The following is a 72,089-nucleotide window of genomic DNA, read 5'->3' as shown; positions in this document are numbered from 1 at the left end:
CAATAATCTACCAATTAACCTTCGAAATTGACTAGGATCAAGAAGTGGAAGTGCCTTCAAACTTGCTGATTTTGAAGTGTTGATCCATAGGAAGTCTAAGGGGTTTGCATCCAAGTATACCCGAATCTACCAAAATGTCTAAGGCATATTTCCTTTGACAAATATGTATACCCTTGGAAGATCTAGCAATTTCCAAGCCCAAGAAATAACGAAGACAGCCAAGGTCTTTAATTTTGAATTCGTTATTCAAAAAAAATCTTAGAGAAGCAATGGAATCATTTGAATTGCTAGCAACCAGAAAATCATCAACATAAATTAGCAAAGCAATAAAACTGTCCCCTTCATGCTTTGTAAATAAGCTGTAGTCAGACCTTGACTGGATGAAGCCGAAGGCAATGACGGATGAAGTGAGTTTAGAGTTCCATTGCCGTGAGGCTTGCTTGAGGCCATAAAGGCTTTTAAGTAATTTGCAAACCTGATTTGGTTTACCTTTAGTGTATCCCGGGAGTTTCTTCATGTAAATTTCTTCATGTAAAGTTCCATTAAGGAATGCATTATTTACAACAAATTGATGTAAATACCATCCTTTGATGGCAGCAACACTAAGAAGGCATCTAACAGTTATAAGCTTTGCAACGGGTGAGAAAGTTTCAGTGTAATCTATGCCTTCTTGTTGAGTGTAGCCTTTAGCTACAAGTCTAGCTTTAAGTCTTTCCACAGTACCATCATATTTGAATTTAATGCTATAGACATACTTACAACCCATTGCTTTTTTTTTTTAGGCAAATCAGTGATGGTCCAAGTATGATTATTTTCCAAAGCTTCAATTTCAGCATCCATAGCTTTGCACCACTCAGGATCTTTAATTGCTTGGTTATATGAAGTTGGCTCATTTTGAATGGAAATGGATGAGGAAAAAGCTTGAAAAGAAGGATTAAAGAGCTTGTAAGATAAGCAATCAGAGAGAGAAGAAGACTTACCATTTTCTAAAGGATCTACTTTGGAGTCTGATTGCTGAGGTGAGGAAAGCCTGACTTGTTGGCAGTGAAAATCCTTCAGATATTGTGGAACAGTTCTGGTTCTACTGGATCTGCGAAGTGCAGGGGCAGCAGGCAAAGAATGAATGGGATTAATGGATGGAGAAGGAGGGGAAAAGGATGAGGGAGTAAGGCAATCAGCAGAGGCAATGGGAGAGGTATGGTGTGAAGGAGAAGAAATTATGGGAGTAGAAGGGTTGGAAGTGGGAAAATCTGATAAAGGTGCTAAGGGAGGAGAAAAAATGGGTGTAGGTGAGTTTGTGGGAGGAGGTAAGAGAGGTGTTTGAAAAGGATAAGTAAATTCATGAAAAGTAACATCCCTTGAAATGAAGATGGTGCTAGTTTTGAGATCCAAAAGTTTGTAACCCTTGGTACCAAAATGATAACCAAGGAATGCACATGCACGACCTCTAGGGTCAAATTTTTTTCTATTTTGGATAAGTGTGGCAGCAAAACATAAGGAACCAAAAATTCTCATATGAGCATAATCGAGTTTCTTATTAAAGAGAAGCTCATAGGGAGTTTTATTGTGTAAAATGGGTGAGGGAAGTCTATTAATGATATATGTGGCTGTAAGGATGGATTCAGTCCAGTAAGTTAAAGGAAAACCAGCTTGAAAAAGAAGGGCACGGGCTACATTTAACAAGTGCTGGTGCTTCCTCTCAACAATGCCATTTTGTTGAGGGGTTGCCACACAACTCTTGTGATGAATAATACCTTTTTGATTGAAAAACTCTTGCATGTTAAATTCAGCACCATTGTCACTTCTTAGAATTTTAATTTTCACTTGAAATTGTGTCTCAACAAGATTGTAAAAAGCTTCAATACATTTTCTGGTTTCAGTTTTGGCAGCAAGCAAATAAAGCCATGTAGTTCGTGAAAAGTCATCAACAATAGTCAAGAAATACTTTGAGCCATCAGGAGCAATTGTGGAGCAAGGACCCCATAAGTCACAATGGATAAGCTCAAAGATTCTTGATGAAGAGTGTGAGCTATCAGGAAAAGGTAAACGATGAAGTTTAGCTAAGGGGCAAATTGTGCAAGATTTTTCATTAATAGATGAAATTTGCTTGTGTACAAGAGAATCTGAAATTAACTGTAATCGAGGAAAAGATAAATGGCCCAGGCGACAATGCCATAGGTGAGTATGAGAAATAGAATTTGCAATGGAAATAAAACAAGTGAAATTTTTATTTTTGCTGTATGAGTTGGCCGAAAGGAAAGTGGACAGAGTTGAGGGGAGAACTTCTTTGCAAATGAGGTGGTACAAGCCATGCATAAGCTCACCCTTCCCAATCGTTATCCATGAGTGCAGGTCCTGAATAACACAGTTAGTGGAAAAGAAGAGCAAACAACAATGGAGAGTAGAAGTTAGTTTGTTTGCTGAAATAAGGTTGAAAGAAAAAGATGGCACACAGAGAACATCGTGTAAAACAATAGAGTTTGCTAACTGAATTGTGCCAATGTGTGTAACAGGAGCGGAATGGCCATTAGGCAATTTCACAAAGTAATTAACTGTGGATGTGATGGAGGTAAAAAAGTTGGTGCTGCAGACCATATGGTCTGTAGCACCTGTGTCTAGTATCCAAGTGATGGAAGATTTATTTATGGATTTGTGTGTGTGTGTGTGTTGACAAAGAAATGGATGTACCAGACATTTTGGAACATGATGCTGTGTGAAGAGAGGATTGAGGTGGGTTCCTGGAGTGAATGACAGAAGCCGCAATTGGAGAATCCTGAGGTTGGATCAACGCCAATAGTTGCTGATATTGTAGTTTAGTCAAACCAACTTTGTCATCACTGTTGTCTTCAGAGTCATTGGCAAACGAAAGAGAGGTCTGATTTGCAATGAAACCAGAGTTTTGTTGCTGCTTGATATGATATTTGTGGCCAGGTGGATATCCATTGAGTTTGTAACATTTCTTAATGGTGTGGCCAGTCAAGTTGCAATGTGAGCAAACGGGAGGCTCAGCATTGCCAGCCTTGAAACAGGTCTCGAAGGTATGACCAGTGATTTTACAGTGGCTGCAATATGGACGGTCTTTTTTGAAGGATTGGTGTGGTTTAGACAAAAATTTGGAAGGTTTCTTTACTGCCATAGCCATGGTTTCGGGGGATGGGGTATGAGAGGTTATTTGGTGGTGTCGTTCCTGCTGTTGGACAAGAGAAAAAACTTTGGGAATAGGGGGAATGGGATCTATAAGCATGATTTGGTCTCGGATGGGGGAGTAAGAGTCGTTGAGACCCATTAAAAATTGAAACACGCAATCTCTTTGGTATCTATCCAGCAAGGTTTTGATAGTACCACAATTGCAAGGGGGAATGGGATCATATATAGAAAGTTCATCCCATAGAGCTTTTAATTTTCCGTAGTAAATGCTTACCGGATCATGGTCTTGAAGCAAAGCAGCCAAAGCCTTCTTAAGTTGATAGATACGGGGACCATTTTGTTGGGAAAAGCGTTCTTGAAGATCTAGCCAGATCTCTCGAGCATCATCAACAAATAGAACACTAGGCTGGAGAGAAGGACTGATGGAGTTTTGGAGCCAAGAAACGACCATGTCGTTACAGTGCTCCCAAAGCTCAAGTAAAGGGTCTTTCGGTTGAGATGGTTTGAGAAGTGATCCGATGATAAAACCAAGTTTGCTTTTCGCGCAAAGAGCACGACTCATTGAGCGAGACCATGTTGCATAATTGTTTGTGGTAAGGAGGTCAGCAACAAGGGTTAGGGCTGGGTTATCACCATGGTTGAGGTGGTATGGGTTTGCTGGATCGCTAAGATTAAGGTATGCAGATGAGGTGTTTGATTTTGGGTTTGATTGAAGTTCAGAAGAATCGGAGCTAGAAGTTGATATTGAAATTGCTCTCACTGGCTTACTGATACCATGTAAGGTGATGAAATAATAGCAGTTTGAACAAAGAAAAGAGAAAGAGCAGATCAATGGAGGAAAAGCTCTGTTTTCATTTTCTGTCAAAGTTCTCGTGTCAATGTAGGTTTGTGCTCTCGAGCATATATACAGAGGACCCTCTAACAAACTAACAACCTAAACCTCTCACTCTATGCCAGCTAATAGATATGTACAAAAGAATAAAAAAACTGTTAATGCAAACGACAATAAAAATAAAGGAAACTGAATGTATGAGACGACTTGTAGCTTTAGTCTTGGCCTATATCTGTTGACACAAGCTGATTAAAGAAAATCAAGTAATCCACAAGCAAGCTGACACCAAAATTTTTAGTGGAAAGTCTTCTAATGCGAAGGGAAAAACCACGAGACCTACTCCAGTTAAAACTTCCATTATAAACAACAATGGGTTTACATATTTTATTTTCTAGAACAATTTTTAGAGGCTAATAGTACATTAAGAATATCAAAATTATTGGTTTAACAGATAATCATCATCATCCAAGTAGATATATTAACTAGAGCAACAAGAAAGATCTCACTAGGTGGGTATTAGCAAGCAACTGGAGAGGAATTTCAATAATCAACACAGTTAAAACGAAGCTCTCAATATCAAGATCGAATATCATACTAAAATTTCATAAGACTGACCATATATAGATATGATTACTCAAGACTTTTATTGAACTAGTATGAGAACAGAGAAAATTCTCTCTCTAGCGTATGGTGCCGCACTCCCTCCCTCTCTCTTTTCTACCTTTTCTACTAACACATGCATGCACAACACATCACATTATTTTAAAATACAAAACCCAACCTTTTAAAATTACTCAAATGCTACTTAATTAGTTTAACTGGCTCACATGGACTTCCCTCACATGGAGGAACCCACCCAACAAGAACAAACAGTAACCCTAATAACCATGCGTGATAATCTTAATTTCATGACTAATTTTAAACCTAAAACTAATATTTTTCCAATCTCTAGCTTGTTCCTTGTTGACTAAACTTGTGCTATACTTTGAACTAAATAGTTTATTATAACAAAAACGCACAATACACCATTTAATTATTTCGGATACACTAATCATTTTCTATAGTGTTGTAAATTTTCTCCATTTGCAGATTTCATATGTAATATACTACACATAAATGTACATTTGTTTTCCTTTTAAAAAAATATATTTCATGTGTCTAATTGAACCTCATGAGTCGATCTGATCTACACCAATAGATCTCTAAATTTTGTGTCCATATTTTTCTCTCAACCCTAGATCTGAATTTTGATCATATTTTTCTCTCTTCTTTGTGTTCTCATTATAACGCCCCAATCTCGTACTGGTTGGAAAGTTACTTCCTATCACTTAAACTCACATTTCAATTATATAATTAGACTCTAAATTTCCAATATCATATAGAAATTTCGACTTAAACTAATTTCCTCAATATAACAGATTTTTCAAAATGCCAAGTCATTATAACACAATAAAATTTCTTAATTAAAATCGCAAATGCTCATAAAAACTTTCTATATTTAATCAACTATACTTAAATCATCTCATCCAATGTTTCATAATCTTGATACTCTGATGAATCATAAAAAATATTTGAAAAATATTGTAGAGATAAGGGGTGAGTTATCAACAACTCAACAATTAGAGAATATATACTAGTGTGTAAACATAAGCATTTACATAATTCAAAATGCAGAACAAAATATTTTCTTTCAAAATGCATAATCGGAATATTTATTTTCAGAATTCATAATCAAAACATGTTATCAAAATATCTAGAATGAGATTTTCATAAAACTTTCTTATTCAAAAATTCTTTGGCGTATCAAAATCTGAAACATCAACTTCATATCATATCAAAACATTACATCAGGACATATACCATATTTAATTCCCGTGATAAGGTTATAAACCACCATTATACTCGTGGTTGGGCCATATTCAATGTTTAACCCACGTGGTAGGGTTATAAACTACCATTATACCCGTGGCTTGGCCGTATACCATGTTTAACTCCCGTAGTAGGGTTATAAACTACCATTATACTCATGGCTGGGCCGTATGCCACTATTATCACCCGTGGCTGGGCCATAACGAAAACTGAACAGAACATCATAATCAGACTTAATCAGAATACATAATCAGAATCTCATGCCAATGTTTTCAGATGCTACAACATATCCAAATAAAGTACTGAACAAATTCAGATCCTTTTACATATTCAAAAACAATTTTAGAGCATTTTCACATCACATGCACAAATTTTCATAAATTTTATATTCGCTCTTTTTGCATAGTTGAGAAACAAAATGCACAAAATTAGCTCATGTCAACATAGTCATGACAGAAAGTAGTTTCTCTTATACAGCTTTCATGCCTATGCAGAACACATATCTGAGATTATTTTCAGATTTCTTTTTGAAACAAACATGCGTATTTTCAAAATCAATCTCATTTCATTTTCTTTTTATGCAAAGATTAGTATAGAAACTTTACTTACCTAGATTTTTTAGTTTTTCAGCATTTTTCCTCAATAATACTGAACAAAAATTATTCATCATCGATAAAATAATCACGTAATTTCTGTAAATTTTTAATTGAATACATATTTCAATATTTGAACCTGAAATGCTAAACTTTGACCTATTTTTATTCCCCAATACCTAAAATTATAATAACCCTAAGATACCATCTCGTTCCAAATCTATCAATATCCACTTAATTTCTCCAACTATTAAACTTTAAAATTAAATACTTCTCCAATCTAAAATATTCTCTTAACATAATTATAACATAGTCATTTTAAGTAAAATAAAAAATCATAATTTTCATCAAATAAAAAATATTCTTTTAAAGAGTTCAAAATAAAATTTTGTACGTACTTATCACTTCAAAAAATTCATATTTTAAGAAAAAATATTCTTACTAATAATATAATTCAAAAATTTAACTATCTTCTCTATAAGCTATATATTTAAAAATAAAGTAAGACGAACACTAATCTTAATATAAGACCAACCTAAAGTCGGGGTGTTTTAGTAAAAACCATAAAATGCATGGGGCTGAAATTGAAGCTTACGACACAATATCTGAAGTTAAACCATAAAACCATGCGACCGAATTAAACTCACCTACAGAAGAGAATAACTCGCGACAGAGAGGGAGGAGATCGGCACTGGGTGGACGTCGACGGCAGCGCGGCTGGGAGCGTCAGCAGGGTACTGTGGAAGGAGAGATACAATGATGTGAGAGCGAAGTTAACGTGAGGATCGGAACAACATAAACGAAAAAAGTATTGAGAACCCGTGGGGAGGGCTCGGCGTGGGGGCTTACCGAGAAGTGGTCACGACGAACCTGGGTGATGAGCGTTGACCCGGGCAGCATCAGAAGGTGGAGGCTTGTCCTCCGGCATCTTCCACAGGCAGATGAAGGTGCGTGAGGGTGGTGGGTGGTCGTGCGGGGGAAGGATCTGGGGCTGAGAGCACAAAAACTGCTCTGTTTTGGCATTGTAAAATAGAGGACAATGGTAACGTGGAGGTTTTGCTGGGAAGTTGGGTCATGGTGGCTGGGTTGTTTTCATGGTGTTTCGACGTGAAGTAGCGTGCGGTGTAGGGTGACAATGGGTGGTCTTGGTCTGGTTCTTGTGACTTGAGTCTTGGTCTTCACGGTGTATCTCCATTGGGTGGTGCCAGACGTGAAGCAAGGCTGTAGCAGTTGACATAAATCGGGGTTGGCTGTGGCTCTCGGTGGTCGTCACGGAGGAGGTTGGGCAAGTGGCAGCATGGTGCATGGCGCGCTTTGAGAAGGGAGAGACAGAGGGCTATCGTCATAGAGGAATGACTGTTTTACCTACCTTGCGGTGGAGAAGAGAGTGCCGGGACCATTCATATGATGGTGCGACAACCCTAGGAACAACTGGGATTTCTCTATGAGAGGAGATCAGACTGTGTGTAGGTGAGACGTACAGATCTATAAATACCTATTTATATCTATAAAGCTGGAAACTCTATTGAAGAAACATGAGGGGGAGAACGTGCATGGTAGACGTGCACGACGTGGGTTCCTCACGGCTTGGCTTTTTGGGCCCATTAGAGCGGTTAAAAAAAAATTCTTCAACTTGTCCGTAAATCCTTCTTATGGGTCGTGTATATTATAAATACCATTGGGCCTCAACTCATATTCCAATCTAGCTTGTCTCGTTCCATAATTTGTCAGCCAAATACTAAATAAAAAAATCTCACTTAATCTATAAAATATTAACTTAACTTAACCTAAATATCAAGTCTAATAAAAATTTATATTCGATCAATATAAATTTTGAACTCGTAATATATTCTCAAAATTATTAGTTAAAATCCAAGTGGATTTTTCATTCATATTAAAAAAAAGTTCAGACGCGAATTTTGTTAAGCCCAGGTGTTACACTCATAAATATATTGAACTATAAATATAAGTATTAGTATGATTTGGTAGTCAATTTCATTTTGATTTATGGTTTCAAAGTGATCTTGATCCAACTTTGTCGAAATGATTGGTTGTTCAGTTGTTAATTCCTCCCTTGGAGTACTTGATATTACATTTTCGTTATTACTAATAACAAATCTACCGAGATCTCCTTTTTGAAATTGAGCTAACTTTTCCATTTCTTTATCATTGTAAGCTTTCCTACCAAGATTCATATTTTCTTTAGAAATATATGAAAAAACACAAATAAACTTACAATGAATAACTATATCAAAGTAGAAATTCAAAATAAAGAAAACAATATATAAATGGAGTTTAGAATCATGGAACCTGCTAACAGTACTGTGACAACGAGTGACTGAACTCAAAAGCAATTGATATTAGTGTTGAACAATGGAGTTAAAACTTCAAATAGATGATAGAAAATGGACAAGAAAGACGAGTAAAAATGCACAAAGCTTTTTGTACTGGGCAGTTCCGACTACAATAGATTGTAGTTTTTGCGATGAACGAGATCGTGACAAAAAAAAAACCAAACCATCACAAAATGTTTTCTGTGATGGTTAAAAACCGTCCATCATACTGGCACAACATGGCACAATAACTGAGTCACAAAATATATATTGTGTAAGTTTCACAAAAAATATTTGTGTTTATGACCCACCGTTCAATTAGGTTCAAACGTGATCAACTTTTGGTGACGGTTGATTTCCATCACAAAAAGGATGTTCGAGCTTAGCAATAAATGTTTGCATGTTACTAAACTTGAAATGTATAAGTCTATATTCAAATGTAACGATTGACGTTCGAACATAAATATTGTATAACATTTGAATGTAAACTTAATATATAAGGTTTGAACGTAGACATGATAATGTTTGAACATCAATAGTTAACATTCAAACGTGAACTTAAAAATGTTCGAATGTCTATATCTTAACATTTGAACGTGAACATTATAATATTGCAATATCATTAATTTTAATTTTTAAGCTTATTCTTTATATTCTTTAAGGTGGAATAAAACATTCTTTCATATTTTGAACATACAAATGTTAATCCACCGATAACGGATTTTAATTCAATAATAGGAAACATGACAAAATATTTGTAATAATTAATAAAACTGTATACAAACATAAAAATATACAAAATGTACAATAATCATCAAAATAATACAAAATAAATAAACAAGATGATTGTTTAAACATTGGAACCAAATAAATACAAAATACACAATAATCATAGAAAACTAAATCATTCCACATATATATTATCATAGAAAATCTGAGCTCCCAAAATCCAAAAAACCCAATCTCAAGGAGATGCTTGAAAACTTGATTGAACTTCACATTCTTCTTATCTGACTTGATATGACGAAGATTGATGAACAGATGAACATTCATTATAGCTTCAACCCAAAAACATTAAGCATCAGCAAATATAGCTCCAACATAGCTGCAATATTGCACAACCACTCTATTAACTATGAAATTTTTAGTTAACCAAGAACAATGCACATTTTTATTTTCTAAGGAACAAGCATGGAAGTTAAGTATGATTTTAATAATTGTCAACGATATCTTGAAAATACAATAAATAAACCAGTCCTAATATAAATAAGAAAGTCATTGAAAGAAACCATCAACCAAGGTAAGAAGAGAAGATTAGAAAGCCAAAACAAAAGACAATCTATTTTAACAACCTTTTACCAAGAAAAGCAAACTAGATAGAAGTGAAGAGCAGAAAAAACATGATTTATTTCACAATGCGATGAAGTTTTTATTTCCATGTGGATATGGGGATAAAATTTCACTATAGAATGTTTATTCCTATAGAAAATTCCCATAAAACTTAGGACACCTCAACATCAATAAAATTAGTAATTCGTACTGTAATTCATTTTTAACAAATTGTATTATTCTGTTTTGGAGATTATGGGCCATTAGGGAAATGGACCTAGCTGCTCTTATTCATTTAGCATGCATGCTATTTGTTCTTTATTAGTAATATGTTTTAATATGTTGTTTCAACATACAAACAGTTTTCCTTTCCAGGTATCCTTGTCAAGAAACATCTCTCTAAAGGTTTTGTATCATTTCCTGTTGTTGTTTTAGGCCACTATTTTCTACCATTATCACTTGCTGTTTTTTTATCCATTTCCCATGTTGTTCATTTCCATTTAGCATGTTGTTTAGTATCACTATTTGTTGTTGTTTCTTATCCATTTAGTATGTTCATTTCTTCCTCATGCATCCAGATTGTTGGTTTGATTGAGTTATTGGAAGTTAAACTATACAATACCATTTGGTTGTGATGATGGCAAAGTTGGGTTGGGACAAAGGAGAACTGGCACATACTCGACAAGGTAACCCAAATGGCCAATTAATACCGGCAACCGATTATTATAGCCATTGAGGAAATTGTCACTTCCTATATGTCACCATTAATTTCCTGTGCCAGTTTGCAATATCTTGTCCCCATTGCTTTTGAGCTTCTAATGTGTTTGGATCCATAAGACTTTAGACATATGTTCTTCACAAACTTCTTCAAATAAGGACCAAGACATTGTCCACACGTACTTGAGTCAAACTCAACACTCTCCAGTGATGGTGGAGGATTCTCCACCCTCACCCCAATTAGTGATTCCTTGTGCCAAAAAATTAATATGGGGTGCGAACTTCACACAAGAAATAGACAAACTGATATAGAACATAACACCATATTTTACTACGCATTTCTCACACACTTGTTCAAGAGTCAGAAATATAATGAAGCGTGCTTGTCACAATTTCTCCATAACACATTAACTTTTGTCTTTCCCAAATCATAATAAATAATAAAATGGGTGGCTCATTATCAAGGGATTATAATTGCAGAAAAAATCTTTGGAATATATTTTGTATTAATGATAAGAATCATGCTCACTGTTTGTGTACAAACTTGAAGCAAAATAAAAGACAACACGACCCAATGCTTTAGTCACGTAGTAGCACTAGAGATATCGCTCAGGAAATTCTGTTCAAAATGAGTACCCAATATATTATTGTGGTATTAAAGCATGTCGTTGGATAATGAGGGTGCTGCTTTTTTGACTGCCAAAACTATGAGGTACATCATTTGTTGAGGGTCTTGTTTGCTAATATGTGTTGGTAGTCTTGTTTGCTAATATGTACTAGTCAATTTTGTAGGCTAAGCATCCTTGCCAATTTTTCTGTTTGTATAACCCGAAAATAGTAGCATATGGTCAAAAGAAAATTAACCGATTAAAAACTGAATTTCGAAAGATATAAGTATCAATGGATATCTAAACCACTCGACATCAACTAGAAATTGTTTAAGAGAGGCGCAAGAGAATACTAGATAAAGCCAATTTCATTATAGCAATTTCGCTGTCATGGTTAAATTTTTTGGGGATTTATTTTGGAAACTTTTGAGCAATATTGTGGGCATATGTACTGAACTTTTGGGACTGGTGTATGTGCAGTTTTAGTACTTGTAAATAGAATTGTGACAATATTATGGATGTAAACATTCTATTGGTTGTAAACCATAATCTTGATGTTTATTTATCTGTTACAAATAAAATACCATTAGAAATAACATTTTTATAAAATATTTTATTATTTTTAAGACTAATAATCTCAAAACTATTATTACCTGCAAAACAAATTGACTTTGTGTTTAAAATATTAGTTAGAAGGTGATATAGTTCAAAACATAAGGAAAAAGTTAAAAGAGCGAGTAATTAAAATTGTGAATGGAAGTGAGAGAAAAAAATAATAAAAAAATAATATTTTAATAAAGGAAAATACTCTAACTACTAATGTATTACACAAAAGTAATCTCATAAACTGATATGCCATGAAGTAGTTCATCAGATTGTAAAGTTATGTTTATTGTAAGAGCATTCTCATTGGTTTGGCCAAATGCATCTTTAAAATTTAGCCAATATCATACTTTTTTGCATTTGCCTATTCTATTTAAATTCAATCTCCATATTGGATTAGTCATTTACTTTCTATATTTGGTGAATCAATTGTGGTTCTCTATATTTGGCCAATCACTGTAGCAGAAATCCAAATTGTTTTGGAGATGTCAAATCCAATGTGAATTGTTTTCGGTACAAGTTATCTAAATTTTAGCCATCCTTCAATTTTGGTCTAGCCAATGAAGATGCTTTAAACTAGATCTAACGGATTATATGAAAACATGTCAATTTATTGGATTACTTTTGTGTAATTTTTTTGTGGTTGTAGTAATACTATTTAATAAAATAGAGAGATGATAGAAAATGAGATGTAAGAAATTTTTGAAGGATGAGTATAATTTAAGATAAAATTTTCAGAATAATGCTTTTTAGCCAAAATTTTAAAAAATTTATACGAAATGAGGCCAAATTTCCTAAAAATTACTTTCCGCCAGAGACAAAGAATTAAATTTTTGAAAGACCGAAAAGGCCCAAAAGGCCCAAAAAAAGAAAAAACCCTATGCTCAATTGCTATAAATCGAAACGGCATTAAGCAGTGAAACCCTACAAGGTCCTCAGAGACTATAGCAGCCGAGTGCATATCCATTAACGCGGACCTCGGAAAGCTGTCTCTTCCGATTGATGGAGGATCTGACAGAAACAATGGCATCTCAGAAAACCAGAGCTGTAGTCCTTACGGAGTAAGGACTCCCCAATCAGCTATTGGTTCGCTATGGTGCCTACACACTACCCACTGCTCTTTTGGCCTGCTGGTGTTTCCCTTCCTTCCTTGTCTTCGGTTCTTATAGTTTCTGGTTTTCTTTTTCTTTTACGCAGGTGATTAGCATTTGTTCCCCTGAATCTCGTCTTTCACTCGCAAGATACAGCTTTTTCTTGTTCTTTTCTTTCGTGTTTGTTTTCTACTCCTTTGTAATTGGTTTTTTTTTTTTTTTTTTTTTTTTTGCGCCTATTGCTGCTACACCACCGATTTCTTTCTTTTACCATTTCTCAACGATTTAGACGATCATACCGTCGAATCTCGTCCATCGTTTTCGTTTTCAATGTATTGCTCCTCCAACTGTTCATATGATCTCGGCTCGGCTATAGCCATCTTTAAGGCAGCTAAAAGTTTCAGAATTTTGTATAATTTTTTAAAAGGAATTTAAAATGAAAGGTTGTTTACACACAAATTTTGCTGTGCTTTTTATCGAGGTTTAGGTTTATGCAGATTGATAGAAAGTTATTTGAATACAGCTTTTATGAAGGGCGTTTATTTTAAATTATGCAAAAGCTTTTCGAGAAATGAGGTTTTTAGGGTGCGCGTTTCGACTGTTAGATAATATAAGATGATTTGAAGATAAAATGGTTTTAAATGAGTTGAATAAAATATTATTTTTTAAAATATTATTATTTTAAAATTAAAAAATTAATTATTTATTATATTTTATGTAAAAATTTAATAAAATTATAATTATGAGATAGAATAAAATAAAATAAAATAAAATGAGATCATTTTTATATGAAAAGAGCCCTTAGTCTTTTAAATATTAAAATAGTTTTTTAATATTATTTTATTTTTAATTTCTAATTTTAATTCTTCTAAAGGCTATGCTTATGGTGTTGTGTCTTATCTGAAGACTGCGTCAATGTCCTTAAAAGCAGTGACCTTGTTTACACTATGTTCAACCAAAGTGGGAGAACGGTCTTGTATGCATCTTTAGTGTGAATTAATGCTCCTTTTACTTATAACGCGTCAATTAGAATGATGAAATAGAAATTTACTGATAGGCCAAGGTTCTCTAGAATTCTCAGGCATTCTACCATCTAGGATGAATCGTTATGCAGGATACCACCCCTGTTTCTTGGCATTGCCTTTATGACGTGTGTTGCTCTCCAAGTTGTTAGCTGAGGTTTTAATTCGCTTGATTGAGCTAGCTACTATATATACATGAAGGACAACTCGTAGCAAAAGTATGCGCCTTGTGTCATCTTTCGATTGGCTGACGTGAATATTGATGTCACATCTTAACCAATTAATATCTAGCACGTGGCCTCCGGTTAGTTTTCTAAAGGAGGAGGTATAAGTGGAGGTGGATTATCCAACCGACCAGCACCTTATCTTTTCAGAGCAATTCTTTCATATTCTTGTCCTGACTTGTTTGTAGAGGTGATACCTGCTCCTACAGAGTGGGGCCACCACTCTCCCACCTCCTGTCCCTGCCTACGTGAGGGAGGGAAATTTTTTCCCGTATCCCGGCCAGCGACCCCCACCCCATCTGCATTTCCGCATCTCTCATTGGGCCTTCGGCTCAGTATATTTTTCTAGGTTCTAAATGATTCAAAATCGATTTTTAGGCCATTTTAAACCCATTATTTAGATTAAAAAATATATATATTTAAAAACAAAAAATATATATATATATATATATAGAATCATAGATTGGACAATTAAGTAGATATTAAGTTTCAACTATTAACTAATTAAGTAATAATCATCACTAAGGCAGTAAGACACTATGCCAAAATATAAAGTTTATAATTATACAAATTAAGAGAACTAATAAACTATTACAAATTGTACAATTAACTATTGTCACAACATTATAATTAATTATAAATTAACAAAATCATAATTTTTCAATTTGATCAATTTGATTTTGGGGTGGAGCCGTAACGGTGAGTTCACTGAGTAGTGAGCTGTGTCGATTGCTGTGAGACTGAAAATCAAGATCATAAAAGTTAATAAGTTATAAAACTTGAAATATTAATAAGTTAAAAATAAAACAAATTAGAATTAAAATGTTATAAAGATGAAACAAAATTTTAAATGTAAAAAATAATTAAGTGAGAAATTGTGCAAACCATGACAATAGTGAGTCAAATACAAAGTCATACTGCATCGGAGGTAGCCGTAGACGCCGCCTCATGTATCACTATAAGTATTAAATTTGAAATCAAATGAATGAATACCAATTAAATGAAAATAAATAAATTAAGATAAGAAATTAGAAAATGAAATTAAAATAAATATCAAATCCAGACTGATCATCACCCTGACCCTCCTCCTCGACGTCAGCCTCCTCAAACTCAAGAACATCCGGAACATGAATTGGAGTTCCCTTGATCCAATTTTGCGCGCAAATCAAAGTCTCCACAGTGACAGGAGCTAATGAACTCCGAAATGAATCTAATACACGCCCTCTGGTGCTAAATGCTGACTCTAAGGCTATTGTGCTAACATGGATGGCCAAAAGTGTGCGGGCTATCTCTCCAAGGGTGGGATACTTCACGACATTCACTGTGAGCCTAAGGTTGAGGGGATAGGTGTAGGTGCCGCAGTATTACCACCATGTAGGGTGGAAAACTCATCAAATAAACTAGTAAGGGTTTTCCAAACCCTTGCTGCAATAAGCTTCACCCATACTTGCCCGTACACAAGGCCCAATCCAAATGTCATGCCATCCAACTTATACCTCGGGTCAAAGACGATAGCTACATATAACAAAATATTAGCCCGAGTTAAATCTCCCCAATAATTGTCGTACTTTGTCCTCATAATCAATGTCATCTCCCGCAGCCTAATGTGACCACTCGCGACCATGTCATCTAATTCTTCTTTTACCCTACATATTTGCTGACATACAACATTGAATGTAGGGTACAAAGTTCTAGATAGCCTCATGGTGACATCATAAAAAAGCCTCAAAAACTCTATAAAATTAGTTACAATTTCCCAATCATCATCTACGGGTTTCTCCAATCCCCCGTGATAATTAAAATATTTAACGTATTGGATGTTTTCATCACCGAATAATGCAAATGACAGCCTATATTCTTAGGCCGCCTTCAACATCAAAAATGTTGAGTTCCATCATGCAGGCATATCAGTACAAAAGCCCTTCTTAGATGTTAGGCCCGCAGATCTCGTAGCAACCTTGAATTTCTCCAACCTAGAAGGAGAAGATTTCAGCCATCTCACAGCAGTCCTAAATCAAGCAATCGAGTCATGAAGATCCCTCAAACCATCAGTGACAATCAGATTCAGAATATGTGCTGCACATCTCACATGCAGACACTCACCACCCATGAGTGTCTTATATGCCTCTCTAAGATAGGTCTTCAGATGTCCCAATGCAACATCGTTAGACGAGACATTATCGACTGTGACTGTAACAACTCGGGTCAACCCCTACTCCTTTATTGCGGCAACCAAGGCCTTCCCAATTGTCTCACCCTTATGATTGGTGATTTTACAAAATTTTATAATTTTCTTTTACAATGTCCAATGACAATCAATAAAATGCACAGACAAAGACATATAATTAAAATTTTGGATCGATGTCCAAGTGTCAGTGGTGAGACAAACAAATTGATCCCCCAATTGACCCCTCAACTTCTCATTTTCAATGTAAAAATATTTTTTTACATCCTTTGTCACCGTGTGGCAAGAAAGAATATTAAACATTGGTTCCAAGTAGCGAGAATACCTTGGAACCCTTTCCCATCAACAATTTGAAAAGGTAGCTCATCCATTATGACCATACGAGCTAGGTGTCTTCTACACTCAACGGGATCATACTTAGTATACCCCCTCAAAGTTGCACCCCCACTAGTCCCATCCGCCATTTTTTGAAGTCCAATTTCTAGCCTAGATTGGCTTTTCTCTTGTAATGATTTTAATATTGGATTTTTTTTGCATTGCTATTCTAAGTGCACCTTTAATTGTGAGGTGCCATGTTTTCTATAATGATATCTATAAATTTTCTCACAATGGTTACACTTGGCATGGGGGTTACTTGAGTCACCACCCTGTAGTTTGGTAAAATGACTCCAAACTAGTGAAACAGGTTTCTTGCTGGGCTTGGAGGCGGGACAAGGTGCCGTAGGGCTAAGGGTTGGGGTAGGGATATGAGTAGGAGGTGTAGGTGTAGGGGTAGGGGTGCGCTCGGCCTGGAAATGAGAGCTCGCACTAGAATCTACTGGCATATCAATGCATTTAAGCAAACAAGAAATCTAAAATAAAGAAAACATAGCAACTATATAATGAAAAAAAAATGTAGAATAAAAAAAAGTATCACTTGACATTCATGTATATATATATATATATATATATATTGAGTACTTTGGTTATAAATGTAGTAAAGTATATTAATAATATAGTTTCTTAGACTTGAAAGACTATAAGCATAGCAACTATAGAATGAACATAAAAAAAAAGTATCACTTGATATTCATATATATATAAATATATATATTCAGAACTACTACGAAAACAAGATAAAAAAAAATATATATATATATTGCTATTGGATGAATGACCATGTTCGAAGAGCTTGGGCAAATCGCTATGCTGATTTTGTATACGGCTTTCTTGAGGTGTTGCTCTATTATGACTACTACTACCACCATATGAATTAAGGGTATCATTATCTTTAGAAAATAAAATATATACTTTCAAACCTCAATACTGCAGAAGCTGTTTTTGTTTAATCTTGTTATTACTGTTGTCATGAAATTGTTCCAGACTTCTTCAAAGAAAGGAAGTGAGTATTGGCTTATAATTTATATGGCAGTTTGAACGTGGAAGACCAATGTAAAGGCTCTGCAAAACTTATTTTCAAAGTGAAAATGTTCCTAATTAGACCTTAACTTATATGCTTTGATTCAACTAGGAAAGCCTAAAAACAATGAAAGAAGTAATGTATAAAATATAAAAATCTGCAACCCATGTATAGATATCCCCAATAGGAATATACTAGAACATTTAATTTAAGTCTGCAATTAGTGAGCAACAAACATTTACATAGTCTAATTAATTCGGATTGGAGCCCTAAATTAATTTAGGGCTCCAATTCGAAATACCCTAAATTAATTTAGGGGTTTCAATCTTTGTAACCCCTAAATTAATTTAGGGTATTTCGAAACCCTAAATTAATTTTGGGGTTTCGAATTGGAGCCCTAAATTAATTTAGGGCTCCAATCCGAATTAATTAGACAAATAATATTGTAAATTCAGTGATTCACACACATTACATAATGCAAACAAAAACAAAAAACAAAAACAAACATACGGGAGTCATTCAAAGTTCAAACCACATGCACAATCTAAGCTCCACAGCACACAATTCACAAAATCCCATCCTCCATCTCCGATAAACCTCATCCTTCCTCCAATTTCCATTAAATATGTAAATCACTAAAAAATTAAATTTAGAATTTGGGTTTCTTACATTCGGACCTTCGGTGATGGAGATGAAGAGAGAGGGACCGGGTGCGAGTCATGCGACGGCGACGGCGATGTAGAGAGAGGGACCGGGTGCGAGAAGCAACTCAGAGAGAGAGAGAGATATTGAGAAGCGAGGCAGCGAGAGCGAGGGAGAAGTGAGGCACTAAGGAAGAAGGTTCGGGAATTGCCGAATCGGGAGAAAGAAAGGGGGGCTGGGGTGTTTTGATTGTTTCATGCCTGGGTTTTTTTTTAATATATATGTAAATAATGTAATTATATATAGTTATATATATATATATGTATATACAGGGCGGGGGTCACCCCCATCTCCCCCCCGCCCCTGGATGTTGACCTAGATGGGGTCGGGTGGCCCCACCCCCCGCATCTGCCGAGCGGAGTGATCCGCCTCGACATAACTTGCTGCATGGATATTATCTTAGGGCTCTCTCTTATCTTTATTAATGTTTTTTCCTTTATTGTATATAATGCTGCATTTTATAATGTTGACTAGCTTCTGAAATTGTGTAATGAACTAATTGTTTTCTATTTTGTTGAGTTTAAGATTGTGTTTGGGTGCTGAGATGAGCTGAACTGTAATGAGTTGAGCTGATATAGTGAATTTTGTGGGGTCTACCTAAGATGAGTTTAGATGTATTTAGATGTTAAGACGAGTTTAGATATATTGTTTACTTGACATGAGATAGCAGGCGCAACCCTTTAAAAAAAAAACTAAGAGTCGACACTGGAGTCTCCATTTCTTGGGGTTTCCTATTGAGTTGATTTTGTTTTCTTTTTTTATTCACAGGAGTTTTCTGTTGTACAGGTCCATGTGAAAGGAAAGTTAAAGGCTGCCAGTTGTGGGTCCCATAGAGTTCAAAATTGAACTACACTTTGTGAAGAGAAAATGTGTGTTTGGATGTTGAGTGTAGTCTAGGAGTGAACTGCACTCAAATGCCTCTAACATCCAAACGAGCCCAGTATAGTGGAATTGACAATTTGCATATTTTGAGTGTTTGTTTGCAGTTAACACTTGGAGCAATCAAAATCTACAATAAAAATAATTTGCATACAATAGATACGAAAGCTGCCTCTCTCAAACATCAAAATCTCTACCTCACAAAGGTTATATACAAAATATGCAATCGAAATCCTGCCTTAAAAAATCACAAAAACTTCTTTATAAATTCACAAAAGCTTCTTTAAAAATTCACAAAAAGTGTTAAACTGGTTGACAAAGTCACAAAAACTGCACTGTCAAACTGCTTTATTGATTTTGCGAAACTGCACTACATAACTACTTTGCGCTAGACACAAAGGATTAGGGGTGGGCAGCAGGGCCTCACAGCACACTGCCCTGCCCACGTTCGCCTCGCCCTGCATCTGGCCCCCCTAGCGGGGGCGGAGGGTGGGGAGGGCCCAACCCCAGCCTGTATTTCTCCCGCCCTGCACTTATGTAATATACTATACATATTTATAAATATTTATTATTTTTACTATATAAATATAGTAATATGTATTAAGTAGAACTTTTACTTAATATTTTGTGTAAGTTGTAGTGTAGTACGGTGACCATTTTATAGATTGTTAAGGCAATAAAAGAGTCTCATATTACTTAAGCGTGAAACTTGTATTGTGAAGGTAATCTATAAAAGGGTCACTCTACTACACTACAATTTACACAAAGTATAAACTAACAAATTTAAAAATTACATAGTTTCAAGTTATAGTCAAATTTACAAATTTAAATTTACAATTGTGTTTTTTATCTCTTTTGGACCTAGAAATAATTTTTGGGCCTAGTGGACTGTAATTCATTATTAAAGTAGGCGGGGGCGGATTAGGAGTTCGCCTCGCCCCCAGGCATGCGAGGCGGGGTACCCCGCCCTCAAGATCGCCCCACATCCCAAGGGCAGGGTTGAAAACCCCAATCTCAGCCCATACGGGGCAGGGGGTAGGGAGCGGCTACACCGCACCGTATGGTGCAGGTAGCACCCCTATAAAGGGTACAAAACTCGACGCACAAATTGCAAAAAATGTATTACAAATATAAATAAAAACTTCACTATCAAATACAAATTCTGAAAAATTGATCTACAAAATCAACTAAATTTGTAGTGTTTTTAAAAATCATCAAATTCAAAAACTGCTCATTCACAACATCTGCACATTCAAATTTCAGCCACTGCTCCGCCCGACAAACTCCACTCTATTCAGAAAAGATAAATGCTCACTGCTTATTACAAAACTGCTACATATAGTTTCAAGGGAGATGCCGTGAATCATGCTCTACTCAATAAGGCAAGTAAAAGTCAGACATGCAAATAAATGACCAGCCCAACGTATGATCGAAGGGCACGAATCACGGCTTCATCAACTGATATTGTGGAGCATGTCTCTAGCACTGTAATTAATTAGTTGCTGTATTTAGTTTAGTTTCTATATTTTGTTCATACTAAAAGTTATATATAACAGTAAACATGCTGAAATTATGATATGAACCCGCGGGAATGAAATCCCTTGAACCCACAGTCAATTTGAAAACTCTCCAAGAAAGCCAAAATCAAGTCAATGGATGGAGAACCTAGATCCGATGAAAACTCGTTTCAAGAGCCTAGATTATATTAAAATCTAGACCCGTTGAAGAACCCGTCTCAAGAATTCAGATTACAAAGGAGGAACGCCACAAAGGTTATGATTTACCTTTGATAAGTTCAAAAATTCAATTAAGAATAAGAGGAGTAAAACTCAACTCACAATGAATAAATTCATCAAATTTCATAAACTTCTTAACAGAGGCAACAAAGAGTATTTAAACTAAAACCTAATTAAAACCCTAACCAAAATAATGCCATATCTTTCAAAAATACTCCTGAGTGAACAATGCCGCGGCTACAGTACGTCGCTACAGTAACTCGACTACAGTAACCTCTTGAAACCCTAGTTCCTAAAAAGTAACTTTCCAAATAAGCCATTGGCCAAAATACAAGGCTTTCCCAAAAATACTAGTTCATAAGAAATAATAACTTTCTCAACTTGCCCATGAATAGGTGCCCCCCATAAGTCTTTCTCATAATAAATCTAATTATTATAAACTACTAAAATATGTCCTTTAAATGAATTAAACAAGTTGGGCTCTTGCTAGAGTAGTCCCAAGTGGATTGTATCGTCTCATTGATCTTCTTGGTTCTTGATCTTGTGATTAACCCATCTGAAACTTGCAAAAGATCTTTAAGTCTAGGCCCACTTTGGTTCCCATCATTCCCCCTCTCCTCAAAAGGATTCGATCTTGAATCTCCACCTGGATCAAAGGGGAAAATGTCAGTAACATTGAAAATAACATAAACATGATATATACCTGGAAGATCCATTTCATATACATTATCATTAATTTGTTCTGGAATTTGAAAAAATCTATCCAAGCTACTCCTGTAGTCAACAGGTAAAGGTATTAAATCTAAAAGAGTAAATGGATTAAGTCTATAAACAATTTCAAAATGCGAAAATATAGTAGTAGCATGAACACTCCAATTATATGTAAACTCAATAAATGGCAAACAATACTCCCACAAATGTTTATGAAACACATCTAAAGTCTTCCTCTCCCCAAAATGACCACTCCAATTATATGCAAACTTAATGAAAGGCAAATGATACTCCCACAAACGTTCATGCAACACGTTTAAAATCTTATTTACAACAAAATGACCACTCCGATTATAAGCAAACTCAATAAAAGACAAATAATACTCTCACAAACATTCACGCAACACGTCTAAAATCATTTTTACACCATAATGACCCAACAAACCACATCCATGCACTAGCATCTCACGCATAACACTAGTAGGCTCACAAAGTTTATTCTCTCTAAACAAATGCCAAATCTAGTCTATAGCACTTACCATACGACGCCTTCTCACACGCTCCATACACACTAGCAAAGTCATTATCATTAGTTTGCAATTCCTCATCATGTTCAAATCTCAATAATTTTGCATATAAAATGAAGTCAAGGACATACCTTCTTAGTAAAGCATCAAACACAAAAGTTTCCTTACCTTGTGGGTATTTAATTATGTGAGGAAAAGTCTCAATGCAGTCCTCTCACTTAGAATGTATTCTAGTCAACAATTTACCTTATCCCTTCAAGTGTGTAAAGGACTCATGTTTTACAAAGAAAGGTGGGTTAGAAATTGTCGTACCTCGCACAAAATCAATGTAATGCTCTATCTCCCTAATAGATGGAAATCCACAAAACCCACTGCTAGGAATCATGACCTCATATCCATTTAACAAAGAAACAACAACACTAGGCAAATAGTCGTTAAATTCATTAGTATAAAAGATTGCCTTAGCATAAAAACCCATTTTTGTCTTTCTGTTTCTCTCTGCAATCTCTTTTTCTTTTTCCTTTTGTGGCTCCACTCTTTTTTCTTGACTCTCAACCACCTCTCTCTCTTTTGATGTTTTGGCCTCATTATCTTTTTTCCTCTCACTCTCTTTGTTCTTTTCACTCTTTTTTTTTTCTTTCACTCTCCTCTTTTTTTGAACTCTCGGCCTCACAATTGTTTTTCAACTCATTCACTCTTTTTCTTGAGGTTTCAGCCTCACCCAAATCTTTTCCCTTAGGTGGTTTGGTCTTCCCCTTTGTTACAACTTGATCATTTTTGTCCCATTTTGGCTTCCAAGGAGTACTAGAAACCGAATTATACCTTGATGTACCCTTTCCTTTTAGCCGCATCTCCACCTTCATAGCCATGTGCATCATATCCTCTACCTCCACATAATGTTGCAACTCAACTATATTGGCTATCTCCCTATTCAACCCACTCAAAAATCTTGTCATCGTGGCCTCCCGATCCTCCACTACATTAGCCTAAATCATAGCCACCTCCATCTCCTTATAATAATCCTCTACACTCCTAGACCCCTGTGTAAGAATTTGTAGTTTTTGGTAGATGTCTCTATAGTAGTGGCTAGGTACAAATCTTCGCCTCATGATAGCTTTCAACTCTCTCCATATTTCTAGAGGCCTCTCAAGATTCCTCCTCCTATTCGTCACTAATTGATCCCACCAAACAATTGTATAATCAGTGAATTCAATTATAGCCAACTTCACCTTCTTCTCCTTAGAGTAATTATGACAATCAAACATCAACTCTATTCTTTTCTTCCACTCTAAATAAACTTTAGGGTCAATTCTACCTTGGAATGATGGTATTTTCATTTTGATGCTCCCAAGGTTCTTATCTACTCCATCTCGACCCGCTGAGTTTGCCCTAAGTCCTCTTCCACGCCTAACGTCTCTATGTCAACCCAATCCAACTTCAGATGTTGGGCCTTCCTCATCCTCACCATACTCTCCATTCTTATACCCATTCTCAATACTAGGCTCACGTCGCCTCCTATCTCTCCTATTTTGCAGATTTCTAATCATTGCTTCTTGATGATCCATACTATCCCTTACTTCGCCCAACACCAAGTTCAACCGCTCCAATTGTTGTTGTATGGCTTGCAACACAAATGATGAGTTATCTGCCATCCCCTTTCGTGATAAGTCACTCCTATGAGATATCATAATGTGCTACACAAAAACAATGTTAGTGGAAAACCTCACACACTCCCTTACGTGTTTACACTCGAATAATGGCACTTCACTCGTGTCTCACTCTAAATTGGCTTTTTCCCGATAATTGCCTCACACACTTTTGCCTTTTACCTCAAGAGTTTTCCCACTCGAGTTCTTTAAGAACTAATTGAACTCAATCAAGACAAAGCAACCTTGTTTTATCCCAACTAGTAATTAGGTCCAAGAAACAAGAACAAGAGAAATACGAAAGGAATAAAAATGACACGAGAATCAAGGAAGTTATACGAATGAAAGAGTAATAATAAGACAAGATACCAACTAGAAAGATGTATTCAGCCCCTATGATGATAAAAGCTCAATCAACAAATACTTTCTTTCTCTTTGTTGTAACTATGTAGCAACCTTTGAATATGCTACATTTTCTTTTCTTCCTCTTCTTCTCTCTTTTTTTTTTTTCTTTTCCTTTTTTTTTTCTCTTCTTTTCTCTAATTCAATCACAAATAGCAATATTCAATTGTGAAAATCAAGCAATTGAATTCAAGCACACAAGAATTGACAATGAAGTAGAAGAGAATCAATGGAACGGCACTGCAAGCAATTGACAAACTTAGAGATGCAGGAAACCCTAGAATTTTGAAACCCTAGGAGATGCAAATTTCAGCCAAACCAAAATATCCTAAGAATTTCGGCAGCCTACTTTTTGTTTCAATTTTTTTATATTTTTTTACAGCCCCAGAATAATAAAGCCCTAGAATTAAATTTAAGGATGCAATAATTAAAAGATAGAATCAGACCTGATTGGAAACCTTGCTTTATGATACCAAATGATATAAACCCGCGGGAATGAAATCCCTTGAACCCACAGTCAATTTGAAAACTTCCCAAGAAAGCCAAAATCAGTCAATGGATGGAGAACCTAGACCCGATGAGAACTCGTTTCAAGAACCTAGATTATACTAAAATCTAGACCCGTTGAAGAACTCGTCTCAAGAACCCAGATTATAAATGAGGAACGTTACAAAGGTTGTGATTTACCTTTGATAAGTTCAAAAGTTCAATTAAGAACAAGAGGAGTAAAACTCAACTCACAATGAATAAATTCATCAAATTTCATAAACTTCTTAACATGAGACAACAAAAAGTATTTAAACTAAAACCTAATTAAAACCCTAACCAAAACAAAGAACTCAATATCTTAAAGACAAGATCGACCTTGCTGATGGCAGCCCGTTCTTGTGGGGGCGTATCAAGAGAGATGCTGTGAATCATGCTCTACTCAACAAGGCAAGTAAAAGTCAGACATGCAAATAAAGTGACCAACCCAATGTATGATCGAAGGGCAAGAATCACAGCTTCATTAGTTGATATTGTGGAGCATGTCTCTAGCACTGTTATTAATTAGTTATGGTATTTAGTTTAGTTTTTGTATTAGTTCATACTGAAAGTTGTATATAACAGCAAACATGCTGAAATTCTATGTGTGACAAAGATATAATAAAACAAAGGATATTCCTTTACATATAGATTGAATTGCATTAAAAAAAATTCTGCTTCAGAACCACATAACTAAGAAATTCACATAACAAATTCAATTCAAAACTATCAAATCACAAATTCCCTACCCTGCAGCATAACAAGCAAAATATGAGCCATACCATTGATCCAAATATTCAAAGAGGCCATTTTTAGGCTTGAGCAAAAACACATTATAAGTTAACATATTTAAAGTTACAAAAAGACTTAAATTATATAAATTCCTTTTAGATTTTAAAATTACAAGAATGCCCTGTAAATTTGAAATTTACAAAAATTCCATCCAAATTCAAGAAAATTACAAAATTGCAATTAAAACAGTCCAAAACTAAATGTAAGCCGGAATGCAAATTTGGGCTGGAATGGTCGATATGAACGAAACGAGCCAAAACAGACTAGAACTGGCTAGAATTTGGAGCAGAACAGAATGAGGATGTATAGTATACTGGTTACTACACCTGAACAAAAAATTCTGATCTGAACGAAAAAAATGAAACGAAACTCAAAACTATGACTAGAGCGCTTAACCAAATTGTTCCACTATGCTTTACATGCTTGGGAGCTAAACTCCCATGTGATCTGACCAATTTGATAAGGGATCAAATACTTTTGGAGACTGTGGTAGTCTTTACATGCTCGAGAGCTACCACGTAATCTGACCAATTCGATTGGTGTTTGGGATTTGCATGTTCGGGAGTCAAGCTCCCACATGATCCCGCTTTGCTCTCCCCAAGGTTTGAGCACTAGCTGCTCGCCCTAGGTCCGAGCAATGATGAAGTTGATCGGATCATGTGAGCTCGACTCTCGAGTATGGTCATCACAAGCTAAAGTGCTTGCCCCAGCCCCAGGGCTCTCCCTAACCCCATGCTCGACCAACCATGGGAACAAAGGTAAGGAAAGTGCTCAAAATGTTGATGGACTCAACAACAAAGCAAAAGGCTATAGGTAATTAAGGGATCTGCTCAAATGACAAGACAAAAAGCTGAACATAAAGATGCGGTCTAACACATGGGGTACTAATGCTTAGGGGTGTAACCGGTCCGGTCCGGTCCGGTTTTGGATAAAATCTAGGATCGAACCGGTATATACCGGTTTTGTATTTTTCAAAACCGATTACGTACATGTTACCCTCCTAAACCGGTACTTCCGGTTTTACCAGTTTCCGGTCCGGTCTTTCGGTTTTTTTAAAATGTAAATTTCATAATTTGTCATTAAAAATTTGTTTATAAAAAAAAATTGATTAAAAAAAAATTGTTTTATACTTTTATTAATATATTAGACTATATAATAGTATTAATATTAGACTATTGGTATAGTTATAAGTTATATATTAGTATTAGTTATAAACTTTTAGTGATTTAGTATTAACATTTTATGTAATAATTTATAAATTATAATAAGAAATTATTTCATATATGAATATATATGTTATATATAAAATTTTACATAAAAATTTATAATTATACATTATATATAAAACTTATATATTAATATTTAATATATATAAAATATTTTGTATAAAACTTATATATAAAAATATTATTTTTTATTTTTTTTAATCAACCGGTCCGGTCCAAAAAATTCTGGAACCGGAACGGGCCGGTTTTTACGTTTTAAAAACCGGTTCCGGACCGGACCGGTTCAAAACCGGTAAAATCGGTCCGGTCCGGTCCGGTTTTTCGGTTTGAGTTTACACCCCTACCAATGCTACATAATACAATGTCACTTATTTTACCACAAATCATAACTGCTAACATAATCAGCACAAAGGGTATTTTAGTCTACAAAATTACAAAAAAATACGAATTTTGAGAATAGACTAGCTCCTTTTATCATAAGAAAAAATATCCTATGTTGAAGTCGCTTGAACTACTCTCAACGTTTTTTTCCCTCTTGAAATCCAATAAGTAATGTGCCGTCTAAGGCTACGTTTGGATGTCGATGTGATCTTAAATAATCTGTGAATAGTAATAAACAATAATAAAAAACTAGTGAATAACTTGTGAATAGTAGTGAACTTCACTTACCAAACACAATTAGAGTATTTGAATCCATGTAGGCAAAAGGAAACGAAAATTACTTTTATCTAGAGTAAATCGGCATGATGTTTGTACTAACTATAGGTCTAGGCAATTAATTAAAACTATTATGTTAATTCTCTCTCAATAAAAAAATCCAAATGTTACACAATGCCCCATTTTCATCTCTCTGCATCCATCCATACCCATAGACAGCACCATGTATTTTGATGTAAAATTCATCGATCCGTCCGACGTTCTTCCATACATATATAACTTGATTTTATGTAATTTGCTGTATATGATGCTTTGTGTTTTTGTTCTTATGTATTTTGATTGTATAGAAAGACGGATGGGTAATTCAATGTGGAGCTGATTTTGAATAAATTAACAAAAATGTAAAAGGTAACATATTGTTTGGTAAAAACATACCTAAACCAATACTAGTGCTCTTTGACAAAGGAGAAAGAGAGCTTACGGCCTATTAAAATGAAGTGAAAGCCTTGATGCACATGCTCTTCTGTACAAATAATACTCATTTTTATTTTTGTTCTAAATATAGAATATAAAGCAAGCTAGCCTTGGTGGGTTCGCTCCTAGTTGAATATTTTTATGATCATTTTGGGTATTGGATGCTAATTGCATCAGTTAGCGTGAGCATCTTTTCCTAGATGCGCGCTTTTGCTCCTATCTTGGATACATCCATTAAAATTAGAAAAAATGCTTATATTTAATTTTAACTACTTGAAAATTACTTGGTTATATCTTAAGTTTGTTTATGGGAATTCGTTATTTTAATTTCATCCCCAATCAGCACCTCAATTCTTCATAGTTTATTGAAACCTATACATTTTATACATAAAATCTACACAACGCAATCGCAAAACTTTATAAGTTTTCTATGCACCAATAGCAATCCCAACACTTCACAAACTTTTGATCCAACCCATCGCTTCACACATTAAACACATATACATCACAATTACACATTCACTTCTTCTCAATTATCAAAATCAATACATTCAACATATATAAATAAAACTATTCCCATGCTATCAACTTCTTGCACATATAAACTCTATACACCATAACCTACCAATTTACAAAACTTTGCTAGCACAATTACAAACTTCCTTAGTTCATGAATCAACACTATGTCATGCAACTACACACACATATAATTAAACTCATTATCCGTTTAAACTCAATATACAACAAAAAAACACAAAAAACACATACTAAATCCATGGTCCGTTCAAACTCCAAACACAACAAACCAACATAACCTACTACTTGAAAATCTCCATGCTTCACCTACAACTCTATTTTAATCCCAACCACACCTCACTTCTTCTAAGCCTACCATAATCAACACAGTCAATATACATAAAAAATCTGTCCAATTCACAACACCATTTCAACTTCACAACATAACATTTTCTAAATGTAAAGGGATGAAAAATATACCATAAATCGAAGGGATGCCATGTGAGGGTTCTCGGTAGACTTGCACAATTGAGGCAGAGAACAAGTTTGGTACACGACAGTGTTGAGACTTGGCGGCTCACGATGGTGTTCAAAATAGAGGATATAGTGGTAGAGGTCTCGAGCTGCCATGGATGGAGGCGCTAACAAAGCGGCTCAATGGTTTTCGACGATGGTTTACGGTTGAGCAAGGTTTGTTTGGAGGGGCTTAACATACTATCATGGCTGTTGGAGGAGGGGCTAAGAGAGGTGTTGGGATTGGGGGTGTCGAGTGCTCGGCGCAGGGGAAAGGGAACTAGCAGTGGATGCCATAGAGAGGGAGAAGATCTAAGAGTGAGGCGGTTGTGGTTGGTGGTGGCCAACGATGGTGTGCTCGTGGTGGTCAGGGTGGTTGCTTACTATGGCGGCGCATGGTGTCACTAGGGCTACGGAGAGACAAAGAGGGAAATAGAGAGATACCAAGAGGAGGAGGGGGTCATCGGAGGGAGAGAAGCTCACCAGAGAGGGCGGTGCAGTTGGTGGCTACTTGCGGCAGCAAGGGTTGTGGAGGGGAAATGAATCAGGTGAGGGAGAGGGAGGTAGCACATGGGGGAATAAAAAGAGGAAAGAGAGAAAGGAGGGAGCTAGGGTTTTGGGCAACAGATTCTAACCCTACATCTTATAATTTCAAACTTAAATCCAATGTTAGATATAAACTCAAGGGAAATAAAGAAGACTACAAGAAAATAAATAATAGAAAGTAAATGGAAGGGAAAGGAAATAAATTATTTTATTCTCAATCCAAAAACACAATGTAATTTTTTTTTTTCTGTTTATTGTCATTTGCGTATCGTAAAAATTGGACGCAAAAGCTAAAAACATGCCCGAAACAACTTTTGCATTTTATGATCTTTTGCTGCGATTTAATGCCACCGCAAAATACTAAAAAAAGCAATGCAAATAATTATTTCTGTCATATTTATTGGAGAAGATATAATTTCGCTGCAGAAAGTAAATTTTAGTGACGATTTTTTGTTCGCTGGAAATGAAACAACGAGAACACATCGAATTAGCATTTTGCATCCAAAAGTTTTTCGCCGCAAAGAATTGGTCGCAGAACTCTTTTTGCGTCCATAAAAAAGCCTTAAAAAGGCTAGTAAAATTTGCACCATTAGCTACTAAAGTTTGCGACAACGTTAGATTGGACTCAAAAGTAGAGTATTAGCGTCAATTTGCTAATACTCTAGCAAAGCAAATTGGTTGCTACCAAAATCTTCATCCTAGCAAAGCAATAAACATGTGGACTAATTCTTTTTCATGGTATTTCATTGGATCTGAATTGGTTGCTGCAAATACATGCTTAAGTTTTGCAAACCGTAGGCTTCGCAATCTTACAACGCTATTCTTTATCCTGATTTTTTATCATCTCCAGTTACACCGATTAATATGACACGTTCTTTGCTTGCTTGGGGCAGTAAGCAACCAAAGAAGTAGAAAAAAATTTATACCATTCTCAAATAAACAATGCACTAAATGAGCTAATAGCAATAAGATATTACTAGAAGAAATATAGGGAAAAAAAAGGAAAAATATAATTAAGCCAATTAAGTAGTGTAATATTCTCTAGAAGAAATATTATGGATATTGCTTCAGATTCCCGTCATTGAAGAATGCCTCTTCATTATTTATAGGGTGGTAAAAGATATAGTTTTAGCTTTTCTTTTGGCAAATTTGTGCCATTGGCTTTTGGGTTGAGAAAAGTGCTTAATCAATGGAGTAATCATAAAAGTTACACAGTTAAAAACTTAAAGAAACATTTGGGGAGTACAAAAGCACGACAACCTTTTTCCTTCAAACCAACCGATCATACACTCTATATTGCGTTCTTGATCACTTATCTTATCCGATATAGTTGTATGGCTTTTAAGTAATTTGCTATGATGCTTTGTGGTTTTTATATTTTTTATATTTTTATGTATTTTGATTGTATAGAAAGAAGGATGACTAATTCAATGTGGATCAGTTGATTTTGAATAAATTAACAAAAATGTTAAAATTATCATATTGCTTGCTAAAAACATAACTAAACCAATACTAGTGCTCTTAACATGACAAAGGAGAAAGATAAGTAGTTTACCTATTAAATGAAGTGAAAACCTAGATGCACATGCTCTTCTGTATAACTCATCTCATCTCATCTAATCATTACAACTTTTCAAAATTTTCATATAAAATAAAATAAACAATTCAACCTTTCCAAATCCAAAAACAAAAATAATATTAAAAAAAAAATTCTAACTATGTTTTATTCAACTTTTAATTTTAATCTCAACTCATCTCATCTCATCACATCTTACATACAAAAACAAATGAGGCCTTACTCATTTTATTTGTGTTCTGAATATAGAATATAATGCAAGCCTTTTTTATGATGTTGGGATGCTGATTGCATCAGTTAGCGTGAGCATCTTTGCCTAGCCTAATTGCTTTTGGTTTTGCTCCTATCTTGGATACACCCATTAAAATTCCAAAAACATGGTTATATTTAATTTTCACTACTTGAGAATTACTTGGTTATATCTTAAGTTTGTTTATGGGAATTAGTTATATTAATTTGATCCCCTTAAACTATCACTTTTTATAATATCCAGAGTGGACTAAAAGACACTGATTGATGAAATTATCCATTAACAAATGGTCCCTGCATAGTGGCCGCAGATACAATATGTTCTTGGCCAAGGATTCGATACAAAAGTATGTGCATCTCAGTGGGCATTGTGTTAATGCACAAATTCACACAATAGACCAGAAGGGAGGAAAGAGTAATTTATGGCCCACGTTGTTGATTCGGGCTTCGATATGATACTCTTCGTGTTCATCCATATAATAAATAATAAATAAGCGAATGCAAATAAATAAAGAGAGACACAAGGTTTACGTGGTTCGGCATAATGCCTACGTCTATCAGTTGTTTAGGGGGCGAAATTCACTATGATAGGTGGTTTTACAATCTCTCATGGCCTCACATATCTCACAATACAATTGAGGAATTTAGGGAAGGTTCTTTGGAGTCACTGTGTGTGGTGGAGTTTGAGCATAGGGAGCTTCTGTGTAAATAGCTTGTGAAGAGAGCTTGTGGGAGATCTTCTCCTTATATAGAGGTCTATTTCCTTTGAGTGATTGAGTCCAACTTGCCTTGTAAAACCTTTTCCTTTTAGGAGTCTGAGTCTCTTTCCTTTTAAGAGTCCAAGTGTCTTTCTTTATCTCTTCTTAGCCTTATCTCTTAACTTTTAGGCTGCTGATTTTCTATTTGTTTTCTGCTAAGCGGTAAAGAGCTCAACATGTAGAGATAAGTGAGAGATGTACTTGACCCCATTAGATGCGAGCACGGAGCTTTGCTTTGGTCGGAGATGTACTCGATTGCATGGAGCTCTGCTTGGCCGAGAGATGTACTCAACCGCGTTAGGGGTAAGCGTGAGGCTCAATTTTGGAGGGAGATGTACTCGATTGCATATGGTGTGAGTGTGGAGCTCTACTTGGGCGAAAGATGTCCTTAACCGCTATAATAACAAGCGTGGAGCTCTGCTTTGGTGGGAGATGCACTCGACCACGTCAGGGGCGAGTGCAAAGCTCAATTTTAAGTTTGTTTATTTGTGTGGATGTTTGCCTGAGAGATTGTTTCTTGTCGGTGAAGAGTGCATATTTCAATGATTAGTTTTTTGTGTATATTTTCGTTATCGTTCTTTGCTATTGTTGGTAGTAGTGAAATTTTTGTCTCTTGGTGTAAATTGTCGTTTGATGTTTCCATTTTGGGGTAAATGTTTGAGTTTATTTGTAGTAACACGCGCTTAAGTGGTCAGGAAGCCCATCGACTTCCTCGGCCCACATTAGGCGGTTGCCGATCCCATCGGCTCAATCCCGAACTGAACCTACGCGAGGCGATTGTGGAGCTCAGTGGCAAGTTACCAGAGGTAACCAGCTTGTGGCAGTTGTGGCACGAGTGTAAACACTCATCGTTTGCTGGAGAAGATGCTATGCTTGTATTGCTGTCTAGGTGAGTGAGGTTGGGCAGTCCAAAGAGTTGCCCGCCTATTAGGCACATGGGAGGTCGGGCAATCCTTGACCTTTCCCTCTTGTTTTGATGGCAAGGGTCTCAGAGTTTTTTAACCTCCCCACCCATTCCACTGCGATTCTTTGGACTCGACTTTGGTGGTTTAATGGGGGGTCATTGGGTCTTTTGACTTCCACACTCATTCCACCGTGAGCCTTTGGACTTGACTTTGGTGTTTAAAAATGGGGGTCGTGGGGTCATTTGACCTCCACGCCCAATCCACGCAAGCCTTTAGACTCAACTTTGGTGGGGCTGTTGTTCACCGCAAGTCTAGGGACTCAACTTTTGTGTTTGAGAGTCGTTGCTTACCGCGTGTCTAGGGACTCAACTTTGATGGGGTTGTTGGTGCTATTGTGCCATGAGGCAAAGTTTGCCCGTCCTAAGAGCTTTTCACCAAAGACCAAATAGGTAAGTGTAATAAAAATTACAAGTTTGAGATTTATAAACCTGAGCCATTTCACTAGAGCATGATGAAGGCTTGGGGGTGCTCGTGCGAGCAATCTATTCTGATGAAGACAGATTAAGATGCCTGAGAGGGGCTTTGTAGGTAGTGTTTTGTGCCATGCAGGCAATTTTCGTGATGTAGATTCCCGAGGCATGTAGCCACTCGGATTCTCATGGAATGTCGGGGGTTTTGCGAGCAATTTCCAAAAATAAAATTTGTTAGTAGAAAAATGAACTTCAGATAGCAAGTTTGAGAGAGACAAACTAGAGCAATTTTTGCCCCTACTTTCCATTTTTTCCAATTGTAATTGTTCGTTGATGATTGGTTTTTGCCTAGGGAAGTTGTCCATTCTTGAGCATTTTCGTAGAAACAAAGATTGACCGTTTTCGAAGTTTTTTTTTTTTTTTTGAGCGAGCAACTAAGTAACCTGTCACGAGATTGCTTCCCGTCGCTAGGGGCGAGCAATTGTGGATGCGTACATACCAGATTAGTAACCTGTCACAAGAAAAGTGAGTCATAGTGGGCGGGCAAAGGAACTTGTCTATTGAATGATTAATCACAGTCGAGCTAGGGAGCATGCTTGCTGTATAGTTAGTGAGTTCGCGGCTTGCCAACACAAGTCCCATGCGACTAGTAGTCACTTCCCACCAAGGACAGTACCCAAGAAGGACTATTGCCCACTACAGCGATGAGCTTCCATGACCGAGGTGGGTGGTAAAGTAGATCATCGTGGCGAGTAGGTGGTTGAGTAGACCACCATGCAAGGGAGGTGGTCAAGCAATCCACCGGTGGGCGAGATGCCTATGACCCAGGAGTGTGGTCGTGCAACTCTTGCTCGCCCATGTGCATGGTGAGCTATGGAGATTGCCACGGTGGTGGGACGTCAAAGCCGAGGAACACCTCGTTGGTGATAAACATAGCCGGAGGCCTCGAGGTTAGTGGGGTCGGGGACTACCCCGGTGGCGGGGCGGCAGAGGGTGCCAATGATTGACGTGGTGACTGTTGAAGTCTCTGTCAACCCCATGGTGGGCTGGGCCGAGTGGGCCTCCTAGATGCACAGCGTGCACTCAGTGGTCAAGATGTCCCTTAGTGCACTTTAAGTGTACAATGCATTTGGTGAGACTCTCTCTTTGTGTGTTGTGTTGGGGGTATTTTTTTAAGTGCAAAATGCATGTCCCTCTTTGTGTCGTCACCCTTTAATTTTTAAACTACGATATTTGAAAAAATAAGAGTTGCACAGTTGATAGCACTTATCAGAAAGGAGTTCAATCTACTCGTTTGGGGATGATTTCATACACTGGAAAATCTTCGTTCTCCCACTTCCAGGGTAGAGAATAACACTAGTGACGAAATAAAATAATAGGTGCAGGGTTGAGGAACTTATCTGATATTTTCTAGAGAAGATCTCGTGAGTCGGAAAATCATCCTCCTACCTTTACTGGAAATAATTAAAATTCGGATCCCACAGATGACGCTAACTGTTAATGGTAAATTTGCATAACAGACCGAAAGGGAGGAAAGAATGATTCCTGACGCACATTGGTGATTCATGCTTCAATACAATGGTCTTCACGTTCATATATTATAAATAATAAATAAGCAAATAAAAATAAATAAAGAGAGACATAATGATTTATGTGGTTCGTCATAATGCCTATGTCCGTAGGTTGTTTGGGGCGAGATCTACTATGATAGGTGATTTTACAATCTCTCATGGTCTCACATATCTCATAATACAATGGAGAAATTTATGGAAGATCCTTTGGAGTCGCGGTGTGTGGTGGGGTTTGGGCTTAGGGAGCTTTTGTGTAAAGAACTTGTGGGGGATCTACTCCTTATATAGAGGTCTATTTCTTTGGAGTGATTGAATTCAAAGATGAGTTGAGATGGTTTTAGATGAGTTAAATATATTTTTAGAATATTATTTTTAATATTATTATTATTTTGAGATTTGAAAAAATTGAATTATTTATTATATTTTGTATGAAAATTTGAGAAAATTGTAATGATGAGACGAGATGAGTTGAGGTGAGTTTTGAATCCAAATGAGGCCGTCCAACTTGCCTTGTTAAGTCTTTTCCTTTTTAGAAGTCTGTGTGTCTTTCCTTATCTCTTCTTAGCTTTATCTCTTAGCTTGACTTTCAGTTTTATCTCGAGACTAACTTTTAGGCTGCTAATTTGATCCCTACACATTGCTTGCTTGATATATTTCAATTTTATTCTTTGGGAGATTGTATTTGTAAATTCCAAATTACCCATTTTTAAATTTACATCCAAAACTACTAAAACTATTGACTTACACATAAAACTGTGACTTTTTGAAATTTACAATCTCGATCGCGATTGGACTTCAATATTTTGACTCCTAAACTATTATATATATATATATATATTCGTCGATTTTATCATCGCTCAAGTCTGAACCGTTGGTGCCAATTTCAAAAGGTGATAGTTCATGTCTATCGATTTGTTAGGATGCCTCAGCTACTACATAAATCGTGACTACATTTCCACTTGACATCTCTCTTAGTTAATGATCAAGTTTGAAATGCAAACCGATGGCTTTGTAGTTTAGGGTACAAATTAATTGAGAAGATTATGGTGATTCAAGTACAAAATGTACCTTCCCCTTATTCTTTCTTTTTCATTTAGTTTCCCTCATGTTATTACTCATATGGCACTTGTTTTGAAATTCTGTAAATCCAGATTCTAATCCTTCTTTATTTTTCCAGGCATGGATAAGTATTTGTAATATCTTATACTATGAGTTTCACATATATATAGAAGCAAAGCATGATAAACATGTAAAGCATTAATACAGATTGTACTTGAGCTTTGAAATTAAGCAACTTTCACCTCATTTTATTTGTATCAGTATATAGCTTATGATATGTAAGTGTTGTGACAACTGCAGAGAAAATGCAAATCCAACAAACCAGGATTTGCTACTCATATTCTTGGGTTGACTGAGCTCTTCTTTGTACTTAGGCTTATAATAAGTAATTTCGATGAGGAAATGGTACCTAACAGCCCAAGTAGGGTGCCAAATGCAATGAGGGATAGGTTAAGTATCAGGACAGGCTTTGATATTTCATGCCAACAAATCTTGATGTAGAATGCACAGGGGAAGATCACACAAATGGCGACACTAACGAGGGAACCCGTGAGGCTAAGAACATATTCAAAATATGGTACGGACAGAGCCAAGGCTAGTATCAGCAGAAGTAGAATTGAACCTAAAATACCCCTTATGATCATCTTTAATCTGGGACTCATCTTAACAGGAAGTGTACGCTCAATCTGAATGGCAAGTGGTGCAAATTCAAGTGCATATTTGGTCATGGGTGTTAGCACAGTGGCCCATAATGCAATCTTTGTCACGAGAAGATGTCGAGGCATGCTCAGAGTGATTTGAGGATTGACTTCAGGTCCAAACAATTTGGCACCCATGAATGCTAATGCTGTATAAAGTGCTGTCACTGATGTGAAGCTTACAATAGACACCTGAAACCCCAAATTAAACAAATAGATGATGATCAGTAAGTGAATCTTAAAAGAGAAATTTCATTTTTTGTTGCCATCTGATCCAGTCATATTTTCTAACTTGGTACTTATGCTTGGTTGTTTAAGTGGTTGACATATAAAATTACTTAAAATGTGTTACATCAAAGAATAAGGTCCCGTTTGGATAATGAAAGTGTTTCATCTCATCTCATCATTACAACTTTTACAAATTTTCACACAAAATATAATAAACAATTCAACTTTCTCAAATCCTAAAACAATAATAATATTAAAAAATAATATTATAATAATATTTTATTTAACTTTTATTTCAACTCACTATTCAAATAGCACCTAAGATTGAGGATGATGCAATTTAGGATAAAAATAGCATTTCTATTAAAAATAAAATAGAAATTAAAATATAAAGTACTAAAGACTTATATCTAGCATGATAAAAGAGCTCGTACCCAAACTCAAAATGGCTTAGAGTGGGAAAGAGAGAGATACATGAAGTGAATCATCTAGCATATATTAAGCATTTAATAATGCCCCAAAAGAAAAAAAAAACTCAATTGGGCAACTATAAATGTTGCAGGAGCACTTCGTATATCTATTTCTTTTCTATGCACTTTAGGTCCTAGTGTTGGGGTAAATGATCTAGGGGGTCCAAAAATATGATAAAAGGAGACAAGAATAGCATTTACTTTATTAGTAGTTGGAGATGGAATGGGAGTAGATACCTTTGTAAACCTGGATGGATCTTTCATAGCTTTGTATAAATTGGGAAAAACGATGTGTCCTGCATAGCTGAAGATATAGAGCCCAGATACTGCAGGAATGTTATGGAAGTGGAGGATTGGTATCTTGTGATTGGATTTTACACCTCCAAAAATGGCAGTGCATGCCACTGATATAAAAATGAGAAGAGACATAATTATGCCGCCTGAAGAAAGGAAAGATATGGAAGATAGATCTCTCAGCCACAGACTGGGTAATGCTATTAAGACAGCCATTGATGTTAGCAACTGAGACGTAGATAGTTTAGCCCATGGAACCTTAATATGTGTTCCTGAAAGCACTGTAATTAGGTTGTCATGTAGTGAGATCGTGTAGGACACAAGTGCCATGAAAATTTCTAGGTAGATGAAGGTGGCGGCTAAAATTCTTCCTTTTCTACCAAATGCATGCTGTCCAATATCCGTGTAACTCCTTGACTTGAGATTCTTGTCTAGGCATTTTCCAAGTAGTTGAGAGCTATATGTGCATATTATCCCAAGTCCTACAAGTAGAGAGGCAGAGGCCCACCCTCCAGTTTCCAATGCATACGGAGTTGACAACTGCCCCAAACCTGCGAGCAAGAGACAATATTTAAGATTAAACCATTTAAAAAGATTCACAACAACAACAACAACAACAGAAGAGTTTAATTACGAACGTACGTACCTATGAGCATCCCAATCATGTTAATCACAGTATTAGCAAAAGAACCATTAGCCTCCACATGGTGTTCAATGTCTATGCCATTTTCGACAGTACTATTTAAGTTCTTGATGCTGTGATCGCACACGCATAGCTTGCTTTCCTCCAAACAAACATGGCAGCTCACCCACTGCACATCCGAGGTTGCACCAATATGCATGTCTATCTCATTCTTACGATGCTTTGATATCTTGTCCCACATACTATTCAATCAGTTCCAACAAGTTTTCACTGATAAAATTGTGGGAATTCTACGTACGGGACTCTAGCTAGCTTAAGAAAGGATGGATCTTGCCCATGAAGTATATAAAGGCTGGGTATACTTATATAATTGAATAAAAGTAACCCTCCTCAAGGTGAAGAATCGTATTTCATTAGATCATGTGTAGTGGAGCTTTGTGAATATTCTTAAAGAAGAAGAGAAATTAGAATTGGTATAATATTAAAAGGAAAATGCTTTAAAAAGCTTACAAAAAACTTACTTCTCTACATGTCAATTATTTATATGCTAAAAATCATAAAATGTGAAATTCAAAATTTGAGTTTTGAAAGAAAACTAACAAAATGAGTCTTGCAAGCAAAAATATAAATAAAATTATAAGTACATGTAATACTATTCATATTTAAAATAGGCCATATACAACGGTACACGCGTAACACATACTAGTACCATTTGCAAGAATCAAATTGTAAAGATATGCTTGGATGTGTATGAGTGAGAGAGAGATTTGGGGCATCGATCGAGTTGACAAATTGGACAATTTGCAAATGCAAGGCTAGAAGGCCATGAACGTACGTGAGAAAATAATCAAATGAGGTGCAAGCATCTCGATCTGCCATATTAATTATAATGAGAATCAGAGCCAATTAACTGTACTAATATTGGTCATGCACTGGAAAATATGAGTTAGGTTCGAAAAGGCATGGCTGCGCAGGCAGAAATTAGAAAGATGCTTCTCAAATTTATCTTTTTATGATCTTATTCCCATGACGTGGTACATTATTCTTTGCATTTGGGTATCTGCCTCTCTCACAGTATTGGAGTTCGGAGGTTGTAGTGATTCCAGAAAGGAATCATGGAGTGGTGTGATGCGACCTACCTCTACGGCCTCCTACATGCATAAGATACTCGTGCCAAAACTTCAAGCTGAAACACGACATGATCAGCTTAGATTTGTAGTACTTGGAAATTACGCCAATAGATTCTTTAGATATATATATATATATATATATATATATATCTATCTATATATATATTCCTATATCTTAAAAGCATGTATAACGTGAACAGTAATAAATAATAATTACTATTCACGTTAAAAGGCAACAGTAATGAACAGTGATGACTGTTCACGAATCATTGTTCAAGTTAAAAGCCAACAGTAATAAACAGTGATCAGAAAAATTAAGATTTGAGACTTTAAATCTCAACCCTTCATCTTGAATCTCTAGAATTGATCCAACAGTAGAGGTTAAAACATTAAAAATAAACAAACTTAAAATGGATAATTAAAATATAAATTCAACTTTAATTTATAAAATATTAATATCTTATCATTAAATAAAAAATAGAGTTTTGTTAAATATTTTTAAGAGAATAAAATCATATAAATAATTAGAGTTTTTAATATAATTTAAATCTCATAATATTCTTAATTAACTAAAATCATTTAGATAAAATGATTTTTTTAGTGCTCCTTGAGTCATTGAGTAGTATGGTTAAATTCTACAATTCATATATTTTGTTAAGAAAACTATTGCTAGAATATTCAAAATCTTTTAATTTTCATATTACTCTTATTACTATAACATTTTGTTATCATTATAATGCTTGTTAAAATTTATTTTTCTACTCCTGTATATTAAATTATTGACTAATTAATTTTATTTAAAAAAACATATTATTTTTACATTTTGTGGATATTAGTCACTAGGAAAACGTGCATTGCACGTCACTCACCGCTAGTATATATATATATATATATATATATATATTTCCTCTGTCCCCATACTGCAGCTTACAGTTATGCCATCTACATATGTTGGCATGAATTTCAAAAGTAGATGATCCCAGCATGTAGAATCTTAATCTTCTTCATTAATTTATTGGACATATATGGAAGAGAATCAGTACTTGATCAAGCGATTTTCGTTTCATCCATTCATATTAGTTACAAAAAAGAAACGTTCATGTATCACCATTTTGATCAAACACTAGAGACTTTGGATCAATATTACTCTCTCTCTCTCTCTCAGACAGAGATTTTTATATCAATATTATCTTCTTTTGGTAAGTGATGATCAAATGCATGAAATCAAGCATCAGTAGGAATACGCATCTTTTACGTCGACAAATTCGTTTCTTGATGATTAGTACTTATGCATCTGATCATCATGGTAAGAAATATAATAAAAGGGAGATTGATCGAAAAAGAATATCAAAAGCAACTGACAACTACTAGCTTGTGCCATGCATGGAATCCCTCCCCCTCCCTAGCTTCCTGGAAAACATTTCCCCTGTCCCGACACAATTAGAACTTTTACAGCACTCCAAGAAATTGGTTCTTGGGACGGATCTAATTACATTCGTTTCAAATTATGACTTTTTTTAAGAATGAGTTTTAAATTTATTCCGTAAAGCGGCACAGGCTACAAATGTCATTTGAACAGAATCATGTATTCTATTGGTGAAATAAATAGTAACAAATAAAAATTACAATAAATTAAAATTAAACAAAATCAGTTTGGAGGACTAAGGCCAACATGGAAATTTTGTTTTCTTTAAGAAGATTTAATTAATCCTTTGCGGTAGACAAAACTTCAAATAAATCGATGCAGTAGACCTTCTCTTAACTTTTGTCCTTCAAGATACAATAGTATTACTGATTATCGTATAGTTTAAACCAACTCTGCACAAGTGGTTGAGTCCAAAACTCTACTGAAAAAAACATACACATCTCTATTGTTCGGAAAACTCTTCACACACTTTTCTTTATAAAACTTCTCTCTAAAAATAGGCAGACTATCACTCTTCAATCATCAGAAAAATCAAGAAGCCTAATAAGAGTAGTAAACCAAGACCCCAAAAGACATGAAGAGATCCACTACAAGAAATATGACTTTTTGTGGCACTGAAAATCACCGCAAAGAGTTGTAAATGCGTTGCAAAAACTTTTCCCGTCCATTCATTTTCGTCATTAGGGGATGGTAATAACGAATCTCAAATTCACTCTTGGACGCAAACAATCAGTCTATTTCTTGCGATTTATTTCGACTCAAATAGTCTCTACTTTCGTCGTAAAATGGTACCAATCATGGTTAATAATGGTCAGTAGACTTTTCTAGTGATTTGTTCTAGCCAGAAAATATCATTTATAATAGGAAAATGTTAGTTGAACCAATAAAAATGACCGATTGATTTTTTTTTTTTTTACTTAATGATTAAGGAAATGACTATTAGTGAGTTGGTTTTTTTTTTTTAAATGTTTAAAGATGTATAAAAAATGGTTGAAAGAAAAGGAAAAAAATAAAAATAAAAAGTGCATTTGCACTCATCGTTTGACTTCCTCGGTTAAGTTATCAGTTTGAGTAGCACAGTCCTTTATAATATTGTAATTTGGTTGCAAATCGCATTCTGATCTACCAATAAAATCGCTGCAAATAATTATTTTCGACCAAAAATCATATATTTTGCCGTGAGTGTGTGCACAAATACTTATTGCGGCAATTATTGTTGTAAAAATAAGTGTTTGTTACAAAAGATATTTTTGACGAAAAAATCTCGTCGGGAAAAGTACATTACAAAATAAGAAAAATAATGTTGAAACAAATACATATAAAAAAGTACACTTCTTACATTATATTACAATCCATAAAGCAATTATACAAAGTACTTGCTTTATATTCTAAACAATTACATTATATTATAATCCACAAAGCAATTAGATTAGATTACAATCTATAAATCAATTACATTATATTCTAAGTATACAACTTTAGACTTCTCAAGGCATATCAAAGTACAAAACCTGTAAGCAAGTATTATCAAGTCCAACATACTTGCAGAAATCTTTGTATCAGGTTCTTGCAAAGATATTCGATGTCACCTTCAAATCATTATAAAACAAAACTCAAAAGATATCTGAGCAAATGAAAGGGGGAAGGCAAGAAGCATGTACATGAAATGTTCATCTAAACTTAGGAAGCATAAAATCGCTTGTGCATGGATTAATTGTAAATAGGATTTTTTGTTAGTTATTAGTCTTTTGCCATGTATACATTTTCTCGGTTTTCTCCTCAAAGTCATACTTCTACAAATATGAGGATCCAAGTTTCCCCTCTGCATAAACTCATACACAAGGAGCAGTTCCTTGACTATGCAGGCAATAAATTGACAAAATAGAGTAGAGAGAAACCAAAATCTATTACACTGAAATAAAAAAAAAATTAAAAAAAAAACTTTCAGGTTTGGAAACAACATAAAGAACAGAAGACGATCAAATTGAAGAACGCATTTGTCATAGTCATGACAATGCTTAGCCCGTGGAGGCTGTATACATAATAAATAATCACAAAAAACTAGATCAAAAGGTGAATAGAGAGTAGAGTAATATACACAAAACATAAGCTAGTTAGCAACAAATTATATATCCACTTTAGTAACCATATGTGAGAAAACATCGACAATAAATGCTACTATTTTGATACATAAGCTGCCTAAAAAGTAAAATCTAAGAGAGAATGAGAGGAGTAGAGAGAGTGAGGAGATTGTCGAGGGCTGGTCTATGCAAGGGAAAGAAATAGAGGGGAAATGAGAGAAAGGGAGGCTGTAACACCCCCCCTAAGGATAGGTGTGTCACGTGTTTTTCATAAAATAAACCCTGGCAAGAGATCTCATATTTAATAACTGAAAATATGATTTATTTTGTAGAAAAACTGTCTAATAAAAATGTTTTCTAAAAACATTAAAGGAATGATCTGACTAAAATTTGTCATAAAAGTAGTTTTGTTCTAGAAAGTTTGAACTAAAAATAAAATGCTCCTTTTACTCCTGGCCTGCTTGCTCATAATCATCATCTTCACCTGGGTGGTTAAAAACATGAAAAATAAACTAAAATGAGTTGATGACTCAGTAAGAAATCTATCACAACGTAAACGTAATAAACATAAGCTTTTCATAAGAACTTTTATGCTTAGCTTAAAATTCATGACTGTTCATGCTAATACTTATACTATGTATGACTGATTTATTTGACTTATCTGACTGGCCAACACACTTAACTCTGTGTGCAAGGTTGTGCACCGGCCCCACATCCTGCTGCAGCAAGGGGAACCGTTGATAGTATTCTAGCATACTATGGTGGACCATGACTGAGTTTGTGGCTTGCACACCATCCTGAAACTGAACTGCATTGGTACCATGCATCTGAATGTCCATCTTATTAACTGATCTGATTTTATCTTACACTTGAATTTAAGATAGCTTACGTGTCTTATACACATGAGATGCATGACATATTACATACATAAATCATAATTTATGAATTTAAATATGATGCGGAATGACATGATTGTATGCTATGCTGGATGACATGCTTGCACATGACATGAGCGGTTCATAAATAATGGTTGTCAATGAACTGGCTTGAATAATACATACATTTAGGCTAACTGTGATGATCCTAATTTATGATCAAATTACTTACCTCGCTGCACTTCTTCTTGAATAACACTTCGTAACTTGAGACCTATATACAATAATAACTATCACTAAATTTGTTTGGAAACTAACACATACTAATATCTTACTTAACTAAATTCAGAATCTAAAAGATAGTCAAACAAATATTTTGTTAAGCACTATAATCAATAAATCATAGTATTTAAATTACTTAAAATACTAATTTATAATTTGAGAAGAATACTTGGGCTATTTTAAAATAATTCATAAAACTTAAATTCTTAAACTAAGTTTCATTTCTTAACATAATTATTAAATCTTATAAGAAACCTAATAAATTCCATTAAATTCTTAGCATAGTAATTTTATTAAAATCCTACTAAATTGACAAAGGAAATATTAACTAAAATATTAGACTTAAAAGTATACTTTAATATACTTTCTTATAAAATGAACCTTTAACTAATATATTTATTTAATCAAAAACTAACCTTTAAAAATATTAAGCCCAATAAAATTACTGAAACCGTTGTTAAAATAAGATTAAATCTAATTTAAAATACCCTTTCAAATTCTTTAACTATTTTCTTATAAAAATGAGCTCATGACTAATATATTTATTTAATAAAATAAACTCAACTAGGAATATTAAACTCAATAAAAATCACTAAAACAATTATTGAAATGAAATAAGATGAACTCAAATTAAATACAAGTCCATTTAAAGATTATTAAAATCTGAAATAGTTGCAAATTCTAGCCCATAAAAACAATACTACATGAGCCCAAACAAAAGAAATAAGCCCATCCCACCCTCATACGGGCCTAAGGCCCACGGCCCATCAGGAACTAAGGGTTCTTTCTAGAACCCGAAACACGGCTAAACCAAAATAAGGCAAAACAGAGTTTGAGAGAGGGAGGGTCTGCAATGGAGGAGCTCACCGAGAGAGAGAAGCTAACTCGATGACGGCTCTGGGTAGCTGGGAGTGGCTGGCGACGCGACTGGGGGTTCCTATGGTGGTGTGGCACCGAGTGAGAGAAAGAGAGGGAGAGTTTAGAGAAAGGAAATGTCAAACCAAAAACTACCGAAACAACCGAAAGGAGAGGCTGACAGCGGTCGTGGCTTATCGAAATGGGTGTGGGTGCGACGGGGTTAGGTTGGCCGGCATTTTTTGTGGTGGTGTGGGAGGTGGTCCGTCTAGATGGTTGTTGGCTGCCGGGAGGGAAGCTGTGTGGTGCTTGTCTACGGGTGCAAGAGAAGCAGAGACTTCGGCTTCACGTTCGTGGCTGCTGCGGCGTGCTTTGGTGGCTGAGGGTGGTCCGATGTCCTCTAAGGTGGCTGGTGGTGGCGTCGGCATGTTCTGGGCAGCTTGGAGTCGCCGCGGAGGAACGTGGTTGATGGTGGTTTGCGGCACGACAAATTGTAGGTTTTCTCTGTTTTTGGTGAAACAAAACAGAGTGTTTTCCAATGGTGGTTTTAAATGGCTGGGCGTCAGTAGTTCTTGGTGCAGGGTGGCAACTGTGTGGCCGTTGGCTTCTGTTTGGCTCTCCAAGGTGGTAGCGGTTTGCAATGACTCATGGTTCTGCGAAGTGAGAGAGTTTTCGCACAGGAGGAAGCTGCGGCTACTTGGGTCTTCTTCATGCATGAGGCAAAACGTGTATTATAGAGTTTGATTGGAAAAACCCTAGATGAGAATAACACGAGGATAACCGTGCATGAGAGACTTGCAGAACGAAGAGAAGGGAAAAACGTGGAAGTTAAAAGTATGAGAGTTATCCTAATAACAATAAAATCTTAAATAGTAATAAAAATAATAATACGATAATAATTCTATTAAAATTAACAATTTTATTAATAACATAAAATCTGTTAAAATAATAATAATGATAATAATAATATTTATAGCTATATGAAATAAAACTTATTTTATGGCCTAATCTTATGATCGGGTTGTTACAAAGGCATTTTTAGTGTAACGTCCCGTTCCCGGATGGGTCGGAGAGTTACCTCTTAACACTTAAAATCATATCTCATTATACAAATGTAAACTCCAATTCCTCATTTACTCATATACCTCATTGCTTTAAACCATCTACTCCAAAATAAATAACTAAGATTATGAAGAAATCTCAAAATAAAAGTCAACTTCCTAAAGTACTAAGTCAACAGAGTAAAACGAAACTATTTAATAAAATTCTCTAATAACAAGTACCCTATTTGTATATAATAGACTATGCTCACAAAGTCTTACCCATGCTTCCTATTTGTGGAGATAAGAGGTGAGTTATCAACAACTCAATAAGCAGAGGACATATACTAACGTGCAAACATGAGCATTTACAAAGTACAGTATGCAGAACAAAATATTTTCCAGATTTATCATGCAGAACAAAACATGTTTTTGAACGTAACAGAGCGATGGTTTTAAGTCACATAAAACGCAGTGTACTTTGGCATAACATAACCTGAGCATCATCATCACATCAAAATAGAGCATCTCACAAAGCATAGACCATGTTTCACCCTCGTGGTAGGGTTGTGGTAACCCCGGTGGCCAAACCAGGCAGAGATAGAGGTGAAATATTTCCCGTATTACTCTCGGAGCCCCTAGTTTGCACACAGGAAAGACCACAATAAAACTACTTTGTTTCCAAAGTGGGTGCACTCAGAGACAGAGAAGTTGGTACCAACCCAAATAGAGCAGAGCAGAGACAGAGTCAGATACAAAATCAGTACACCATGCCAAAGGTTTTCAAATGCCATATCAAAATAAAATAGAGTACCAAAACATAATCAAATCATTCTTACATACTAAAAATAAAAGTCGGAGCATCTTTCTAAATCAATGCACAATTTTTCAGATTCTCAATCTCGCTTTTTCTCAGATTTCAAAGACAACATGAAAAAACTTAGCTCATGTCTACAAAATGCATGATAGAAACATTTCTCTTTTTCATACAGATTTCATGAGTAATGCAAACAAACGATCGAGGTTAGTTTTTTCCAAGTTCTCATTTCATCACAAAATATGCAAAGTTTTCAGAGAGTCAACCTCAATCTCAATAATTCGTGTAAAGCCTTGCATAGGAACCCCGCTTACCTGGACTTATTAGCTTTTTCAGAATTTTCCTCAAAAATGTCGAACAATAATTAATCGCCACCTATAACATAATCATGCAATTTTCATAAATTTTCAATCGAATACATATTTCAATATTTAAGCCTAAGATGCTAAAATGACCTATTTTATTTCTTCAAAAACCTAACTTCACATAATCCTAAAATATCATCACATTTTCTAAATTCATCAATATCCACTTATTCAAATTCGTATAGAATAAGAATTTAATCAAGCAAGTATTAAGATAATTACAGAACTCAATAAAAAGTAATATTAAAAATATCTAAAATACCAACAGTATTTTATAAATAAATAGAATACAATGGTTACTAAAATTTCTATAAAATAAGTCATGAAAAACTCATCTCTTAAGAAAAATAGGTTTACTTCCTTTAATTAACAATATTATCAAAATATTATCTACACAAATATAATATTTAATGAGACTTAAAACAAAGCTCATTTAAACATAAACCCAAAGAAAAAACCTCTCACCGGAAAACATAAATCTGGGAACTTTCCATATATATATATATATATATTAGGTTAAAATTGGTAAGTACCCAACCTAGGTTAAAACTTTACATATATATATATAAATATATATATATATATATACATGTATATATATATATATGTCTATATAAATACACCTTATGAGAAAAAAACTAGCAATGAACATAAACATAAACATATGAATAATAGAAGTGCAGCAGTGGCAGGAACTTACACCAGGAGAAGTTAGGGGCCGCGTGACTTCTGGGTTGGAATACCATGGTGGCGCGACTGGAGAGCAGGCGTGTGGCGGTGAAGCTGCCTACACGGGACAGTGAGAGCAAGAGAGATGCAAGAGAACGGAGGGTGAGTGCGCGAGAGGAAAAATAAAAAGAGCAATGTGAGAGGGACTCACCGCGTGGGTAACGAAGAAGCAACGACGAAGTGGCTGGGAGCGGCGGAAGTGTCATCCTTAGGGGCTGAGGCAATCGGCACGGGCGGTGGCTTAAGGGCAGTGGGTTGGTTGTGCCATGATCGCTCTGTTTCGGCTGTCTAAAACAGGGGAGTTTCGTAGCTTGCAACGGAGGCTACAGGAGGCATTAGGTGACGGCTTCATGTGGCTGGGCACGGTGGTGGGGTCTGGACAGAGATTTTCGTGGGTGGATGAATGAGGTAGAAACTTTGTGGAGGTGTCGATTCGTTGTTGGCCATGCGTGGGTGCTGCTCGCGGTTGCTGAAGTTGACTGAATGGTGAACGTTCCCAACGCAACAATTTGTTGCTGTGACTGCGAGGAGTTGGCTCTCGATGGTGCATGGCATGGTGGATGGTCATGCGAGGGAGCAGAGATGACTCCGAAGCAACCGTGTGTGGCTGTGCTAGCAGGTGTTGGGAGGCAACGACGGGGAGTAGGCTAAAGAGGGCAGCAACTGTGTTTCGGCAGTTTCTCCGTGCATGAGATGATAAGTGCATATATATATATAAAAGGGCGGTACGAAAACCTAGAGAAATGAGGGAGATGTGTGTGTGTATGGAGTGGATAAATCCATTAGAGACGTGTAAAGGTGGGGAGTATTTTAAAAGCAAACTGCGATTGGGTCTCTGGTTTAATAATAACGGGCACGGGCCATACGACGATCGGGTAAACTTCATTTCAAAAATAAAGTTATTAGAAAGCGGCTTAGTGCTGGGCTCAAGTGTTACATTTAGGGTTAAAGAATCCAAATCCAAAGAAGGGGAATTGAAAACACACCATTTCGGTGTTTTGGTCGCAAAACTACATGCGACGACTTGATTTGGTCACAAAAATTAATTTTAGCGACAAAATTAGACAGCTACAAAAGACTTTGGTTGCACCAAAGGTTGTTTGTTGTAGCATGTTTTTGTGGCGAATAAAAAATGCTGCAAAAACTTAAATACTTGCAGCAATAAAAATAATATATTTTTTAAATCACCATATGACACCATTTACGACTAAATTTAGCATCAAGTTGACTTTTGATGCAAATGATATTTTTTCACGTCGATTTGAGCTTCGACGGAAATACTTTGGACGCAAAAAGCTGAAATCATTGTAGTGAGATTTGGCTCCACATAATAATAGAGTAAATGATATAATTTAAATATATATTAGACGTTTAAAACAAAAGAAATGACAATGGGCAATAAATAGAATTAAAGTAGCCACTAATAATGTCAAATATAAATTAATTAACTTTAATATACGCTCAATAACCAACAATTAATCCAACGTAGTGTTCAATCTTAATGATTAAATGAATTTCAAATCCCACTATTATTAGACATTAAAAATGTAACGACCCGAAAGATTTAGACCCTAGAAACGTCGTGAAATCCTTTCAAAATTTCAGCATAGTTGGATCTCGATCCACTATGGTAACGAAGTTGTCTTTCTATTTAATTAAGGCAATTCGGAGTATAAGTTTATAAAACAAATTGTGCCATTAGATTTCTTTAAATATTTAAGCTTTTGCAGTGCTATAATACGTTTCCAACTTTCTTGGTGAATAGTAGCCAGGAGTGTCCTTCTATTTAATTATGGCACTAAGGAGTCGTTTTTGCAAAATGAATTATATCACTAGATTCGTAGGAATATTTTGGATTTTATTATACAATAAAATGTTCCAGAGTTTTTTGGGTGAATAGTAACACCCGGAAGAGCGTCACGTGGCAACCGATTCAAACAATCATCAAATCGTCATGTTGGATATCCAAATCTATTTAAAATCACTAGGATTACTTTTTGTCTAGACACATGGCACACTCCTAGTGACTCATATGAATAGTGTTAGGATACTTGTCAAATGGAGATTGAAGTATATGATGAAATGGATGGTAAATCAAGCTATGTGATCATGCCACATATGCCAAACATTATTCCAACCAACCAAAACACTACTTTTTCAACCAAAAGAGGGTTTCAACCCTAATGAAATCCCAAACTATTAGAATACAACCACAACCCTAAATCGTATGTGATGGTCGAAACCCTAAACTTGGTTTCCAAACGCTAACCACTTGATTTTGATTTTAAGTGTTTTATCACTCAGTTAAATCACTTCATCATGCAATTAACTACTAAATTACACACTCATACACCTTTAACCACTCCCTTACATCTTGGTAATTTTATTTAACCAAGAAATTTTGGTTTGAACCAAGCAATAGCTAAAACCCTAAGTAGACCCCAAACTAAGCCCTTTGGTTAGGCCCTTTTTAGTCCACCAAAAACTCCCACTTAGGCCAAGCTTCTTGGACAATTTTTCCCAATCTTATAAACCCATAATTAGGGTGTTATGAAACCTCATGATTTACCACAAATAATGATTTAATGACAAGCCAAAACCACCACACACCAGCCCCTATCATTCAGCCAGACTACAGCAAGTTTGTTGTCCTCACTTTAGCCCATTTATATACGTGTTAAAAGTTTTTTTTTGAAGATTTATGGTTTAGATCTTTGTTATAATTATGTTGAACCTGCAAAAGTTTGGCTTAATCTCAATCTAGAAGTTCTCTAGTATGATGAGGTGTTTTAATGCTATTTTTGCCATGTCATGCAAGATTTAATACTTAGATCAAGTTAGACTTTGAATGTGCAGTATGTGGCTTTGATTCATTTTGACCGAATCTTGATGTGTTGGCATTTTCCTTGATATGATGAGTTTAAGTATTTTTAAAGTGTGTGTATTGATTTCTTAGCATAGTTTTATAACTAGGGGTATGATTTTTTAGAGATTTTATTTTCGATTTATACATGTTAGTATGTTAAAAGGTCAAGTTGCAACAAAAACAAGTTTTTAGCCTAATCATGTTTCGGCCAAGTAGTATTTGGCATAGTTGTGATTTGTTTTAAATTTTTTTGAATTGATATTTGGATTTAAAACAAAACTTACATGAGGAATTTAAATTTTGGTAAGTTTTGGAGTTCATATGCAAAATCCTTATTTTAGGGACAAAATTATAATTTGCCACAAGTAGATGGGTAACTTTGTAATTTTTGGCCATAAGTTAGTAAGTTTCATGTTTATTAGTATTTAATGAGATATTATGACATTATAAATTATCTCATTTCAAAAGCATTAATTTACACTCACTTTAACGCTATACTACGCTTTCGCTTTATGCAAAAAACCTATAAGTTAACTTTGAACTTACTCTCAATATATTTGCGGCAGTATGGTGGTAAGGCTACTGTGATTTATATTCATGTCACTTATGCTTATTGTTATTGTTATAATGTACCATGTCATATCATCAGTTATCTATTACAGATTTATATGTTACACGAATGTCATGTCATATGTTACACATTTACATGTTACCTGAATGCCATGTCACTATCACAAGCCACAAATGTCATGGTCTTTATTTTTGTTACGTGATTATCTATTACCTACCGTGAATGCCATGACATAACTGTTTAGTATGTCATGAAATATTTTTAAGCCATGCATGAGCTTTTTATGTGATCACGACCCCAAGTGCATAAGAGTTTGTCATAAAATATTATGAGTCAAGCACGAAACATTTGTCAAGTTAAATTGTATTATGGTGAATGAGATACGATCCATCAGGTACTATAGTGAAGGCACATGAGCTACTGGGTACTACGATAATGGGCATACATCTATGGTAATATAATGGGTACTCAATATGAAGGCGTGCGAGCTGCTTGAGTACTCTTATTCTCAGTTAGAATGCATGAATTCAGTTTACATGAACAAGCATGCATTCTTCAAGTCAAGTCAAGCTATTTCCAGTTATGTCACATTCATGCCAAGTCATCTCATGTTCATGTATAACCATGTTAATTTCAAGTCATGTCACACATGTCATATTAGTGTCATGCATGTCTATTCATAATGTTGGTAGCTGAGAAGTATTACTTGCTGAAATTTTATCAATATCATTTTGGTAGTCCCAACTGCCATTCCCCCCAGAATGGTAGGAGTTGTGCCAAGGCCCGAAGGAGTACCGTGTCCCAAATTGGATGACGTTGAGCAGATCGGGGGACAAGCCTCAAAAAATTAATGGGAATGACACTTCAGTTGTTTAATAAGGTTTTGGACCTGATAACGAGTTGCGTGAGTGGCTTGGCATATAGACTAGATATTTGGTAATCTTTAACTAAGAATTTCCAACTCCAATATAATGTCTATTTAGTTTGAAGATTGGTTGGACTAATGATGTTACTTTTGAGAATGCTTATATTAATGACATGTAAGGATGTGTTGGGATTAGTATTCTGTTACATTGTGTATTGCTAAAAAAAAACTTATATGTTGCAAATACTGCATACTGTTAGTGCATGCTAGGTGCACTACATCTTTTCCTGTCATGAATGGGGGCATGTGACATTGTGTTCTATGTCCCGACACTCCAAGATCCATCAAATCCCAAGCAAAGCTTGCGGGCATCACAAAAAAAAAAAAAAAAAAAGGCCATTACAAAATTCTATTTATTAAGAAATACTAACATTACCCCTAAAATCATCTAGGGGTTCAATCTAAAACCCTAACCTAATTTAAGATTTTGGATTGAAACCCCTAAATTAGGTAAAGGTTTCAATTTGAAACCCCTATCCTAATCTATTTTGGAATTTCAAATAAAAAACCCAAACTAGATTGGGGTCTCAAATTGTGACCCCAATCTAGTTTAGGGTTTCAAACTGAATCCCCAAACCACATTTGTTATTATAAAAGCCTAAAATCTTTTATACTTTACATCATGTCAGGTGTTTGAAAAGTTGCATAGATAAGGGTGATTGTGGTAGTGTGGGTGATCATAATACTACTCCAAGTCCAAGAATTAGCACTAGTGCTACCTCCCTTATGCCTACCATTACCCCTGCACCCACCCTTACCCCTACGCCCATGGGTCCACCAAAGAAAAAAAAAAGTTGTTTCCATTGTATGGGAAGATATTACCAAATTAAAGGGCGGTGACCACAATGACCCACAAGCAAAATGTAATCATTGTGGTGTTGTTTGTGGTTGCCACTATAAACAACATGGTACTTCCCAACTGAAAAACTATTTAGAAGAACAAGGCAAGAAGAGTCCTATAAGATGTGGAGTACTTAAAAAGAACCAGTTTAGATTGGAGATTGGAATATGGCGGATGGGAGTAGTGGAGGAAATACATTGAAGGGGTTTGTGAAGTTTGACCCGAAGAGGTGTAGAAGGAGTTTAGCTCATATGATCATTATTGACGAGCTACAATTTCGATTTGTGGAGGGTGAAGGGTTCCAATCCTACTCTAAGGACTTGGAACCTAGGTTTAACATTCCTTCTTGCCACACGAATGTGAATGATGGTTTTAAACCATATGGGCTTGATAAAGTTTTGTTAAAAATATTATTGAATGGTCAAAGAGTTTGCCTTACCACTGATACATGGATATTGGTTCAAAATCTAACCTACATGTGTTTGACTGCTCATTTTGTTGATAGTGATTGGAGATTACACAAAAAGATTCTTAAGATTAATTTAATCGTCAATCACAAAAGTGACACCATTGAAAGGCAGTGGAGTCCGGAATAAAGGAGTGGGGTGTGGAGCGGGTGGTAACAAAAATAGTAGATAATGTCTTGTCTAACTATACCGCAAGTAGGTATTTGAATAATAGGGTTAGAGAAGAAAATATATCCATATTGGGTGGTGACCTTTTGTATGTTTGATGTTGTGCACATGTCCTCAATCTTATTATGACCGACAGTTTGCAAGTTGTCCATGAGTCTATTGCAAGAGCAAGAAATGCAGTGAGTTTTGTGAGATCTTCACTAGTTATACTTGAGAAATTCAAGACATCTATTCATGTTGCTGGTCTTAAATGGAAAAAAGATGTTATGTCTTGATGTTCCTACAAGATGGAACTCAACATTCTTGATACTAAAAATTACCAAACAGTATAGAAAAGCTTTTGACACCATGAGAGATAAGAACATGCAATATGTTTCTCACTTTGATGAAGGTAAAGGGAGATTGGGGCAACCTAATGATGTGGATTGGGAAAATATCCAAGTCTTTATGGAATTTTTTAGGCTTTTTTATGATGTCACATACACCATTTCTAGATTTTTATATGTAATATCCAATGAATATTGTCAACAAGTTTGTCAGATGAAGGAGCAGTTGGATGAAATGTACGAAAGTGTTTATCCTACTTTACATATTATGGCACTGAACATGGGGCTCAAGAGTGAAAAATATTGAGAAGATTTGAGTAGGATCAACATTTTGCTATATGTTGCTATTGTTCTTAACCCGCGGTAAAAAATTGATGGAATTGTGTATGGTTTGGAAAACACTAGCAAGAAATGATGGATGGATCAATTTGTGCTAATGGTTAAAGACACCCTCACTAGATTGTATGATGGATTCGCCCCATTTAGAAGGTTAATGTAGAGGTTCCAACATCCACCATATCACCTCCTCTCGATAGGCTAAAAAAGTGTAAGTGGAGTATGAGTTTTGATGATACCCACGAGCCCAGAAGAGTTTAGATGGCCAATCAGACTTGTAAAGATACTTGCCGGCAAAGGTACACTCATATGTGGAGAAATTTGATATCTTAGATTGGTGGAAGGTAAATGTCGTCAAGTATCGTGTCCTTGAGGAGATAGCGAGCAGTATTTTGGCCATCTCTATTTCTACCGTAGCCTCAGAGTCTGCATTTAGCACCGAAGGCACATATTGGATTAATTTTAAAGTTCTTTGTCTCGTAGCACTATGGAGCCTTTGATTTGCACTCAAACTTTGATCAAAGGGAAGGCAATTCAGGTTCGACAGGTGGTGGACTATGTGAAGAGCTACGAGGAGAGGATGTTGATCACCCTGAAAGAGGCAGTCACTCTTAATTCATTCTTTATTTTTGCTTATATTGATTGTGTTATATTTATTTGACGAATTTAATTTTAATATCAATTGTTGTAAGTAAAGCTTTGGGCTCCATCTCAATCTACATCAGCCGCATATTGATAGTTTGATATGCTATTGGTTTGTTAATTAATTATTTGTAGTTTGTACTTATGTTATTTTTTTTTTCCTAATTGACATTCTTTTCTTTTTGAGACATAATATGATTCATATCCTCATTTTATTGTTTTTTTTTTTTCAGGTTCTATAATGTCACTTGGAGTTGTAGGGACTAAGTTTGGACCTTTGGCAAATGATTTCTTATTTTGTTATCTTTATTTAATTTTTTATGTATTGTAACTTTAACATTGTTATTCTTAAGTTTTCAAACTATTAGTAATATTTTTATTTTAAATTGTAATTGTTTTATATTAATGTGTAATAGTTTTAGCCTACTTTGTAATATTTTAAAATAATTAATTAGCAACTTTATTAGGTTTATATATATTTAGAGATAAGAATTAAATTTAGAATTTTAGATTTTTAAATTTTATATTTATTTTGAGAATATTTGAAGTCAAAACAGGTTTTGGACCCAGTGGGATGATGGGCACATTGAGGCCCACGGGTGGGCGGACAACCCATAGGCCAATCCGCCCGCCCAACATCCGAGTGGGGCACCTGACCTGGAGGGCAACCTTGCCCCCCACCCCCATGCGGGAGTGAAGGGCGGGTAAGCCAGCTACCCACCCTAGTTTGATAAGTGCATTTGAGAATAATTCTAGGAGTTGTCATGAGCTTTATTAGTCAGCAAGTTACAACCTTGTGCTAATCCTAGTTTGATAAGTGCATTTGAGAATAAGCCCTATTCTCATAGGAAGCCACCTCACTTTCATAATCACATAGGTGAAATTTGTCAAAGGTACTCATGTAATATTAACACCCTAGTCATAAGTGGAACAAATTTTCATTAAGAGTTTTAAAAGAACTCATCCTCTCAATGAGCACTAGCAATGGCTTATTCATCTTTATCTTCGTCTTTATATTTACATAATATGCCTTTAAATTTATCTACATTGACTTATGCATCTCTAAATTTTTACATAGCTATGAATAATGCTTTTTCTCTCTCCTACGCATTAAAATCAACTTTGTAGAATTTGTATTAAGATGATTTTGATATATGAAATTTGTATTAAGTTGATGATACAAAGTGTTTTTAGTATATATTAATATTTATTGATAAAATTGATCATTTTGATATATTAAATTGGTAATATTTAGATATATGAAATTTATATTTTTGAGCACGTGATGCTAATTGTAAAATATATACAAATAATAATTTTAAGAAAAAAATAAAAATAAAAATATTTTATTATTATTTGGTTCAAAAATGCTTAATCCAATGTGGAAGTTTTTCTTGATATGCAAAATCAATCTTCAAAAGATATGATTTTGAAGATGCATATAGAGAAACCAATACTAGTGCTCTTAGAGGATGAATGCACTTACACCATACGAAGGAAAAGAAAAAAAAATACCAAGTAAAATAAATAGTGCATTTCTATGACCACCATATGATTCATTCTTCCCATTGAATCGAGATCTTAGGATCTCTTGTAACGCCCCGGTCCCGCAGGGATCGAAGAGTTACTCCCTATAACTGAAAACTCACAATTCATCAATGTATTTATTGACTCTAAAATATAAACTCATCAGAATACTACAGAATCTCTCAATAAAAATCCGGCACTTCTCAGAAATCTTATATGAGTAAACCACTATGCTTAAATAATCATCTCACCGATGCTCCATAATTCTGATCCTTAGCTGGACTATTCAAAATCATCTGAAAAATATATGAAGATAAGAGGTGAGTTATCAACAACTCAGTAAGCAGAGAACATATACTAGTGTGTAAATATGAGCATTTACAGAGTTTCAAATGCAGAACAAAAATATTTTCTTTCACAATGTAGAATCAGAATAATGTTTTCAAAATGCAGCGTCAGAACATGTTATCAAAAATATCAGACCGAGAGTTCGAAAAATATTCATAATCAAAATCCATTTGGCATAGCATAAACTGAAACATCACATCTTATCTTATCATATCAGAACAAATACCATGTTTAACCCCCGTGGTAGGGTTGTGCAAACCCCGATAGCTAACCGAGCAGAAATAGAATGTGAATCTTCCCCTTATCATTCTCGGAGCCCCGAGTGTGCACACAGGACAGACCACGCAGAAAACCAATTTGTTTCCAAAGTGGGTGCACCAAAAATAGAAAAGTTGGTACCAACCCGAACAGAGGCCATAGTTTTACACCCGTGGTAAGGTCAGAATGGAATAGAAACATAAACAGAATGTTATGCCAGAGGTTTTCAGAAATCACATCAAATCATATCAGAGTACATAAAATCTTCAGAACTGAACAAAATCATAACACAACTTAATTTATGCACAAAATTTTATATTCACTCTCTTTTTCAAAGTTCAGAAACAGAATGTCAAAAATAAGCTCATGTCTACACCAGTCATGACAGAAAATAATTTATTCTTAAATAGAATCTCAAGAGTAATACAGAACAAATAACTGAGGTAGTTCAAATTTCTTTTCAAACTCAAATATGTATATTTTTCAAAAATAACCTCAGCTCATTTTATTTTAATGCAAAGTCTAGCATAGGAACCCCGCTTACCTGAACTTCTTAGCTTTTTTGGAATTCCTCAAAAACGTCGAACAATAATTAATCGTCACCTATAAAATAATCACGTAATTCTCATAAATGTTCAATTAATCACATATTTCGATATTTAATCCTAAACTTATAAAATAACCTATTTAATTCCTCAAAACCTAAAATTACAAATCATCACTTTCTAAAATCGCCAATGCTAACTTAATACTATGACTAAAACATTTAAAAGTCATACCTATTTATTATTGAAAACCAACTATAAAGTTTAATACTGGATAATATGATTATTCCAAAATATTTTAAAAAAACCCATAACAATTTTAAATAGACTAAAACATATCTAAAATGTAAAAATAACATTACACCAATAGTGTTTACTATTAAAATAAATCTTTGCTTAAATAACATATTAAAATACTTAAGTGATTTTTTGTAATCATAATTATATAAGATTGTACCAATACATAATAAGAATTTTAAAGCACATTAATATAACACTTAGTAAAAGGGCACTAATGTAATTTCCTTCATTTCTTTGAAAACCAATAAAACCTACGGAAAACAAAATAATGTGCATGGCAGGGGCTTATTCATGGAGGGAAATCAAGCGGCAGCGTGCGATGGCTGGACCGGGTAGGAAGTGGCGACGCGGTTGGAGAGCAGGCGTGTGGCGGACATGCTGTCAAGCTGGGTTAAGCACGGGAGAGGGAGAAAATGGAGAGTGAGAGACAGAGAGACTGAGAGGGAGATTACGCACCATGTGGCGTGCATGGAGGCTTCAGACGGTGGCGTTGGACATCACTGGGCGGTGGAGGACTGATTTCCAGCGGGTGATAGCGGCCTTGGGCAAAGGTGGCGACGGCTGGACGCAGCGACCCTCCTAGTGGTTGGGCAGCCCGTAGAGGAGCCTTACGCAGTGGAGAAAAAATGGCTCTGTTTTGATGATCAAAAACTGGGGATGACTTCTCGTGGCTACCAATGGTTGGCATCGTCTGCATGGTGCAGATACGGTGGCTTACGATTGCACGAGGGGCTGGGCAATGACTGGTGGCTTCCGCCGTGCAGGGGAAAGACTCGCACTAGGTGGTTTCCGTTCGGCTGAGTGCACACGGCGTTGGCTTTTCTGATGTAGTAATGCCAAGCTGCGTCTCGGGCTGGCTCGCTTGCGACAGTGGAGCGGTGGTTGAAGACAGTAGCAGCGGCTGGAACTCAGTGGAGGGTTTGATGGAGGTTGAGACGCAGTGCAGGCTTGCTGCGAACGTACGTGCGTGGTGGAGGCGTTGGGCTGATTTTTGATTGGTGGGAAGAAACTGAGGGTGTTGCGGCTTTGTGTTTTGCAGATAGTATAAATATATATATATATATATATATATATATAAAGGTGATTGAACGTAGAAAGAAACCCTAGAGCCGTAGGAGACATGTGTGCGGAGGAGAAAAGAAAAAAAAACGTGCGTGTGCATGGAGTGGATAAAGAAAACATTAGAGACGTGTGTGATCATGCATGCCGTGGGCGAGAGGGAAACTTAAGTGGAAAAAAAATAGACGAAAAGAAATGAAACGTGCAGAAGTTAACGTAGTTAACATGTGAAAAAAAACAAAATAAAAAAAAGAATAAACTAAAACAAAATAAAAATAAATAAAAATAAAAACAAATTGAGCTTCATTGGGTCCGGGTGTTACATCTCTAATCTCCAGGTTGGGTATCGTCATCTTTGGTACAGGATTGTATGCACTTTAATCCCATTCTCCTTTATGTATACCAAGCCCAGTATCTTGTCAATGCCTTAGTCAGTAGATTTGCTAGATTATCACATGATTTCACATAATCCACGTTAATGGCACCATTACTCAAATATGATCTCACAATACTATGTTTTCTTCTTATTGGTCTAGATTTACTATTGTAACAGCAATTTTGTACTCTACCAATAATAGCAATGCTATCCAATGAGTTAATATGGGTGGAATTGGTTTTTCCATAAGAAAACTTCATGTAATAACAATGAGTTAATATGTTTTCTTCCTCGCTTCTTGTGATGCCCCCAAGCTCTGTGCTTGGGATGGAACGAAAACTTATAGCGTCGGGACATATAACACAAGCTTACATACCCCCGTACATAACAGTTAATATGCAATGCATCCTACAAGTACAACTAGCAAAATGCAATATTCGCAGCAAATTAAGGGTAAAAATAAAACTTAAGCCAGAGTAACTAAAAGCCTCCCAATGCATTAATGACCATCATAAGTTCAATCCAAATCATAGCATAGACTTAGTACAGCTTACAACCAAACATAAAAGTCTTCAAGGCTAAATCAACCACTTCATGTGTTCTAAAGCATGAAGGACTAGGGCTATAAACGTTAAGATAAGATCCAGTCTTTTCTAGAGGTCTGGCTCCTACTCAATCAATTGAATCCACCGCTCCATCCAGTCCGTCCTCCCAAGACTTGACACAACTTTTATCATTTTGAGTGGAAAGATAGTGGGTCCACAAGGAGTGAGATTTACTTGAAATCTCAATAAGTAAACAACCAACTTGCATAAAAATAAATTATGCATGAAAAATGATAAATATAAAATGTAGAAAAATCAGTGTGTGTCTCTCATCCAGATTCTTTAATATTTAAAAAAAAAATGGAGACTAGGGGTGTAAATTTAAACCGGGAAACCAGAGAATCGGTCCGGACCGGATCGAACTGGACCGGTTGGTCTGGTTTTGAACCGGTCCAGTCCGGAATCGGTTCCTATATTATGAAAATCGGTCAGATCCGGTTCGGTTTCAGTTCCATAGTTTTCGGGACCAAACCGGTTGGAAAATATATATATATATAAATTAATTTTATATATTATACAATATATTTATATATATAGAAATTTTATATATAATATATAATTATATATTAAATTTTTATATATAATATATATAATTATATATCATATATAAAATAATTTCATATTATAATTTATAAATTATAACATAAAATGTTAATCTTAAATATGAATATTTGTAATTTGTTTGATCATATGTTATTAATATAATTATATATAAGATAATGTTATTATAATTTATAAAATAAAAGTTTAATCTTAAAGATGAAAATTTAATTGATCATATGCTTTAAACATAATATATATATTTTATTATTAATAACATTTTATCATAAGAAGTAATACGTTATTATATATTTTTTTCATTTAATAAAAAAAACCGGTAAAATCGGAGGTACCAGTTTAAAAGGGTAACCGAGATGTAATCGGTTTTGAAAAATATAAAACCGGCACATACTGGTTCGGTCCTAGATTTTTGTCCAAAACCGGACCTGTTACACCCCTAACTGAGACACATATTTTCATTCAGAGAATATTTTTACTTCAACCGTTAAAAAACATAATTTCATCATATCATTTTATCATTATTAATAATTCATATTTAATCATAACATCATAACGTGTGGTATCATCACAGTTCCCATATGCACTGTGAGTACCTACCAGTGACTGTAGTACAACTCACATTGAAACTATGTTGTCTGCAAATTCGTTCACAATGCATTGGTAATATAACATAACAACATAACATCATAGCATGTACACTCACCTGCCATAGGTGTCATAACATTTTACTTTTACTCCGGCGTTCTTTAAAAAGAACCCATTTGAAACTCGTTAACTGTTATTCGTCAACTCAGGAGTTACCACTTCATTCTTAAACACTCCAGAGTGGATAGAGGAGTTCCACTAGAATAATTCTCCGTCCTAGCCTTCGGGGTCGTGACAAAAATTATTTTCAGGCTATGTTGAAAATAAATATTTCATGACATGTGCATATGTAGCAAGCTTTTATGCGAAATGATATTTATAGATACAATATGCTAAAATGGTAAAAATATCACATGTCATGTAAGTATGCATTCAATGTATCGTATAACATGATATTTTATGCTCAAAATGAAAATTAAAACATGAATGAAACATTTATCAATAAATCATAAATAACTTATCAAGGTGTAAGTTAGAGGCCAACTTACAAATTTCCTGAGTTTGAAAAAGTCGTAATGTTTGAAATCAAATTCATACTAAATTAGGATTTGAACCTCTAAAGAAAATGTTCATAATCAAAGCAAAAATACCCCTAAACTTTAAAAAATTACCACTACAATCCTAAATTTTCACTATTTGCAAACAAACCTCAAATTTAACCAAACTTCATGGACCACATATCTTTTATATTCTAAAACCATTCATATCCTTAGAATTATAAAATTCAAAGTGGTACTAGCTCAAACAATCCCAATCTGTGGCATGCACTCTAGTTGATGCTTAAGTATGTTTTGAACTGTTAATCCCTATGAATGCATGCATATGAAATTCTCTTTAGTCAAAAACAATCACTATAGTCCTTAAGGATATGGTAAAGTCCAATTATTTGGTGAGAAAGTTCATCCAAACACTTAATCATGGCTAAAAACCTTAATCTTTATTAATCCTTCATTAATCAAACTTGATGTTTCTAGTATAAAACACAAAGGCATGCTTTCAAGACTTCACCCAAAACATGAATTTTCATTCTTATCCCAATCAGAAGGTTTATAAATGCTTAATCATCAAGCCTAGGTGGAACAAATCAAACCTCATGCCTTAATCACAAACTTACTTAAAACACATGCATGTTTTGATGATCAAAACAAGATAGAATTAAAACATACCATGGCATGCTTCTAATAAAAAATCAAACCTTCCATGATAAGTAATACATAAATAAATCATATAAAAATATGCTAAGACATGCCATAACTAAAATTTTCACTTAAAACAACTTAACCACTTAAAACATCCTTAATTAACCCTGTTTTGAATCAAGCATGGTAACCTTTGTGAAATTCATCCAAAAATCACACCAATACTTAAAATCACAACTTGACATGTAAACTAAGATCTAGGGCAAGAATACTTACCAATTTCGTAGCCCACTCAAGCTCCTAGCACAAGAACTCCAAGAACACTCAAGCTCACACACCTTTCAGTTTCTCTCAAAACTAAGGGGGAAGATGGCTCTCAATACTCAAGAGGGAGCTGGAGATAAGGTGTGGAGGAAATGAGGGGGTGGAGGGGCCTTTTATAGGTAGCCAAGGGGGTGGAGACGTTGGCCTAAGTCCATGGTGATTGAATGAGATGGGTGGTGGTGTAAGAGACTGAATTTTCAGATTGCATTCCATCACGTTGTGTCACTTTTGCATAACGAAATGGTGACTTAAATCACCATGATTTCATCACTATTGGTGTTACACTGAACCTAAGGGTGTTGGACAAGTCATGGTGCAAAAGAAATAATGGAAAAACCAACAAAAACCAACCATGGGGCCAACGGGTTCAAAGTGGTTTTCTTTAGGTAGATTTGTTCATTGTCTTGATTCATCTTCTTGACTCATCATCATGGCTGATTTGTGCAGGTGTATGGTCACTTCTTGAAGGCTTTTTCAAGTGGTAGAAAGTGGAGGGTTGGCTGTCATCTGATCATGAAGGTGCGGCTCAAAGAAAATGATGCGGTAGTAATTCTCTGACCCTCCGACAAGGGGGTGTTACAGTTGGTATTAGAAACAGTTAGAGATTCTGCATGCTATAATAATGAGTTTGACGAAATTTAAGGTTTTAGATTCTTTAGACTTTATGAATTGAGTTCTTGTAGGCTTATTCTGTAGATTTTAGGAAATGATTTTGATAATATTTAAGATTTAGATTTTGAAGGTGTACATAAGCTTGATCGAAAATTAAGTTTAAGGTTCTCTAGACTTTAAAATATGAGGCTTTAGGATTCTGCAGACTTCAAGAAATAATTATGTTTGTATTTAAAGTTTTACAATCTAAGGGCTTTAGGGAATGTGTCCTTTGAAATTTGAGATGCTAGATTTTGAAGATTTTAATAATTGATTTCTTGACATTCAAGGTTTTAGATTTGATAGGCTAATCATTTTGTAGACTTTACAAATGATTTTGGTAAGAGGGAGGTTTAGATAGTGAGTTGAGATGAGATAACTTGAGATGAAAGTTGAATGTTGAATAAAATATTGTTAAAATATTATTTTTTAACATTATTATTGTTTTGAAATTTGAAAAAGTTGAATTGTTTATTGTATTTTTTGTGAAAATTTAGAAAAGTTATAATGATGATATGAGATAAGATGAGATGCTTTTTGTATCCAAACCTAGCTTTTAGACTTTGGTGGTGTATATAAGCTTGATCAAGTGCTAGGTTTTAAATTATGTAGACTTTAACATATGAGTTGGTCGAATATGAAGTTTCAAACTTCTAAGGATTTTTCGAAATAATTTTCAGATTCTGAAGACGCACATAGGTCTAATAAAATCTAAGAAATGATTTTTATAGGATTTACGGTTTTAGATTCAACTGACTTTAAGAAGTGATCTTGATAAAGTTTAAGATTTGGATTCTGTAGATTTTAAGAAATAATTATTTTGAGATTTGAAGTTTTACATTCTGCAGCCTTTAGAAGAACTTTTTTTTTAAAAGATTTGAGACTTTAGATCTTGTAGACTTTAATAATGAATTGGATGAAATTTAAGATTTTAGATTCTGCATAATCTAAGGAATAATTATTTTCAGATTTAAAGTTATAGACGCTACAGATTTTTGGGTAATAATTGATTATTATCGGATTTGAGGCTATAAATTCAGCAAGTTTTAATAAATGATTCTTCTCAGATTGAAGGATATAGATTGTATAGTTGATGCAAATACGGAGGTTGTTCCGTGAATGATGTTCCGTGATCCAAGGTGAATGGAGATCAGGCGAGAATGGAGATTACTTCTTCAAGGAAGATTTTATCTGATTTATTTTTGAATTCTTGTTTATCTGATTTGTTTTGAATTCTTGCTATTTTGATTAGTTTTTTCCTAATTTTTTTCCTAGTTTATCACAATCATTGTAATCCTATAAACAGAGTCGAAAAGAAATAGAGAAGGCAGTTGCCATTTTTACCAAGTTTGAACTTTTGTTTTGGAGAGACTCTTATGTTCTTATGTTCTTATGTTCAGGAAATGATTTTTGTCGGTGCTCAGGATATAGTTCCAACAAACTATTGGAAATGATGTAATTGTTTTGACAGGTTGTTAGATATATGGTCAAGCTATGTGGAGTATCGGGCTGGGTAGATTAGTCATTATTCAAGTTGGTTTCAATTATGACTTTGGTGGGCCTTGGTAGTCGTTGAGGTTGATGTCGATTACCACAAGTTTAATGCAAGTTGGAATTGAGGTGATGAGTTTTTAAGTCTATGTTGTTGGGGAGATTTGTTAGTGTGTTTATTTATTTGGTTGGGATTGGGTTCGGACTTTTGGAACTGGTTTATTTTTTTAAGGGTTGACGAAACGATTTGAATTTTCTTTACCTCTTGTGCATTAGGCTGCGTTTGGATATTGAGCCGAGCTCAGTTCTTTATGAATAGTAGTGAGTTGAGTAGTGGAAGGAGTTATGTGGAGCTCATCTAAACTGAATTTAAAGTGTGTTTGAATGTTAAGATAAGTTTAGTACTTTTTATGAGAAGTTAAAAAAGGTTGTGAGTCTCACGTATAAATATGTGTTAAGTTGAAAAATATTATGGGTCTCACGTGTATGGAGGTTTTGAGTTGAGATGAGTTTAGTAATTTGAGAGTTGGGTGTTTGGATGTTAGACTCAACTTAAAAAATTAGACTGAACTCAAGTAAGTCTTACAACCAAAAGCAACCTTAATTTCCACTACCCTTAAGACTCACTCTAATTGATGCCGGCTTAATTTTTCCAACCCTTAAGACCTCGTTACACTAGTATGTCTTTCATTTCTCGAAAAAGATCCTTCCATGAGTTCTTAGGAAATTGTACTGTATGGCATGACTTAACTTATTTTTTTGTTATAAGCCAATTTGGTTTTTTTTCTTTTTTAAGTTTCTAGGTCATTTAAAAAAGTCTTTTGGGAATTTGATATGAAGGAAAATAAATATTTTTGTAAACTTTTTTAGAGTTGGACTTTGAGGCCACAAAAAAAATGTTTTGCCTATATATAATATTTATTTATTTTTGGTAGGCCAACAGCCAACCTCTTGGTCCAACTTAATGAAATCTTTTTGGCAACTCAATTAGTGTTCCGACAATAATATTTTGGGGCTGTTTTTGACAAAAAGGTTAGAACTTTATTTATGAAGTTTTAATAGAAGGATCGACCTGGAACCCAACTCATCATTGTGACCTTTCTATTCTAGATGCGAGTCAATTTCTTCTATAGTCACTTGGCAGAGCACACCTTCTATGCCTAAATGTGACTTCAATCATTAGATTAGTTTTTTGTCACCGATAGGAAGCATTCGAGAAGATCCCAACTTCACCGCTTCATCTTTGACTTTCGACCACTCCGTTATGACTACTCAACTCTATCCACCCCATGGGCTTGACCTAGTGTATGGGTTTTTGAGTTCTTGGATCACTCCAAAGTAAAATGATGGTAAGAATGTCGTGGGTAGACTCTTTTAAATCACTCTTTTTAGTGTCAATTTTGTTTTTACCACCATTGATACGGTGATATTTGTTTTATGCAAGTTGGTCCGCCTCGGATGAATGGTATGTAGTAGTATGTGGTCATCAGACATAAATGTGTATTTAATGGTTACTAATTGCAGCTAAGAATGAAAGAGTATTTAAGAGAATAAGTGAGTGTACATGGATTTGAGATACAAGAAATCGGTTTGATATGAAAGTGTGGTAAGAGTCATCTTGGTAGGTACCGAAGTGGATTAGACCCTTAGTTTTAGACATTTTGGCAAAGTCGTCAAAGCACGCAATGAAAGTGTGAATTTTGGTAATATGATAGTTTGGGAGTAAACTTTGTGAGGGTTTGAATATTAGTGACTTGAGATCACATAGGACATAACTTTAGAGAGCTTTATTTTACTATTCATAGGAGGTTAATATTTTATGTTGAGAGTTCTATTTACTATTTCATATGAGATTAAACTAAGAATTTGGGTGAAATTATTATTAGTCTTTTAATCGAGTCTACTGTGGAGGTTAACATTTTTTTTAATTGAATTGGACCCTAAAATGTATGATAATCGATACTACGTGCACGAAGGTTAATACCTAGGGGATTAAGAGGCATTGAGTGAAAATATCGGAAAGTTATAATTTTGGAATATTAGGTTCAACATAATGATCAAGGATTAAAACAAGGTGAAATGGACAAGATGGATAAGTATTTTTAGAATTTCCTTTAAGTGGAGTAAATTTCGAGGAAGAAATTTTTTATGTGGAGAAAAATGTAACACCCAACCCAAAGCTTATGCCCAAGATCATTTAAGCTCAACCTGCTTGTAAGAACTACGCCTTTTTGGTAGATTTTTTTTTTCCCAGTTTCCTTCTCTTCCCCGTCACGTCCCTGTGGTTCTCTCCTCCCCGTCACATTCTTCTCCCCATTTTTCCTCGAAAAATTCTATACACCATACTATCATCTCACTTTCATCCCACTAAGTATGATATGACACATTTATCACCATTAAATGATCATTTATTACATGCTTCTTTATCATCTAATGGTGATAAATGTGCCACATACTACTTAATATGATCAAAATAGGATGAGAGTATAGTGTATAGCATTACTCTTTTTCCTCACTCTCATAATTTCTCTCTATCACTCTGTGCCCCACTCTCTCACAAATTTTTCTCAACCTCCACAATTGTGCTCTCTCTCTCTCTCTCTCTCATTTTTGCTATGTGCCCAAGCCCTACCCAACCCCCAATGTCTCTCTCCTCTCTCTCTTCCTCTCATTGTGTCGGGCCCTATTGCCCCTTAATTTTGTTGTGCCATCGTCATCCCATGCACTGCTGAACAAAGCAGAGAGTAGAGTAGCCCTCTAAGTGTATGAAACCACCAACACCACGCCCCAACGATCCACCCTCCCGTACACCTAGACCACCACCGGCCACCACCACTGAAAGCAACCACCCTACTGCATCAACACCATCGCAGACAAGAGCCATGGAAATCACCCCAAAAGCCACACTCACGGCCTCTGTTTCCTCCACCACAACCTAGCCACCAAACCAGTTGCACTAATCCTCCCTAAAACACACCTCAACCCTTGCCATGGTCGTAGTGGAGCCATTATGAGTCCCCCCCATCATTGCACTGAACGGTTGCTCCATCATCAACCCCTATTGTACACCACAGAAAACAGAGCAACTCTCCTTTCCTCCACCTTGAATGCAAACCATGGTGGTTCTTTGTCCATGTTGAATAACCCCAACCTATAAGAAAACTGCCATAAACCACCATCACTGTCGTGTTTTCATGACCCAGACACTTGGACAAACACTCATGCCCTACTCAGCTATAATGGACCCAATTTATTAACTAAACTTGTGGAGGGAAAGAAGTAAGAAGATGAAGAAAATGATGTAAAGACTAAGGAAGAAGGAGAGAGATTGAGAAAAAGAGAGAAGATCGAGAGAGAGTTTTCTGCATGAATATTATTCTGTAGTTCCTTCTGCATTGAATCTATTTTTATAGTGATAGAATGTACAGCATGACATTGTTTTACAATTGTATCAAAACTCACATTTCACTTATTCACTTATCAATTAAACGACCATGTCGCACTTACTACTTCTATTAGCATACAAATGACACTTGCAATAGACTGCTAACAGAATTAACTAACAACTTTGTCCATCAACAATTGCCTTCATGCTTCGGTCTCTTCCATCATCTGAGTATTGCAGTCCATTACACACCCCTCCCCTTTAAAGCATCTTGCCCACAAGGAGAGGATAATGTTGTTTTAACTGCCAATATGGTTCCCAAGTGGCGTGGTCGAGATCAGTTCCCTACTAATATACCAAAATTTCAACTAATGGTCGATAGTTATGCTTCTTGGTTCACCTTTGTAAAATAGCTTGAGGCTCAGGCACCAATTCTCCATGACTATCAACAAGAGGTAAGGTTGAGAGGGGAGACACATGTTGTCCAACTTTTTTCTTTAAACAAGATACATGAAATAAGGGATGTAGTTGAGACTGTGGTGGAATTGTAATCTGTAAGCAACCTGGCCAATCTTTCCCAAGACTTGAAAAGGCCCATAGAATTTTGGAGATAGCTTCATATTCTTTGTGACTGCCAAAGACTTCTGTCTATATGGTTGGAGTCGTAAAAATATCCAATCCCCTACAGCAAAAGACCTCTCAGTATGTCTCTTATCAAATTGAGTCTTCATTCTTTCTCGAGCCAGCACCAAATTACTTCTCAGGGTGTCTAATATATGTTCTCGAGTTCTTAAAATTTCTTCCACAGCTTCATTAGGTTCAAGGCCTGGAATATAGTCTTGCAGCTTGGTTGGTGGCACTCCATAAACAGTCTCATATGGAGTGAGTTTAGTCGAGGCATGGAATGTGGTGTTATACCACCATTCAGCCAAGGGCAACCACTCAACCCAATGTCTTGATTTGTCACCTGAAAAACACCTCAAAAAGTGTTCTAAACACTTGACAACCTCGGTTTGACCATCACTCTAAGGATGGTATGCTGAAGAATAAGACAGGTTCACAACTTGGAGTTTGAAAAACTCTCTCCAAAAGGAACTTGTAAATGTAGAGCCTCGATCAGAGACAATACTTTTAGGCACACCATGAAGCCTAAAAATATTATTCATGAAAACAAAAGCTACCTTAGCTGCAGTAAAAGGATGCTTCAAGGCCAAGAAATGAGCATACTTGGATAATTCATCCACAACTACCATTATCACTAAGTAACCTTTAGAGGAAGGCAATCCTTCTATAAAGTCCATGGAAATATCTGTCTAGATTTGTTGAGGAATTGGTAAAGGTTGTAGCAACCCAGCTGGAAGGACATTCTCAATTTTGTTCCTTTGGCAGGTCACACATTCCCTAATAAATCTTCTTATCTCAATTTTCATTCCAGGCCAATAAAAGTCACTTCTAGCTCGATGTAGTGACTTATGAAATCCTGAATGACCAGCATTAGGACTTGCATGGATGAACTGCAAGATTTTTAATTTCAACTCAGCACAATCAGGGATGTAAATCCTTCCCTTTCTGAATAAAATCCCTCATTTCCAAGAATGAACAACATTGTTTGAGGGAGTCTACTGCAATTTAGCAAGTTGCTGTTGGACAACTTGGTCAGCCTCATAAGCCTTCTTGATTTCTTCTAACCAAACTAGATTGGGAACAGTTATGGTGAGCAACACTGATTCCTCTTCATTTGTACCTCTCTTGGACAAGGCATCAACAACCTTATTGTCCACACCTTTCTTGTACTTGACAGAAAAGTCATAACCAAGCAACTTTGACAGCCACTTTTGTTGAGCAGCAATGCCAATCTTTTGTTCCAACAAATACTTTAAACTGTGATGATTAGTCTTCACAATGAAAGGGCCTCCAAGCAAATAAGGTCTCCATTCCTTTACAGCCAAAATTAATGCCAGGAATTCCTTTTCATAGGTTGATAGCAGCAGGTTTCTTCCCTTCAAGGCTTGACTTAAGAAAGCCAATGGCCATTGCTCCTACATTAACACAACTCCTACACCACTAGCACACGCATCACATTCAATTATAAATTGCTTAGAAAAGTCAGGTAAGGATAAAACAGGAGGTTGTGTTACAACTTGCTTAAGGTGTTCAAAGGCAGGGGTTGCCTCAGCAGTCCACTTGAAGGCTTCCTTCTTCAACAAGGCAGTGAGTGGGGCAGCTATGATGGCATAATGCTTGATGAATTTCCAATAGTATCCAGTCAAGCCAAGAAATCCTCTCAAGGCTTTCACAGTTTTTGGTATAGGCCATTTTAACATTGAGTCCAGCTTCTTCTGATCTGCTCTAACCCCTTCCTTGGAAATGAGGTGCCCCAAATACTCGATCTCAAAATAGGCAAAGTGACACTTTGATTGCTTTGCATACAACCTATGGATCTCCAAGGTATGCAAAACAGAAGCTAAGTGGCCAAAATGAGACTGATAATCTCGATTGTAAATCAGTATGTCATCAAAAAACACAATGATAAATTTTCTCAAAAAGGGCCTAAAGACATCATTCATGAGGCCTTGAAATGTGGAGGGTGCATTAGTGAGTCCAAAGGGCATTACAAGAAACTCATAATGACCCTCGTGTTCTAAAGGCTGTCTTTAAAATGTATTCTTTCTTCATTTTGATCTGATGGTAGCCTGATCTAAGATCAATCTTAGAAAATACACTTGCTTCAAAAAGCTTATCCAGTAATTCATCCACCACGGGTATAGGGTACTTGGCTTTGACTGTTGCTTCATTGAGTACCCTAGTCTATACACATGCGCCAAGAGCCATCTCCTTTTCTTACCAAGAGCACAAGTGAAGAGAAAGGAGATTAACTGGGCCTTATGACACTTGACTGCAATAACTCTGTGACTATTTTTTCAATTTCAGTCTTTTGATAAAATGGATATCTATAGGATCATACACTCACTGGTGTTGTGCCTTGTTTTAGGATAATTTGATGGTCATGAGACCTTTGAGGGGGAAGGCCTTTAGGTTCATCAAAAACCCTTTTGAATATGTCCAACAATAAGATATCCCAAGGTATCTCAATTGTCATCTCTTGAGACTGAATAGATGTGATTTGCAAAACTAGGCTTTTATATTCTACTGAGCAGAGTGTAGCAATTTCAATGTCATCAACTAAATTTCTTGAAGTAGAAACTAAGCCCTTTAAATAAGTCAAGCTGCCCTTATTAGTAAATTTCATGTGAAGCTTACCAAAATCCCATAAAATGGGACCTAAAGACGACAACCATTGGATCCCCAAAACCACATCATAGCCACCCAGGTCCAAAGTCAGCAACTCAGTTTCGAAAGTTGTGCCTTGAACATGTAGAGCCACCCCCTCACATCTGCCCACACTAT

At 35.5% G+C, this 72,089-nt stretch overlaps 1 protein-coding gene across 1 annotated transcript; it reads right to left on the bottom strand.

Annotated features, from left to right (window-relative positions):
- Nucleotides 1–36,612: 36,612 nt before the first annotated feature.
- On the bottom strand, nucleotides 36,613–39,061 carry LOC108993833 (amino acid transporter AVT1H). The gene is made up of 3 exons (XM_018968867.2): nucleotides 38,729–39,061; nucleotides 38,026–38,633; nucleotides 36,613–37,282 (listed from the first exon to the last, which is right to left on the bottom strand). Exons 1-3 carry the CDS (start codon nucleotides 38,964–38,966, stop codon nucleotides 36,728–36,730), a joined length of 1,401 nt encoding a protein of 466 aa, XP_018824412.1. The 5' UTR covers nucleotides 38,967–39,061; the 3' UTR covers nucleotides 36,613–36,727.
- Between the last annotated feature and the right edge of the window lie 33,028 nt (nucleotides 39,062–72,089).

The sequence above is a fragment of the Juglans regia genome, chromosome 12 (genome assembly GCF_001411555.2).
Source record: "Juglans regia cultivar Chandler chromosome 12, Walnut 2.0, whole genome shotgun sequence".
Classification (NCBI taxonomy): domain Eukaryota; kingdom Viridiplantae; phylum Streptophyta; class Magnoliopsida; order Fagales; family Juglandaceae; genus Juglans; species Juglans regia.
This window is presented reverse-complemented; position numbering and strand designations above follow the sequence as displayed.

Coding starts and splice junctions, on each gene's coding strand:
- LOC108993833 (XM_018968867.2), bottom strand. CDS start 38,966: ATGTGGGACAAGATATCAAAGCATCGTAAGAATGAGATAGACATGCAT. Junction 38,634..38,728: donor CATGATTGGGATGCTCATAG/GTACGTACGTTC, acceptor TCTTGCTCGCAG/GTTTGGGGCAGTTGTCAACT. Junction 37,283..38,025: donor ATCCATCCAGGTTTACAAAG/GTATCTACTCCC, acceptor TTGGGGTTTCAG/GTGTCTATTGTAAGCTTCAC.